Consider the following 70,015-nt stretch of genomic DNA (forward strand, 5'->3'; position numbering starts at 1 on the left):
CGACGTGTAAATATTTTTTTAACTAATAGAGAGTCACAAACAATATAGTAATTTCATATTAGAATTATATATATATATATATATATATATATATATATATATATATATATATATATATATATATATATATATATATATATATATATATATATTTCTAATTTTAGCCTCATCAACTCTATTTCATAAAAAACTCAATAAAATTTTTCTAATATATGCCAAAGAGAATCTTACACAATGTGTGAACTGCATCTGTTTATAGTCATCCCAGTTTAGTTGCTTCTCTCCCCTCTCCTCCTTAATTTTTGCAATTCTTGTGTGCTCCTCCTGCAATTTATTAAGTTTTTAATTACTTACAATATTAAGTACTTGGAAGTTAAAAAGAAAGAAAGAAAATTTATATAGAGGTCCCCACACATCATATAATATTACTTATTTTTCAATTACTAGAGAATTTCCTTTTTTTAAAAAAAATTCCCTATCTTTTCATCCTTTTGTANTGATGGGGCGCTCCGTCGATTGGTCCCCACGGGGGTTCGGTCCTTGAGTGGCCCGATGGGTGCCACGTGTCGGGACGGGCGGGGATATGGGAGAAGAGGGCCCCACGGCGGGGGGTTGGGGGGGATGTTCGTACTACGGTCACATCGCGTGGGGAGTGGCGCATGTGATGTGAGCCGGGAGGATCGGGGGCCCCACTCGCTGTCCTCTTTGTTCCCCATCCGTTGAAAATTCTTTAATCATCATCATCATAAATCTCCATCCGTTGAAAATTCTTAACCATCATCATAAATCGTCCGTTCTAACTTCTAAGTCGGAAACATTTCATATCTTTACAATGCGAATTATTAGACTAATTAACCTGTTATAAAAATTTATCAGATTATAACTGAGATGATTAATAACCTAGCGCATAAATAATGTTACATTACAAATTAGTTTTAAAATAATTTTGCGAATATACATACGTAGTAAAAATAGGAAAAAAGTTTAGATTAAAAAGAGAGATATGATTTATAAAATTAACTATAAATTACATAATTTTTAAACTGTTGTAGGCTGTGTTTGCTAGAAAAAATTTCTAAGCAATTATTTTTTTTGCAACAGTAACTATTTATTGCTTTATTTATTGTGAAAATCCAAACTTAACACTGTAGTCGGGAGTCGGGACCACAAGTCCACTTGATTAGTACCCACTTTATAATTTCTCAATTCAGCGGTGTTCCCGTCAAACAACCAGAACGTATTATTATTATTTTTTTTAAAAAAAAACTAAAATTAAAAAAACAGGGGCATTATTGCCAAGTGGGCGTGCACGAAAACAACGAACGGGGGGCAGTTCGCTGACGTGGCACTCTGGGGTTGCAGCAGGGTTTTTTAAACTTAATAAAAATATAAAAATATAAAAAACTATAATAATAAAATAGAAACTCACCTCGCGACGAAGCGGGGACGCCGCGGCCAAATCCCATCCCTCTATTTCTCCCTTTCCATATTCTTCTCCCTCCTCAGTCCTCCCACCTCCGCCCCTTTTTCTAAAAGCCCCTTGCCAAAATGTTAAACTAAATTATAATACTAATTATTATTATTATTACTATTATTATTATAAAAAAAAAAGTTCACATATAGAGAGTAGATGTAGAGAGTGCTCTCTCTTGCTCTCTCTCTCTCTCTCTCTCTCCTCTCCTTCTAGCCTCTCCTATAAATATACTGATTAATATATACTTATAATCACCTCTACGAGAGCTCCGCCGCGGGAGATCGCCGGAATCCGCCATGGATTCCGGCGGGTCGACGTCGGCGAGGGCGCTTCTAGAGAAGCCGCTCGCGGAGCTCACTGAGGAGGACATCGCTCAGCTCACGCGAGAGGATTGTCGCCGCTTCCTCAAAGAGAAAGGTCCTCTTCTTCCTCTCCGCTTCTCGACCCTGCTCCTCCCTACCGATCGAGTCCGTTCCCTTCTCCTTTCGTTTACAGCTCCTAATTACTCTCCTGATCAGGTATGCGGCGCCCCTCCTGGAACAAGTCGCAGGCGATCCAGCAGGTCATCTCCCTCAAGGCCCTCCTCGAGGGTCGCCCCGACTCCGCTACCACCGCCACTCGCCAAAAGCCACCGCCTCCGCCTCCTCCTCCTCCTCCGCCGCCGCCGCACGTGAGCCTCCACGCCCTAAACCCCCTCTTTCTCACTCTCCAATTTCACAATCGAGTCGCTTATTGTTCGAATCCACCCCCCTCCCCACCAACCCCAGATTAACCTCTCCTCCCCGCCCAAGGACCCGAGCGGGGACTCTCCGTCGCCTCCGCCGAAGGCCCCGTCGCCGTATCGCAGACGAGATCCGACCCCGCCGGCGTTCGCAGCCGGCGACCCCTCGCTCCGGCCGACCCTCGCCGGAGGAAACCCCCTCCCGTCGCCGGAGAACCGCTGCTTCTCTCCCAGGTTCTCCTCTCTCTCTCTCTCTCTCTCTCTCTCTAGACCCTTGCTATCGTGCGCCGCTTGTGTCCGTGCGCCTCCCCTCGCCCATTCCACTTTTGAGAGTGTTTAGATTCTCTTGATCGAAAGCGACGCTCGGCGATCCAACGGCTGGGAGAGCCCGACTGGATAGGGACGCCTACCTAAGGGGGCAAATGGCTTTCCCCCTTAGGACCACTAGTGGTGGTTGTCGTCGTCGTCGTCGTCCGTGAATACGTATAGAAACTTCTATGAGTACTCTCGGGGTTTAGAAGTTTCTACCCGCCGTAAAACGGGTTTTATCCTGGTGGACGGCCACGATTTGCTTTTGTTTTCGTGATGCGTGATGATGATGGGCCTTGGGCCGTTTGCAGGGCTGCGGCGGAGGTGCCGGCTGGTCAGATGACCATCTTCTACGACGGAAAGATCAACGTCTACGACGGAGTCATGCCCGATAAGGTTAAATAATCGAACCGTCATGCATCGTATTCGTGTTACGGAATGAGCCTGACTCGAACCGGATTTGATTTGCAGGCGCGGGCCATCATGCAGCTCGCCGCGAGCCCTGATGGCCGCGATTTCGGGCCCGGTCCGGCTCACTCCATCAGGCCGCTGCCCCCTCGCTTCCCCATGGCTTTTCTCGCACCGGCACATGTCCGACCCGCTCCGTCAGCTGCCGGCATTTTTCCACTCGCACCTGCTGGTATGTAATGGTCGGAGAAAATTTTTTGTAGGACGCATTCTATTGCAGAACATGCAATAGAGTGTATGAGACGCTGGCTGGATAGCACTTTAGTTTAATATTAATCAAATTACTCATACCGCCGGCATTGCCGCGGGCTGTGTTGATCGATTTTGTGTTTCGTTTGATGTTATGTCTACGGGGTGGTGATGCTGTTTTTCAGGCGCGTTGGGCCGACGATCCCGGGAGAGTGTGGAGGAGTGGAGAGCCCCGCCGCCCGAGCGTGAACCCGAGACCGGTAAGAATGCGGAGCAACGTACGGGGTAAAATCTGCTACGGTTTATTTTTTTTTTTTTCCTTGTTATCTTCTTATTTCCTGCTATGTATATGTTTATTTGCCTTCATCCTATCATTTGCTTTCTCATTCGCATGGCCAACTTCGTAGTTGGATTTGAAGCCGAGCCAAAATTTTTGGTTCTCTATCTAAAAAGCACTCAGCGATTAAATCAGTTCTAATTCGGAGGAGATAAGATACAAAAGTACAACTCGGATGTTTTTTCTTTTTTTTTTTTTAAAAAAAAAATCTTATAATACAATTCGGGCCCTTAACCTTTCCTTTTGTCATACTAGACTAGAGTTTGATTGAATTTTTTAGTCTGACCGGTTTTTATTGGATTGGATTGGACTATGCATTAGTCACCCACTCTGAAAAAAAAAGAAAAAGAAAAAAGACGACGTACGGAAGTACTATGTTCTGTCCATTACATAGTAAACGGATCGGAGCGGAATAGGATAATTAATAGAGAAGATCCGCGCCCGATTACGGCCCGGAAGATTCGCCACATCCGTCGGTGGCTCCTTGGGCAGACGACGCGTCGCTGGAGGGGACAGACAGTCCAGCCGCACGGAGAAAAAGGTGCTGGGGATCGATTCCGAGTTTTAATGAGAAGAAGATGGGAGGAGGGAGAGAGAGGGGGGAGAGGAATTGCATCGGTGTATGGTCTCTGTGGACCCGTGACGCACCGAGCGGGTGGGGTGGAAAAGGGTTGTGACCGGTCTTTGGAGGGGAGAGATCGTTCGTGATTCGCGGGCCCACCGCTCCTTCGTCCGTCGCCGGATGGTCCCCCTTGCTTGCTGTTGTTAGTGGGGACCCATTTAGTACGACGTCTCGTCACCGGCCTCGTTAAACGCCACAATATGGCCCTAAAGATTTGGATCCTGCCACCTCCCGCTCCTTCTTGGCCCATCCCCCCTCCCCCGGTGCCTCTCTCAGTTTGTTCGGATTCTCGGACATCTACATAATACGTACATCCCTGCTTATAAAACCACATAAATAATTGATATTTTTTTAAAAAAAAATTTTAAAATTATCTATTTTTTTTTTTTTTTTTTTTTTTTTTGTCCTTTCGTTTGCCTTTTATATCACACATCTATCGTAACCCTAATCTTCAATCATAGTCACGTCCTAGGATGTTGACGATTTACTCTTTCCTTGTGATTTTTAGTAAATAAAAAATAGTTAATAAGACAGGCTAAAATAAGATAGCCACTGGATTGGGTTATTATCGATTACAACTGAAAGTGGGTTGTAGTCTTGTAGATCTAGCATTTTTTTTTTTTTTTATGGTGTCCTTATTCCTAGTGAGCGGGAAAAATTGTTTTAACGAATGAGTGATGAAAACTTAATGGAGTATTATTGTTAGGTACGTACTGAAAATTTAGAAACCAATCATCCCTAGAGCAAGCGGCAAAGGGCTAAAATTTAGAAACCGATCATTTCTAGAGCAAGCGGCAAAGGGCTTGGTGGTTGGTATCCGAGACCCAAGTTCGAATCCTTGTTGATTCACATTTCTATCTAAGTTTATTTTTAAATGAAATAAACAAAGCGGGTAGCGTGCTGTCTATCTCTCTCTCTCAAAAAAAAAAAAGAAGGATATTTGGATTATAACTTTCTAAGGGATACGCTAGTATTTATCTTTTTTAATTTTTCTTAGGCTAAATTGCACTTTTGGTCTCGAACTACAAGGCATGCGACACCACCATCCTCCAACTTTTACTTAGTGTAAGTTTTAGCTCAATCTTTCTATATTATTGAAGTTCTACAGAATAATTGTTGACGTCGCAATGATATGCCGCAGCTATTACTAGATTACTGTCGCAGCAATAGCACATCACCGGTTAGTTAATTAAATTGCACCGTGTTATTTGATTGCAACGATCTAGAAAGTTTAAGTCAAAGACGGTAACAAATTAAAGTTTGAGAATCAAAGTGTCACTTGTGTAATAGTTTGAGGACCAAAAGCACAATTTAGCATTTTTCCTTTTATTAATTGCTTAATTCATAGCCCCCATTTGGTTTCCTGTAGGTGGCGGGGACGCGTATTAATTAGAAAAAATAACTTGAGGTTTCTCTCCTTGCTGTAATTAATGCAGTTATGTTTGTTCGGATAGACCCTTTAGTTGTCCTGACTCAATCTTGCTAACCTATATATGGTTACTAATATTTTCTTTGCAAATTTCGGGAAATATAAAGTTAAGAAACATTTCCTTGAAAAACTCGTTTACCAATTTTCTAGCTGATTTAGGGTCTATTTTGTTCCACGTAAGACTTAAAAAAAAATAATCTTTTGTGCAATAGAATTTTTGGTGAAAAATAAATTTTACAGTTCTTGCCGTATGGTTTGTTGGAAAATGAAAACAGTTTTCATACTATGCTTGTTTGGTTGGAGTTGAAAGGAAAAGAATTATTTTATATTTATGTTCTATTATTTGGCTAAAACAAAAATACGCTTTTTTTTTTTTTGTATATTTTGTAAATAAATTTTATAAATAATAATTAGAATTATATATTTAATGTAAAAACATTGAACATATATCTAATCTAGTATGATAANGGCCGATTGAGGTGGAAATAGCGGCGGATCGAAGGGGCGGCTGAGGAAGCTCAGGAAGAAGACAACAATGGCGAGGGGCAAAATGGTCATTTTACACACCGTGACATCCCTGTGAATATTTTTCATTTTACAAGGGGGCAAAGTGTAGGTTTTTAAATGTCAGGAGGGAAAAGTGAAAAAGCGGGTTATTACAGGGGGATTTTCTGTAATTTAGCCTATATATATATATATAGTTGAGCTCGAATGCTATCGGTAGCAAACGAGCTCCGTTGTCACCCATTTGTTTTCGATGATGGAGCCTTCAAATCGACGATCGGCACCGTTAAACATGATCTATATCACATGAAGTATCTAGAAATTAAATTTCAAATCTTTTTGACCTAACGATCAAAGAGTTTCAAAATTTGTAATTTTAATAGTCGATATGAGGCTCTTTCTTGTTTAACGGTGTAAAACTATTCTAATTAATTGATTTTTTGTTAGAAAATTCTTTAAACTATTTAGAACAAGATCTATACTCTCGATCTTGATTACAAAATTCCTGTCATCACCTTTTAGAGGATATTCATTTTTAGCCGTTTATTTTTACGCCTACTTGATGAACAAGGGAACAATATCGAAAAAGTATGAAATTTGATTTCTAGATACTTCAAGTGGTATAAATCATTTTCAACTGTACTGATTATCGATTTGGAGGCTCCATCATCGAAAATAAATGGGTGGCAACGGAACCCGTTTGCTGCCGATAATATTCCAGCTCAACTCTATATATATATATATATATATATATATATATATATAGAGAGAGAGAGAGAGAGAGAGAGAGAGAGAGAGAGAGAGAGAGAGGGAGAGAGATTCCGGCTGGGATACTATCGATATCACCAAGGGCTTGGTGCTATCAAGGTTTTCACCGTTAGATTCAACCCTTTGATTATTTTTACCCGTTAGATCATACTATTCAACCAATCATCCACTCAACTCAAAGGGGCCCACATCATTCTAATCGTACAATTTCCAATCCAATGGCTAAAAAACTAATAGCACCAATAGCTTGGTGCTATTGATAGTATTCCAGTCTAGTTCTATATATATATAGAGAGAGAGAGAGAGAGTTAAGTTTCTTTACTTTCAAAAGTATGGAGACCTCTGTATTTGTAAGTTATATGTCTGATTTGATGATCAATTCCATTAGACATGATTTATGTTATTAGAACTAGACTGGAATACTATTAATAGCATCAAGCTATTGGTGCTATTAGATTCTTAGTCCTTGGATTGAGAAATGTGCGGTTAGGATGATGTGGATCCCTGGGTTGAGCGGGTAGTTGGTTGAATAGTATAATCTAACGGGTAAAAAAAATCAAAGAGTTAAATCTATCAGTGGAAAACTCGATAGCACCAAGCCCATGGTGCTATCGATAGTATTCCAGCCGGACACTATATATATATATATATATATATATAGCAACAATCATGTGGTTGATGAGGTTTTTTCACTTTGGTGGTGGGACCACATGAGAACATCCATGGTGGAGTCATGAGCTGCGACTACTGCAGTATTGGTTTTCTCCTTGATTTGAGTAGAAACGAGAACTCAACTCTTTTGGAGAATCCATAAAATTACTTTACAGGAAAACTGATTTTATCGTAATCCAAGCTAGTTGGAAACAGTTTTTCACTCCGGAAACAGTTTTGAAGTGACTTTTACAGCAAACCAAACACCTTAGTAAAAAGGAGGAAAAGAAAAAAAAATTCCTAATTTTCAATGAAACGGATAGAAAGGTTATTTTCCCTTTTGCTGTTTGGCTGGAAGATGGTACTAATTTTTCTTTCGTCCCAAGGGGTGGTTTGGACCCAGCGTGGCCCAGCCCGGTCCGATCTTGGAAAGGTTCATTCCACCCTAGGCCTGCTAATGACCCTACTTGTCCAGAATCCTTAGCCTGCATGTTCAAATGCAATTTTCATGTACTTTTACTCAGCTATTGTAGGCATTGTTGTAATACGAACCCAACAAACGAAGTTTAATAACAAAGAAAAAAAAAATTACACTTAACAAAGTTAGCTTGCTTAGTAAACTTAGCTAAAAGATTTGCTTCTTATCAAAAGAATCTGTTTTTTAAAAAAATTGCTGGCTAACTAGATCGTCCTCTTTATATAAATGCGAAAACTTTGTTTCGGTGCTAACAGCCACCGTGAAAAACCTTCTGTTAAGTTTAACCTTTACAAAAGTATAAGCTTTTTGTTTTACAAAACATGCATTTCGTAAGGTACTTTTTTAGCCTAATGGTAAACTAGTTGATGTTGTTTTCATTTCACAACAGAAGGTCCGACGAGCAGAAAAGCATCTTTGCAGCGGTATCTGGAGAAAAGGAAAGACAGGTATTGAGGGGTTTTTTTGTCCCCATAGGAACTAACTTTCTTAGTCAGAATATCATCTTTGCAATTACTAAGCCTCAATAAATTCCACGAAATATGAAGGTTTAAGGGCAAAAGAATTGTTGGGGGTTCATCTTCTTCTGCCATGGAGATGATTTACTTGGGCCAGAAGATTCAGGATCAGGCATCAAATGAGCAATTGGTTAGGAGCGACACGAGCTCCCCTAACCACCCGAGACCACCATCAACACCCACTAGGAGCAGCTCGATGGAAAACCAGGCAGGAAAGTTACGCTTCTCGGTTGACCTTAACGATGATTGTAAGTAAATATGATCTTTACTGAATTGACTATGTCGATGAGCACATTATGTTCAGATGTTTTCAACCAAATATGTTCATTGCATGCAAACATAAGGAGAAGTATTCAATTAGCCAAAATAACTCAGCAATCTCCTGATTACACTCGTGTTCTTAATTTCTAATAAATAAATTAAACTCATCTTCCGAAAAATGTTTTGTGGAGTGTGCTTTATACTAAGTAATTAGTACCTGCCGTGTTAAATGCTTTAGCCATTTCTATCCTTCTCTATCTTTATCCAAGTAGTTCTCCACTGCTATAAATCTCAAGCTAGATAAATATTGTAACACAATCCTCTTTTGATTGTTGAGATTTCTTTCTCAGGTACTAAACTCCAAAGTCTTGATTGCATCTCATTTTTAAACAGGTGGTGGCAATTGAGAACCTAGTTTCCTTTGCTCAAAGAGTTGCTAATCCAAATGTTTCGATGCAAGGATCGAACCTAATCTTTGGAACGGTCACTTTCTTTTGAGAATTAAGCAGATGCCCTGTAGTCTGTTATCACGACTGTCGTTCCCTTGGACTACAAGAGGAAGGCTATTTTGCATCTGGTCTAATGCGGGCGTGTATACCAGGTAAATAAGATTTTAAGAAGAACATCATCAGGCTGAGAATTATGGTATAAGATGGTAAGGCGCGTCTTTAGTCTCTCGAGACAATCAATTAGCCAAGAGTTTTAGGTATTCCGTTTTGGGGTCAGATGAACTCTTACGCGGGAATCTGTTGTTGTACAAGGCTCAGGCCTATTTTGCACTTATATGTGTATCAGTAATCTTGATGGTGATGAGGTGAATGTAATTTGAGATTTTTATCTTATTATTCTGAAATTAAATTTGTGCAGCTTTGGACGTATGCTGCAGATCTTCTCCTTTCAAGTCTATACTGTCTCCAATTGTGAAGTTGATCTTTTCTGCTGCTGATGCAAAAATGCTATTAATTGTGACTTGTGAGCGCATTATCATTTTCCTTTTGACAATGCAAACATGCTGATGTGTTCTTAAATGACTCAGAGTGGATTAATGACTTGCTTCAATTATTCAACCTTAGGCAAAAAAAAAAAAAATAGTTCCTTTGTATTTTCCACTCGCTTCAACAAACTTAATTAATCATGAATTGAATGGGTCCTAGGGGAGAGAGACTGTGTGAGGACGAAGAATACAAAATCTATCTATTCCACTCTATACTTATTTATTTATTTATTTATTTATTTTTTATTTATTTTATTTTTTTATAGCATTAAAGGATAGTTAGGAGATCGCAAGGTGACACGTCTCCTACCAACACTCTCTTCTTCGTAATGAGAAATTATTGCCAACACTAGGTCTATTAGTTTGTCTTATACAGAGAACTTTTTTTTTTTTTATTTTGAAAGAAAGGTAGCAATAAACTTAGTTGGAAATGTGAATCAATTAGGATTCGAATTTGGATCTCGAATACCAACCATCAAATTCTTTTGCCACTTGCAATAGGGATGGTAGGCAGAAAACTCATTTTTTAATAGATATAATTTAGATCATTTACAAGGCCTGTGAATAGAATGTTACAAAGCCTATGAATAGAATGTTACAAGGTAGCAAATAGTCTTAAAAATTAATAATAAAGGATGAGTTATTGTTCCATTTTTGAGAAATAGGATTTAAAACTAATTTTAATTTGATAGCCAGGCCTTTTAAATGTCATAAAATACGTCCAACGAATTAGATTTTGGCATTAAATTTTTATCTTCTAGTTTTAGAGATGCCGTGTACAAAATATATTTATGCATTTGTGTGCAAAACAATTTCTCCACCACTATCCCATCCTTCCATTAATTACTTTTATTAATTTATTTGAATTATTTCAATACGTTTTTTTTCTAGTTTTTCACATATATTTTTATAAAATAATCTAATTACTAATAGCTCTTTATATTTTTTTCTCTTATACTCGTGATTTTCTTCTATTTTTGTAGCCATGTTTATTTAATTATTTTAATTACATTATTTCTTATTTTAATATCTATAGTCTTGTAATATAATCTAACTATTATTAATGAGTTCCTACAATATTTTCAAATATATATGGTCAAAAAATGTACTTAATTAAATATCCTTAAAAAAGTTATTTTTATACATATAATTGTTGAATTATGTTCTGATTATTTTAATCATTTAATATCCATATTATTAGCCATTTGCTTACGCATATATTCATTATTAATTACTTAACCACCGTGATCTCTTATAAAAATCATAATATGCTGCATATATACTCATTTAAATTATTTTTATTCAAATTAATTATATTAATAACTAAGCTGATAAAGTTTTTAAACCATACAAAAAAAAATCAACTGAATTTTGTTGCTAAAAGATTTTATATATATTCTTCGTATCACGCGGGCCCTTCACTGGTTTTGAATTAATTCCAGGGTCCCCAGCTCTTTAATTTCATGATAGACATATCTTATCTCCGTAAATTGCATCTGCTGTTCAACATTTATTATTTCTATTCTCTCTCTCAAAAAAAAAAAAAAAAAACATTTATTATTATTTATATGAAGAAGGATAGATAGCTAGAATGAATATACTCAGCAAATGTTCACCTATGAAAATTAGCCCCATGTTGGACTTGAATTTTAAGGGATCTAAGCTTTGAATGGGTTGTTACGTGGGGTAATTAAATTGCACCATCTTAACCTTTTACGAAAGTACTTAAGTAACCTAGTTAATTTCATGGAACCTGGGATTCTTTTGTATCTTCATAATAAAGTTGCAGTGACAAAAAAAAACAAAAAAACCATTATTTTTATTTTTATTTTTTAGAGATAAGTAGCATGCTACACGTTTCATTTATTTCTTGCTTATTTAATTTACAAATAAACTTGGCTACAAATGCGAATCAATTAGGATTCGAACTTGGGATCTCGAATACCAACCGTCAAGTCCTTTGCCACTTGCGCTTCGGACGGTCGATAAAACCATTATTTGTATTGGTAGATTGGAACCACTCACCTATATATCATTGTGACTGGTTCAACTTTTCCTTTTGTGCAATTCTATCAGTGACATCATGCACCTAATTAAAGAAAACCATTCCAATTGTTGGGATCATGGTTTGAGTTGATACCTCAACTAATAATAAAGGACCAGTACCCCTTTTTGTTGAAACTTGAAATCAAACTCTGGAGCATTCCAATAACCACTAGTGCATGTATTTAACATAACTCATTTTGTTGCACCTAACCTATATTTGTTAGAGGACACTTTTTAACTAAAATGATATCCACTCCTTTGTAATTGCTACTAACTACTTACCAACTCTCCTATTTTATCCATAGGCAAGAGACAAAGCATTGCATGAACTAAGGCACTTGTCTGAACCTGATGCTCACCTCTCAACCACTGCAAGTCAAAACAACTACATTAATTTGGTGTAAGAAATTATTAGAAAAATGTTAGCTACTTGTACACTCTGTATATAAATATATATATGTGTAAAGTTTTTATTATTTCCATCGAAGAGTTCATGCATTAATTAATCTTTTTGGATTTTTGGAATTTTTAACAAAGGTTAATAATACTAATAAAAAAAATAATAGCTCTTGCATGAGTGCGGTGTAAATTAATCTCACTTCTAATTTTAGGGTGTACATATAGAATTGCTCTAATTAGTATTGAAAAGGATCTATTTTGAAGTGAGTGGTTTTTTCTCTTTTGTCTTTGTTTTGTAACATATTTCTCTATTCTTTTTTGAAGTCAATCGAGACTAGGTACGAAGCCGGTGAGCCCCATGCGTGCTCTGATCGAATGAATACTTGAAATAAGATGCATCACAAATTAATCAAAACTTGTCATGTCATATGTATATTAGGATAATCCTGCATGTTTCTATCTTTTCAACATATAATAACTAATGCGTCCTGGATTGACATTTGGGAATCTACATCATTCGACTGATTATTCGCGTGCATCGCATGCAACTGTTATATATGCAAGCTTGTAGCAAGCATCACACTAATTAATTAAAGAGTTAGGACCTGCACATATGGCCCATCTCATGCATGTAGAGCCCCTGCAAAAGCATTGTTTAGGTATAGGTACGTAGTTGAAGACGCTATATATAGTGTTTTGACTCGACAGTATCAATATAGAACTCTTTCCATATATAACAACAACAATATATAGAGTAAAGATGGAGCATTTCATTGCTGCTTCTCGTAGCATAACTATTCTAAAAGACGTACTGCATGTACAAACAACCATTTACACATTATTTAGAAGCAACACATGTGGAACCTAAATACAAGTCTTTTATGCGAACATTAATGTCTCTATCAACTATGTTATGCATGTCTTTTATATATATATATATATATATATATATTGAGATAGAAGTAAATTAACTGGAACAAGTTTCTTTTACATGGTCGGTCATTCCCCAAGTGGCATTAGGTTGGCTTTGGTGATCTAATGCCACAACTGAGGGGAAGGGAAGGTGAAGGGAGGGATTATTTTGAGGGGCTCCAACTCCAAAAGAACAGTTGAGTTCGAGTTGGCCAAATCCCCACCTATAACACACACACACTCTCTCTCTCTCTCTCTCTCTCTCTCTCTCTCTCAAATATTTGCCCTATTCCCCCACATGGCAATGTTGGATGATCCACTGTTTGTAGCCGTTATCTAAATTTTGTCTCCACTCTCCCTCAAAATCAAACAGCAACTTGAACATGTGGGGGAGGGCCCAACTACTGAACTTGTCAAACCCCCCCCTTACTGATAATTAATCATGTTCCCACTCAGTGCCAACGAAAGGTTGTCTCGTACCATTTCTTTATATATATATATATATATAGATATATATATATATATATATTATATATATATATATATATATATATATAATAATAGATAGACATTTAATCTAAGGAAAAACGAAAAGAAGAAAATTAAGATAAAAAACCTATTTTATGCTTCTGTGAAAATTATGTCTAGGGAGAGCTTTAGTAGAATTTGTTTTGACCTGCTGCTTGAAGTAAAAGTTTTGAGGGAAGAACTAATAATACCTTTATCCATCAATTTGTTTTAAAGTAATTTTTTATTATCGTATAAATATAGTTGTAATTAACTTGGATTTTTTTTTCTTTTGTTTTAAAACTTATTCCAATTCCTCTATTCACAAAAATTAGGTTCCAACAGACCGTCCCTTGCATAGTTGATGGGCAGCTTAACAATTTGTATTTGAGATTCGAAATTTAAAATCTAATTAATTTATATTTTTAGTTGAGTTTAATTTTTAAAAATGTAATAAAATATACAGCATGCTGTTTTTTTATTAAAGAGAAAAATATAAATCGGTGGGTTGTTTGGACGGAGCGCAATAAGATTGTCTTCAGCGTGGAGACCCCGGATGCTACCCGAGCAATTGGAAGGGTCGTTGCGTTATTGAAGGCATGGACCGAGGCACTAGACCCGTGATCGCTCTTTAATCTCTCGAGTCGGTGCTCTTGTCTACTTATCTGTACTGGTCTCTTACTGTTTTCTTTTCGCTTTGCCGGTTCCGCTAGGAGGCCTTAGCTGTCTCCATCATGTACGCTAAATTCATTTTGCTTAATGAATGAAGCAGGTAGCTTGCTACCTCTTTCTCAAAAAAAAAAAAGAGAAAAATATAAATCTTTGGTTACATAAAAAAATATTTTTTCATACCAAACTCGCAATAACGGTATTTAAAGATAGTACATTTTTTTGTAACCATATATAGACGTCAAAAATTTTTACACTGGGAGTTGCACAAAAATTTGTACTCTCACGCCAAATGGTACATTTTATTAAAAATTGGGAGACTATATATAAAGAGAGAACTAGATTACTATAATATTAATAGCACAAGTCATTTGTGCCGATAGGTTTTCTATTTTTATATGAAAAGATGTGTAGTTAGGATAATGATGGTCAAAAAAATAAATTTAACGAAGAAAAAATTAATAACACTAAATAGTTGATGCTATCGATAGTATAATAGCCGGACTCTTTATAACACTAAATAGAACTTCCGAATCGACGATCCATATCGTTAAACATTATCTAGAGCATTTAAAACTTCTAGAAATCAAATTTCATAATTTTTCGACACTATTTACCTAACGATCAAAAGCTCACAAAATTGACAACTTTTAACGGCCGGTATGAGATACTTGCTAGTTTAACGGTCTAAAAGAATCGGAATAGGTTGAATTTTTGATAGAAAATTCTATTCACTATTTAGATAAAAATCAATAATTTCGATCTTAAATTAAAAGATCCGATCATCCATTTTTAGGACGTCGTTCGATTTTGATCATTCATTTTATACCCGCTTGATGAACTTTATTAAATTCATTTTCTGAAATTTTTAAATACTTTAGATTACATTTAATGGAGTGGATCGTCGATTCAGAAATCCCATCATAAAAAATAACTTATGGATACGAAAGGCCCAATACTCATAAGAGTATAGTAACCCTACTCTCTCTCTCTCTCTCTCTCTCTCTCTCTCTCTTCTATATTATATATAATTATATTATTATATATATCCGACTTGGAATAACTATTACATAGGCATAAAGCATTTGGTGCTATTAAGTTTTCGGTACTTGGATTAAAAAATATAGGGTTAGAATGATGTGGGTCCCTAGGGTTGAGTAAGTTGTTAGTTTAATAGTATAATCTAATAGATGAAAATAGTTAAAAAGTTAAATCTAATTGCGAAAAATTTGATAGCACCGTACGGATGGTGTTATCAATAGTATTCCAGTCGGACTATATATATATATATATATATATATCTTTCCTTATATAAGCCTCACACGATGCAAATTTGTTGATTTTCCAGCTCATAAAAAACTTATTCCCTCCCGACTCGCAACGACAGCGGAAATGGCGGCGACCAACGAACGGTCTGTGATCGCCCCAATCTGACGCGTGAAGTCGACGTGTCCCCCATCCGTGCACTATCGCCATCGCCGCGAGGAGCGAGGTGAGCGACCCCTTTCAACACTTAAAAACTGCGCTCCTGCTCCACCCCTCCCCCCCCCCAAACTCCAAAGCGCACACTCATTAGTTACTTTCAAGGATAAAAGAGCTAGCGAACAATCAATCAATCCCCCTCCTTTTCCTCCTCCGCTTCTCCCCTCCCCTCCCCACCCCACCCCACACCAAGCAGTAGGAGGAGATCGCGTGCTTCGGATTCCTCCCCTTTTTTGACCAAATACTTATGATCACGGCCCCAGTGATCGGGAACTGTGCCCCGCTTTCATCGGTTCGGCGCATTTTTTTTTTTCCAGCTTTTTTTCTCTTTGTTTGTTTGGGGTTTTTTAGGCGCAATCTTTCGATTTCTGAGGTGGGTTTTTGGTGATTCGTCTTAAAAGATCCGCCTTTTATCGCTTAGATTCGGATTTAGAGGCTGCAATTAAGTAATAGTTGCGTTCCTAACTTGCTTTTAGAATCACGTCGTGCCCCGCATTGATCCGTTTGGTGCGTTCGTTTAGCTTTTTATTTGATTTTTTGTTTGGAATCTTTTGATTCCTGAGGTGGGTTTTTTGGTGGTTCGTCCTAAAAGGATCCACCTTTCTTCGCTTAGACTCGAATTTAGGGGTTCCGATTGAGCACAAGTTGCGTTCTCACTTGCTTGTAGAGACATATTGTGCCCCGCTTTGATCGGCTCGGTGCATTCGTTTAGCTTTTTATTGAGTTTTTCGGTTGAAATCTTTTGATTTCTGAGGTGGTTTTTTGACGGCTCATCTTAAAAGAGTCACCTTTGTAGCTTAGATTCGAATTGAGGGGTCGTGGTTGAGAAAAATTCTACTTTCTCACTTGCTTTTAGGATAAAATCTCTCCATCTCATTCGCTATTTTTTCTCTTAGAAATCAGTGGAATATAGATTTCGTTGGGGGGAACCCTCTTCAAGTAGGTTTGATTGGTGGAAGGAAGGAGACATCCTTTCTTCAATTTTCCTTTGTGAGTTGTTGTACTGTGGAGAGTTGAGTATTCCATGAGGAAGCTCTTCTTCTCTGATTCCTCTTGCAAAGAAACCAAAGTGCACACTGTGAATCCTCAATCATGGCTTAAAGTCGAAAGAGGGAAGCTCGCGAAGTTCAACGCCTATTCCCCTTCCTCAATGTAAGCTCTCTTTCTCTTTAGTTTAGTTTTTCTCATCCCTTTCTCTGCAAGGATACTGAAACTTGGCCCCCTTTGTTCTTGTAATTTGTAGTGAGTCTCTCATAAAGGTCTCAGAACCACCCATTCTTCCGCTATTTAAGCCGGTAGACTATGTAAAAGTCTTGGCTCATGTACATGAGGAGCTAGAAACTTGCTCGCCGGATGAAAGGTCAAACCTGCACTTGATCCAATATCAAGTGTTTAAGGGCCTCGGAGAGGCCAAATTATCTCAGAGAAGCCTCCGCTCCGCATGGGAAAAGGCAAGCACGATACATGAGAAGCTCATTTTCGGGGCGTGGCTCAAGTATGAGAAGCAAGGAGAAGAGCCCATTTGCGACCTTCTCTCTTCGTGCATCAAGTGTTCGCAGGAGTTCCAGTTATTGGAATTTGTATCCCAAATCTCCTTTAAAGCAGTTGAAAGAAAGAATTCATGTAATTCCAATGGGCCTGAAAATTCCTCCCTCGTCGTCTATTTTCGGATAAGAGAGGAAAAGATTGCTTGTGATCGGCAAAAGATTGCAGCTTTGTCAACTCCGCTTCACACTATGCTTAATGGGGGATTCATGGAGTCTCAGCTTGAAGTAGTTGATATGTCTTTTAATGGCATTTCCCCCTTGGGAATGAGAGCAATCAGTAAATTCAGTCTTACAGGGAAATTGCCCGAGTTATCTCCAGAAATTATATTTGAGATATTGGTATTTGCTAATAAATTTTGCTGCAAGAGTTTGAAAGAGGCTTGCGATCGAAAACTTGCTTCTTTTGTTTTGTCGAGACAAGATGCTGTAGAATTTATGGAGTGCGCGCTCGAATTGGGGTGTTCTGTCCTTGCTGCTTCATGTTTGCAGGTCTTCTTAAATGAACTTCCGGTTTGTTTAACTGATGATCGAGTGGTTAGAATTTTCTCAGATGCAAATGAACAGCAGAGGTCAATTATGGTCAGCCACTCCTCGTTTGCCTTATATTGCTTGCTCAGTGAAGTTTCCATGAATACGAATCCGACGTCGGAGGTCACAAAGTGCTTCTTGGAAAAGCTGGTAGAATCAGCCAGCAATAACCAACAAAAACAAATAGCCTTTCATTGGTTTGGATGTGTGATGCTTCTAAGAAAAGAATATTATGAAGCTGAGAGATTATTTAATGCTGCTTTTGCTTCTGGGCATGTCTATTCTGTTGCTGGATTGGCTCGAGTGGCTTCTCTAAGGGGCAATAAGCACTTATCTCACAAGAAACTCAGCTCTGTTTTATATACCTATGCCCCACTTGGGTGGATGTATGAAGAGAGATCTCTATATGCCGGCGATGAAAGCAAGTGGGAAGATCTTAATAAGGCAACTGAATTGGACCCGACTCTTCTTTACCCTTACATGTTTAGATCTGCATCTTTAATGAGAAAACAAAGTGTAGAAGCTGCCCTCATGGAAATAAACCGTGTTCTTGGTTTCAAGCTTGCATTGGAGTGCTTAGAACTAAGGTTCTGTTTCTACCTTGCTCTTGAAGATTATAGGGCGGCATTATGCGATATTCAGACTATCCTTACAATCTCTCCTGAACATCGAATGTTTGAAGGCCGGGTTGCTGCTAAGAAGTTGCGATTGCTTGTTTTAGAGCATGTGGAGAAGTGGAGTATCGCAGATTGTTGGATGCAGCTTTACGATCGATGGTCATCGGTGGATGATATTGGTTCCCTTTCGGTTATCTATCAGATGCTTGAGATGGATGCTGCCAAAGGGCTGTTATTCTTTAGACAATCTTTGCTTCTGCTAAGGTAATTCTTCTAAATATGCACTAAATTAAGGGTTAATTACAATTTTAATTCCTGAAGTTTGAGTCTGATTTTATTTTCATCCTTTTGAGTCTCTTGAATTAAAAACTGTCTTGCTAGCGTCATCTTCTGTGAGGGCCAATCTCAAAAGGCTGCCATGTCTGCTGATTTTACTGAAGTTAAGTAATGGAAGGATATAATTGTTTCATGGGACAAACTGTAGGGACTAAACCGTCAAAATTGAAATCCTAAGGATGTGTTGAAATTTTGATCAAACCTTCGCACATCTTGAAATGGGTGTTCAAAGTTTGAAAAGTCTTGATTTGACTACCAAACCATACAATATCTTTCATTCAAGTACCTATTTGTCAATTATGATATTTGCAACTCGATGTAATATTCTGTAACCTGATGGATTATTCTGTTAGTTGATAGAATATTTTCTGCTTCTTTTGAAGGATACCGGTTAAGATTTAAGAAAACTTGACAGAATTATCTGAAATAAAAGGCAATGAAAGACTACGTGGTAAATCAGAACTCGTAATATTCAGGTCCCTATTTTAAATGAACTATAGTTCATGTAAGGTCTATACATTTGTACCCAGTAAATACATACTCCGTATCATTGTTGCTCCCTATACGTGGGAATTATAATTTGATTCTTCTTAACAGATTAAACTGCCCCGAGGCAGCAATGCGCAGCCTACAGCTTGCTCGCCAGCATGCAGCGAGCGATCATGAGCGTTTGGTCTATGAAGGATGGATTCTATATGACACTGGCCACTGTGAAGAAGGGCTTCGTAAAGCCGAGGAATCAATCTCTATTCAAAGGTCATTCGAGGCTTTCTTTCTCAAAGCTTACGCTCTTGCTGATTCGAATATCGATCCTTCAACCTCGTCAACTGTTGTCTCACTACTTGAAGATGCTTTGAAGTGTCCTTCAGATAGACTTCGGAAGGGTCAGGTATTATATTTATGCTGCTTAACAGCTTCGGTGTGTTAAACTACTATCTGTTCTTCTATTCATAGACAGTCCATTCCCAGCTATTTGCTGTTTGATTTATAAATGTGAAATTTCATGGTATTAAGCCTAAAATCTAAATGCACACCATCGAGAATATTGCAAGGACAAACAAAGTTGCTTATAAATGAATTGAGACATTATTACATCTGTCAAAGAGTTTCGTTGCCTGCATTTGAGTTGGCTATCTAACAAACTGGAAAAAAAAAAAAAAAAGGAAGTGTACAGTGGTCTGCAAAGATATGGCTGCATATCTAGTGATTTCTAAACTCTCAAGCTGAGTAAAAGATGGGCTATTTCTTGGTTATTTTTGCTACAGCTGCATAGGAAATGTAGGAGGTTCCTTCCTACAAATATCTGTGTCTTTTTATGTTTGTCTTTCTCATTTTCTAAATATAGTAACATTTCTGATTTGGCAGCATAAAACAGGAAATTCTTGTAAAACTACCTAAGGGGAAGATGATTAGTAAGACGTTACAGAAAAGTTGGGGAAAAAGGAAAAGAAAAAATTTAAATATGTACAGGTATCCAAGAAATATTGAACTTTGGTTGTCAAAGTAGTCAAAATAGCATTGTGTGGATTTCAGTAAATTTTCCTAAGTGAAGAAAGAGCTCCAACAGTGAATTTTTCCCTAATTTGTTCTGTGATTACTAAGCAATTAAGCATAGTAAATTATTCTGTTTCTAACTTAAACGGGGACTCACCAATACAAATTTAAAAAGAGGCCAATCTGAAAGGTTACGTGACGAGGAACAAAAAGGAAATGCATCATTTGCTTACATTTTCTGTGTTGCGAGCTATATTATTTCAAAGTATTGCTGTATTAGGGAAATATTTTTGATCATAGTATGAAATGCAGGCCCTGAACAATCTCGGAAGTGTTTATGTTGACTGTGAGAAGCTAGACCTGGCAGCTGAGTGCTATGCGAGTGCCTTAAAGATCCGACACACCCGGGCCCACCAGGGCCTGGCCCGCGTCCACTTCCTTAGGGGCAATCGAAGTGCTGCCTACGAGGAAATGACCAAGTTAATAGAGAAAGCTAGGAATAATGCATCAGCTTATGAGAAGAGGTCGGAGTACTGCGATCGTGAACTCACAAGAGCCGATCTGGAAATGGTGACCAAATTGGACCCTTTACGAGTCTATCCTTACCGATACCGAGCTGCAGGTAGGGTACCGAGCTCCATACTCCTTATCATTGCCCAAAAGAAAGTGTTTACTGTCATTGAACTCTCTGCCGTCCAACCTATACATCTGATTTGTATCGCAAACTTGATTTAGATCTGAATCGCTTAAGAAGCCTTATAATTGAATAGCACAATCCATTTCACATTGACTGGAATCTCCACGATACTTAGCTCGCTCACTTCGTAGACCATGTACTGAGTTACAAATGAGGAATTTTCTTGCTCTGAGCTGAAATCTGGTATGCTTCTGATTTGCAGTGCTTATGGATAAGCATAAAGAGCAGGAGGCCATAAGGGAGCTGACGCGGGCGATTGCATTCAAAGCGGATCTTCACTTACTCCACCTGCGAGCCGCTTTCCACGAACACATCGGCGACATCACGAGCGCTCTTCGCGATTGCAGGGCTGCTCTTTCCATGGACCCCAACCACCAGGAAATGCTCGAGCTTCATAATCGATTTCACAGCCAAGAACCGTAGCAATTACTGTGTACATAAACATATATCTATCTATATACACAATTAATATTGTTCCTGTTATGGTTCTGTTTTGCTATTGCACTGTCTTTTCTTTTCTTTTCTTTTTTTCAGGAAAAATCTTTTGTAAGTTTATTCTCTTCGTAATAAGTTATTTGGTTAGAAGTCGTTCAGGTAATATACATTTGCATTCCTATCCTCATCATGCATATCAATTGAGAGAAAAAGTTTGCTCTCTTCGGTGAATTTACTCTGCACAGTGGATGTTCCTACATTTTTGAAATCACACGGAGAGATAATCAAGTTTACACATTGACTAGAAATCAAGTTTCGGCATTAACTGAAAACAGAAGCATTAGTTTTCTAAGAGACGCCAGCTAGTACTTACTTCTAATAAATTGACAGTGCAGTCTGGGAGAGGCAAAAATTTTATGGACACATGTCCAAAATCTTTTTTTGAGGATAGTCTGGACCACGCGGGCCACAGTCCCCGCTGCTCTGCGCGACTGCGCCTCTCCCTCTCGGGAGAGCAGCGGGTTTTTTTTCGGTGCACCATCATTTTTTACTTTAAAATTTTAATTTTAATTTTAATTTAATATAATAGATATATATTTTATAATATTTTAAAAAATATATGCAAAAGAATTTTAAATTCTAAATTCTAAATTATTTTACATATATTTTAAAATGTCATAATATATATTATCAAATTATAATTAAAAATAAAAAATAAAATTTTAAAACAAAACTAGTACACCGGGTGCACCAAAAAAAAAATTCTGACTGCTCTTCCCAACAGGACGGATGGGTCCGCGTGGCTCGTGTCCCACATGGCGCACATCCGGGAGTGGCCCCAACTAAGTTTGTTTGGGGCCATTCCCCATATAATTTCTGTCCGGTTCACAGGTCCTGGTCCGCGGAACAATAATACGTCCAACTAACGCTATACGACTGCACGCTAGCTTGCAGCATCAATACAATCAATACAAACAAGTGAAAGCCGAGTTGTACGGCACGCTCCCCGCATTTTTGGGGTTCGGTGGGGCCCACCAATGGGGGGTGTCGCGGGTTTTCGCTTTTTTTTTTTTTCTCCGCTCGCGTTGGCCTCCCGCCCCGCTCTCTCTCTCTCTCCACGTCCACCCTCCCCAATCCCCGCATCTTCCTCTCTCTCTCTCCGCCGTCCGATCTCATCGCCGAGATCCGCCGGGGTTCGTGGAGAGCCTGTACGGCATTTTCCCCGCGTTTAGGGGGTTCGTTGGGGTCCACCAGCGGAGGCATCGCGGGTTTCTCTCTCCGCGTTGCTCTCCGCGTCTTCCTCTCTCTCCCCGCCGTCCGATCTCCTCGCCGAGATCCGCCGGGATTCGCGGCATGATCCTCCCCCGGGGAGATCTGCCGAGGATCTCCCCCGATCTCTCGCATCTAGCTTCTAGGCGTTTCGAGGGTCCGGTGGGGTCCACCAGCGAGGAGCGGGGGCGCCGGCGTGGTCGGGTGCGGGCGCGGGCGCGAGTCGGGGGCGCGAGCGGGCGCGCGTGCTGGCGCGAGTCGGCGCGGGCCAGGCGCGAGCTAGCGCGGGCCGGGCATGGGTGACGTGGCTCCCCACCTCTCTCTCTCCGATCTCCCCACGCGGCACGCGGATCCGCCGGGATCCGCGGTGCGATCTGCGGGGTTTTTTTTTCCCCTCCGCGCTGTCNCCCATTAAAGGTTATTATTATCTGCATATATATCTCTGTCTTTCTCAATTCTATCAATTTATATTTCTTTTCAAATTTTAATTAAAAGTTTCTTTCCTCTTCTTGCCTAATTTCATTAATTAAATACTCTAATTTCGAGCTTTTTTTTTTTTACTATTTCTTTGCTTATTTCTATCTAATTCAGACAATTAATATTTAAAGTAATATTATTTTTATTATTTCTTAATTTTTATATTTTATCAAAATTATCCACAGCGAAGCGCGGATTCTTCACTTGTTTTCCATAACCGCTCAACCTTGAGATCCTCCTCCTCCTCCTCCTAACGCTTCCAACCCGGCCCACGAAACAATGGCGTTAAGCAACAGCAGCAGCAGCAGCGATAGGAATAGGAAGCTCCGGGTGTTCTTCATGCCGTTCTTCGCGTCGGGGCACATGATCCCCATGACGGACGTGGCGCGCCTCGTGGCGTTGCGCTTCCCCGGGGAGGTGGAGCCGACCATGGTGGTCACCCCGGCCAACGCCGCGCTCATCGCTCCCTCCCTCCGCGGCTCCCCCGGCGTCCTCGTCCTCACCTACCCCTTCCCCTCCGTGGGCCTCCCTCCGGGCGTCGAGAACCTCTCCTCCGCCCCCGCCGCCGAGACCTGGCGCATCTACCGCGCCGTCGACGAGTCCCGCGCCGTCCACGCCGACCTCCTCCGCCGCCACCGCCCCGACGCCGTCGTCTCCGACGTCGCCTTCTGGTGGACCACCGCCCTCGCCGCCGAACTCGGCGTCCCCCGCCTCACCTTCTACCCCGTCGGCGTCTTCTCCCAGCTCGCCCTGACCAACCTCTTCAAGATCCGCGCCCGCATCATGGCCTCCGACGCGCAGCCGGTCGAGGTTCCGGACTTGCCGGGCCCGCACCGCATCCGCATCCCCAAGTCGGAGCTGCCCGACTTCCTGGTCAGCGACGACCACCTCACGGCCGCGTGGCCGCGCATCAGGGAGGCGCAGGAGCGGGGCTACGGCTGCGTGGTCAACACCTTCTACGAGCTGGAGCCCGACTACTGCGACCGCTATCGCAGGACGGAGGCCAAGCGCGCCTACTTCGTGGGCCCCGTCGCCCTCTCTCTCTACGGCGGGAGCGAGAGCGCCGAGGAGCGCGGCGGCGGGGGGCCGGGTGCGCGCGAGGTGGTGGCGTGGCTGGACGCGCGGGAGGCGGGGTCGGTGGTGTTCGTGTGCTTCGGGAGCTGGTGCCACTTCAGTGCGGCGCAGCTCGGGGAGCTGGCGAGGGGGCTGGAGCTGTCCGGGAAGGCGTTCCTGTGGGCGGTGAGGGAGGGCGGCGGCGCGGCGGAGGAGTGGACGGCGGAGGAGTTCGAGCAGTTCATCAACGAGACGCTGGTGGCGGAGGTGGTTGGGTTCGGCGAGAAGGTGTGGGGGGAGGGGAGGCGGAGCGCGAGGGAGGTGGAGGGGGAGGTGGTGCCCGCGGAGGCCATCGCGACGGCGGTGACCCGATTCATGGAGGGAGAAGAGGGGGCGGAGAGGGCGCGGAGGAGGGCGTCGGAGGTGGCGGAGAAGGCCAGGGCTGCCGTGGCCGAGGGAGGCTCGTCGTGGCGGGATCTGAGCCGTCTGATCGAGGATCTGTTGCGTGAGTGGCGGGGGGTAGAGCAGGAGGGAGCGGGGAACGCGTGAGCGCGCGTCGCGGTAACGGCAGACTGGCGGTTGCGGGCGTTGCGTCAGGGACGTTACGCTCACACCTTTGCCTGGCTGCCTTGTCTCTGCTGACGTGGGCGATGCGTCAGGGACGTTACGCTCATACCTCTGCCTTTAGCTCTGCTGACGTCATCTACTTTCGTAATAATATATGGGAATAAACTATGGCAGCTTCTAAATAAATAAATAAACAAAATAGTCTTAGGTTAACAAAATAGTAATGCTATAGATTTTCTCAAAATATTGTCCTTCAGATCAAACGTATGATGATGGTACCAACAGCAGCACAAGGAGGAATTCTACACTGTCACACTTACATCACATCATCAATAACAAGCCAATTACGTTTTTTCTTTTTAAACAAATGTATAATAAAAATACTTTTTTACAATCATGATGGGACATATATTATAATAAAAATATTTTTTTACAATTATGATGGGACATATATTTTTAAAAGAATTAATTTGATTGATTTGTTACGCCACGTCACTAATATACCCGTTGCATTCTAGAATTTTTCCAGCACCAAGTGCTGACCTTACAAACAACTACTTTAAATTAAAGAATTTTTTTTTTTAAAAAAAAAAGCAACGGATAGTCGACACTGTCATCAGTGGTCTACTTATTAAAGATCATCAACAAACACAAGTACTCATATTATCATGTGGTACTTCGTTCACCAGTCCCAAAACAAAATTAGTACAATAAGATGCAGCATGTCCGCAAGTGATTTGCTCAAAGACAGTTAACTCTCAAGTGTTTCTACAAATGCTTCCTAGATCAAGCGGATCAATTGCAGGGCGCCATCGATTTCAAGAAAACAAAATAAATAGTAATTATAGGAATATTTCACATAAGAGTTATGTCTCGTCAACTGTCTCATTAAAAGACATATCAAGGTACTCGGCAAGACTAAGCTCGGAGTTCAACTTGCTAGCGCTTCGTTCGGGTTTGTTTTCCTTCGCAGCCAATGATTCAGGAAGCCAAGCCCGTGAGCCGCTCCTGGGCTCGAGTATATTCCCAACAATTGGCTGCATACTCTTCCAAGGATCTTCCACCATGGACTTGCCATAGTGGTGCTCTGGCTCTTCCGAACCTGACTGGTTATTCACACTTGGGCGCCTCCCGCCACTTCCTCTCCCGCTACTTCCTCTCGGACTAAAGCCTTTGCCTCTTCCCGAGTATGAGTTAGAGCTATTTCTGATTGCCGTATAATTCATAGGACTACCTCCTTGATCGTAATTAGGGCTCTTAGAACCGCCTCTTGATGAGTTGGAATAGAAGCCGTGGACAGGAGTGTTACAAGGATTCGATGCACTTGGACCACTCGGAGGAGTTCCGCAGGGTCCTGATAAAGGGGTTTGGCAATGGATGGGGCCTCTCCATGAACTGCTTGGTGGTGGATATGGTGGTGCCTGAAATAGGCTGTGATCTGGGAATTGATAGTTATGAGATTGGTGTGCTGGAGAAGGCTTTCCACCCATGTAATAGTTCCCTGCACCAGCTGAAACAAAAGATTGGTGTGCTGGAGAAGGGTTTCCACCCATGTAATAGTTCCTTGGACCAGCTGAAACAAAAGGAGAACAGAAAACATTAAACAAATTTGCACAAAGATGAGAAAGAAATCATGATTTTGCACTTTTGGGGGGAAAGGTTAGCTTATCCAGCAAGCAGCTTTTCTCAATTTTACAGACTAAGAAGTAGATACATTGCAATTCCTATTCTAAAACCATATGCCAACCAGATTGCAGGTTACACTGTAAATATGAAGTGAACAAACATATGTTCAGACAAAGATTATTTAGCTTCTACAGCGTGGTTCTTGTGTTAGTGCTAAAAGAACCAGACGAGGAACCTCACTTGTCTGAGCTTACAGGAGCACATTTGAAAAGAACAATCTTGCACTTGACTCCATCAAAAAGCATATTTGTTGCACTTCAACAGAATAATAATCTTAAAGAACTGAACTAGGAGGGACTAGCCCAGCAAAACAGCTCTGTTCTGATAGAAGAAAATCCAAACTATGTACAAGATTCCCACCAAAGGCTATGTGAGACCTTTAACTAACAATACTCCTGGTTTATTGCATGATTGATACTCCATTCCCAATACATCCACCACCAGGCCTACACGCATGGCTAGATCTACTATATGCTCAAAATATTCATCAACTAAGGTTGGTATAAACATTCTTTCAGCAAATTACATGGCTGTGTTTTAGATATCTACCAGTTAAACAAAAATACATTTAACAGTTACCAGGTCATCAATATTTTTCTTGAGTTCACCAAAACTTGCAATATGTCCAACCATACTTTTATAACCATAGTTAATTAATTTGTCAACAGAAATTTTAAACAAGTTAATATCCTGCTGTATCCTTCAAAGAAAGCCAATATGCCTCAGAAACACGATATCAAAACCTAAATTTTCCCAACATTACATGAATAAGAATTCTGTTTTCTGATCGGGAAACTTTCTTTATATTGTAGTCACTATTTACAAGTTTCTATGATCCAATTCAGTTTGCAATCAGAAGAATAGCTAAAGGCAACCAAATCAATTGGTACAAAAAGAAAAGCAAATTGGCTCCGAATCATTGGAAAAAGGAAAATAAACCAAACTGAATCAAGCTGAAGAATCAATTTTGATTCGGTTTTTGCTATGGGATTGAGTCTTCACTGATCACTAACATACTTAATTCCGACAAAACTCTAAAAGGGTTAAGAAGCTACTGATTCAAACACCCCCAAAGTAAAAGAGGCAGAAATAAAAAGAGGGGACACTTGATTAAGAGATGGAACACTTGATTAATACATAAATCCAAATGTAAACTAATCGACCGCTATTATAGCTTTTCATACAACATCCATGGGTTCCAAGCTATTCAAGGTTAACAACGTTGCTCCAAAAATGAGTCTCCAATCACTTGAATCACCTATTGTCCGCAAAGCACGATTGTGCGGATGTCGTATTGCTGAAACTATTGTTGAAACTAGGGAAAAAGGATTGCTTGGATCTCCTCTCCGTAAAGGATTAGCAGGTCATATAAATGTGCACAAGGATTATGAGAAAAATGCAAACAACAAATATTGGGAGCAACAACACATCCAAAGTTTTCTTGAGAGAGGGAGAGCTCGGCTATAACTAAGCACACTAGAAACAAACAGATGTTCACATAAAACAATAGTTTCGGGATAAATTTTATACATTGAGCATGAAAAGGCATCTCTTTACCGTTAATACGAGCTGGTGGGGATTAATTTAGTAGTATAGAGTGATACGCTATAAATTTGAGAAGCACAAACAGTTGCATCGAGAATTAGGGGTTAAAGGAAAGGATTGGCGAGAGAGAGAGAGAGAGAGAGAGAGAGAGAGAGAGTACCATTAGGGCGAGCATATGGAGGGTTCGGAGACGGGGAGTGGTGGTGTGCGCTCTTCCTCTTAGATCCGGAGAAGCCCCCCGTAGGGTTCGTGTAGTAGTCGAACCTCGGGGTCCGGGGCGAGGCCTCGGCGGCTTGCAGCGGCGGCGGCAGGAACGGAGTAGGGTGAGGGAGCGGCGACGCCGTAGGCGGTGGCGCGGATGCCTCCATGCGAAGGGATAGGAGCCTCTCCTTTCGCTTCGCTGAATCCTCCATGATCGCCACGAAGAAGAGGGAAACAAAGTTAGGGTTTTGATTTGGGGGGAGACGGGGTACTAAAGACTAAAGAGGGAGATAAACAGTAAATTTATGGAGAGAAACCGTATACTATTCTAGTTGTGCGGATTGGTCGTTATATTTTTATTTGAGTTTATCGCTAGTAATTTGATTTATATTGCACTTAAGATTCTGATGGCAAAAAATATAATTTTTTAATAATAATTAATTTATTTTATAATGAGGTAGTTGATTTATTTTAATTTACTTTCAATAGATTAAAAGAGTAATAGCCCTCACAATCCAAACTCTACCGCACCTTTATAAAAGTAAATTGAAATTTAAAAATAATTTTATTCCTACTTAAAAAATTAATTTAACCAAACATATTCTTAATTTTTAAAAATTTATAAATTACTGTATTATAATATTTTTGAATTACATGTCAGTAATTTTACCCCAACTTGTTAAAAAAAAAAAACTATCCTCACACCTACTCCTACTCCTACTCCTACTCCATAAGTAAAATCCTATGCTTTAGTCCTAAAAAAAGCTAGGATCTCCACTTTTTATATCAATATTTTTCAATACTAAAATTTCAAAAAAAATTTATAATTTTTTGGATTTAAAAAATTTAAAATATACATATTAAACATACTAATAGCATTTACAAAAAAAAAATTTATTTTATTAAAACAAAGCACGACATAGAAAAAGTTCACAATCTCCTATGATTTATCTTTTGAAAAATATATTAAATTCTGATCATGAAAAATATTTTAGTCCAGCACAATATGTATTATATTTTACTATTGATATATTGTTATTTATATGCGTAGAATTTAAAAATTAAAATTTAGATTTTAATTATTATTTAAAATTTAAAATTTAATTATAATATTATTTAAAATTTATAATTTAGAATTTAAAAAATTTAATGATGATGTCGTCAACTTACTAATAATGCTGTTGGGATCTAATAATGGGCTTAGTGCAGCAGCACTGTTGGCCAACCAATAGCAGGGTCGCCACGCCGCTCGATGCTTCCAGAACCTTCCGACCAAAATATCACACGCCGCCCTTCACAGATCTCTCTAGAAGCTTCCGCGCGCTCGTGCGCGTGCGCATGGGACGAGGCTCCGCTATTTTAACCCCGTGGATCCTCCGCTTCCCCTCCTCGCAGAGATCAGCACCCAAAGCCCTCGCTAAGTTTGCTCACTCACTGCCCAAACTCTTGCTCTTGCTCTTTGAACTGCGACCACAACCTGCTTGCTTAAATTCCTCTACCAATTTTACCATTTCTCTTCGATTTTTCAGTGATTACCCAGCTGGGCCATGGACTCACCTCCTTGTGTTGTTGTGAAAGAGGAATTCCCGGGGGAAGAAGGGTCTGCTCCTCCTCCGGAGGGGGTGCGCCCGCACCCGGGCCCTCCCCGGCCGATGGAGGGCCTGCACGATGTGGGCCCGCCGCCGTTCCTCACCAAGACGTTCGACGTCGTCGACGACCCGGCCACCAATCGCGTCGTCTCGTGGAACCGAGCCGGCAATAGCTTCGTGGTTTGGGATCCGCACGCCTTCGCCGTGAGCCTTCTTCCCAGATACTTCAAGCACGGCAATTTCTCCAGCTTTGTGAGGCAGCTCAATACATATGTAAGTGCTTCCTCAAGTACTACACACGCAGAAAAGCTCTTCTTTGAACATCTGTGAATATGTTTCCGTGATCGACTTGTTCTCTCGAGCCGTAGTTCAAAAGGGTTAATAATAGAACTTAGGGAGATGTTGTGAGGGAATAATTCGTTAAAGAAGACTAAATATGCTGTTATTTTGATTCTGATATATTATCTTGGGTTTCGTCTCTTTTGTAGCTACCGAGAACAGGACACTGGGGCAAGCCAAACACCAGAATGTTCTGTTCTAGAAGATCCAAATGAATCGCATGGAAGTATAGTATACCAATAATTCACTCCTTTTAAATTAACTGCAGAAAATGCTTCCTTTTTAGCTGGCCTAATGAATTGTATAGGTTTAGCCTATAGAAGAAGCTAAATTCTCACACTGAAGTAGAAGATGATACAGTTTACAAAGAAGAAGAAGAACCTTTCCTATAATGTTTATATATAGAGGCCTTGTGTTTTCCTGGTACAAAAATTTTTATGACATCTCTTTATTTTAGAAAAAAATCTTCTTGCTCTTTTCCTAAAACAGCCGTTTTTTGTATATTCAGGGTTTCAGAAAGGTGGACACAGATAGGTGGGAGTTCGCAAATGAAGGATTCTTAAGGGGCCAGAAGCATCTTCTCAGAATAATCAAAAGGAGAAAACCGCCCTCATGCCCTCCTTCAAGACAGCAACCTCCCAGCCCGTGCCTCGAGGTCGGTCAATTTGGTTTGGAAGGCGAAATCGACCGGCTAAAGAGGGACAAGAACATCTTACTGGCCGAAGTAGTAAAGCTAAGGCAGGTGCAGCAGGCCACGAGAGCTAATATCGAAGCCATGGAGGATCGGATACAAGGCACGGAGAAGAAGCAGCAACAAATGATGGCCTTCTTAGCACATGCGATGCAGAACCCTGACTTCTTCCAAATGTTGGTTCAGCAGCAGGATAAGAGAAAGGAGATCGAAGAAGCTATCTCAAAGAAAAGGAGACGGCCAATTGATAAAGCACCTTTCTATGACGAGGGGGAAGCAAGCCCTGTTGAGGGTAGTGAAGCCCCATTTCCTTTCGAATTTGGTGAAATCCCTGAATTGGACAGTTTAGCACTTGAGATGCTGGGATCAGAGAATAGTGTGGCGGAGGAGATTGAAGGTGAACATAAAGAAGGTGGGGACGCTGACTCGAACGATGGATTTTGGGAGGAGCTGCTGAATGAAGGGATTTGGAAGATGGAGCGAAACTCAGACTTGGAGGGAGGAGATGATGACGAAGATGTCGATGTTTTGGTTCAGGAACTGGGTTTTCTCAATTCTAATAGCCTAAAGTAACAATCTATATATTATTCATTCCAGCTTGTATTCCTATGCCTCAATCTGCTTTGTCAATGCATAGGCAGTATGGTACTTTAGAATATCCTTTCCTTCCCTAGCAACATATAAATTGGTGTTGGTTTTGTTGTATGTTCATTTTTCTTTACGCAGGACTGCTGAGACTATGCGAGATGGAGGAAGAGACTGGGGAGATGATTGACCTTTGTTATAATTTATCTTCTTCGATCATAGTATCTATATACTTTTATTATTTTTGATTAATCAGTTCTTCCGTTTTTTTCTTTTGAGTTCTCTAATTGTTCTCTGAGCAGATGAGCAGCTAAGGAAGCACCGAAGCAAGCTGTTCGGTTTCTGGGTGAGTTGCAAGATCATAGATATGAAGGTAAAATTTCACTTTTTCTGAATTATTGAATCTATTAGCAATGGATCGTTTGTTTATATGAGATTATTTTTTTTAACCGATGTGATACTTTTTTACACATTGGTCTTTGGAAGCAGATTCTGCAGAAAGGAACTCGCCTATTATGGTCAGTCGGTCGTAGACTTGATGATTCAGAATTTTGCGAGGCTTAAATGGCTTGGTTATTGGTGATTCATTCAGGGTTATTGATGACTCAAGAATTCTGCTGTTCCCTGTTTAGGATTGTAATATGAAATAGTGCTTGCTTGTTTGCTCAGGAACAAAGTATCTTCTATCAATTTGGACTGGAACGAAGGGACTAATGCTAATGTTTATGCGCAGTACCCCAGTTCAGCTAGCATGTTAACCATCACTCATTTTTTAAGTTATTTCTTTTCCTTTGGTCTTATTACATCTGGCCGTTTCTTTTATTTTGTCTGCTTCAGATTAATTCCTGGAGATACATATTGAGTACTGCCCAATCGCGATTTCTGTATAAACGATATTAATCAAATGAAGTAAATCACTTCCTTTGCCTCTAGTTTCTTTTTTTTCTTGAGATTTTGTTTTTTATTTGGTTATTTCTCAGAGCTTTGGAATGTTGAATTTTCTGTTGTAAGCTGACAAAGGAAATTGAAGAAAAAAATATTTGAAGAAAAAAATATTTCCAAAAAGAACAAAATAAGGGGAAAAGACATGCCCCCATATGACAATTTATTTTTTTGGGCCGGTGTATGGCACGAGTTTTAAGCCATTTTCTATTGGATCCATTTAATGGATAAAAGAGATTAAGGCACAAATTGAAATGGCAATTATGTCTCCACGAACTACTAATATATTTGAGATGAAATTAGAAGTTGGCCAAACTTGTTTCAAATCGAAGGTTGCCATCGACATCTTTCACGATGGATTTTTTTTTGCCAATTGGGTGAGAAACAATCACATCGGCGAGGGGTTTCGGCAAAGAATTTGGGGAAAATTTTTAAAAAAAATCCTGATGTGGTTTCGCATTTTTTTATTTTAGTACCCTATAGTTTAAAGTGTATCAAGTTAGTATCATGTAATTTCGTACTTTCTCACTTTTGTATCCTGTGATTTAAAATATATCAAGTTAGTATTCTGTAATTTTTTTTTTGTATCAAGTTAGTACCATGTGGTTTTATTTTTTTTTGTATCAAGTGTGAAACTACATGTTACTAACTTAATGCACTTTAAACCACAGAATACTAAAGTAAAAAAGTGAGAAACCATAGGGTACTAACTTTATATACTTTAAATAATAGGGTACTAAAGTAAGAAAAAGTGAAACCACAAAGGGAGTTTTTGGAAGTTTTTTCAAGAATTTAACCCGAAGTCTGCAGCTTTACCTGTTCCCATGCCGACTTCAAACTGAGGAGCCTGCAATATTTCATTTCCGCCGCCGAGATCAATCCTCTCTCACGACTGCAAGGAACGAAATTGCAATTTTAAACTTCAGGGGTATCTCCGTATAAATTTACCCCTCTAACTGACGGATTTCTGGATCTCCAAACGGTGACTCTAATAACAAGTTTAATCCCTCGCCTATTCATGCCATCGAAACCACCAAGCCACACTTCTTCAGTTGGGGCGAAACCCTAGAGAGCTCGAAGAAGAGGAAAGCGATCGACGGGTCTCAACCCTAGCAATCTCGAATCGAGGGGAGAGAGGGAGAGAGATCCATGGAGCGAAGGGGGAGGAGGAGGGGATCGATTGCGTTTCCGGAGATCCTCTTCCCTCTGTTGCTCCTCGCCACCTACCTCCGCCGGGGCGCCACGCTCTCCGTCACCGTCACCGACGTGGAGTGCGTGTACGAGTACGTCCCGTACGAGGGCGACACAGTCTCCGGGAACTTCGTGGTCGTCGACCACGACATCTTCTGGAGCTCCGATCACCCCGGCATCGATCTCGTCGTGAGTAATTTGAATCCCCTGCATTTTTTCCTCTTTCCTTGGGATCTAGATTTCGATTTTTTTACTCCTTGTTTTTTTGGGTGCCTTTTGGTTGGATCTGCGTTTTCTTTTGTTTAATTTACATAATTGGTTCGATAATGACTCCTATAGTAGATTTCGCTTCCAATTTTAACATATTTTTCCCATGGATTTAGCCTCGGCCTTTTATGCCTTGGAACAATTGCATCTTTCTATTAATCTATCTTAGACGTAGACTTCGAGCTTATAGCTATTTTCACAAATAATTGGAACTAAAGGTTGCAATTTTTATTTTTTACTTTTAAGGCTGAAGCACAAGCATACTATCTTTTTATTTTGGGAAATGATTTGAATTTAGAACCACAGCTGAAGGTTTATTTTGCTTCTTACATTATTAAAATGGGATCTTGGGTCAGTATTAACTGCACCGAATTTGAGTGTCTTAAGATCTTGTCCTAACCAAGAGAACAAGCCATGCTCCGCGATATAATAAAACAACATGCGTTTGCATATTTTCTTTGCTTTATTGGTTAACCTTGCATTTTGTTGCTGAACCATATTTTTAGTTTTCTATACATTATCTAACGACATTTCTGAATTAAAACGTGACCATTCACCGTTGGTTTACCGGCAGATTTATTAGTGTCTTTTATCCTTCTCTGTAAGTTAGAGATGTTGAAAAGTTACTTCTATTCAGCTTCGCATATACATATTTTGTATGTCTATAATTGAGCCATTTTATACTCTGGACAAGACAAATATGTATCTCATCATTTAGGTCTAAATCTTCCTCGTTGACACTTAACCTTGAGGTCAAACTCAAACGTGTCGGGGACCACTTGCTGGTCTTAAGTGATATATGTTAAGTAGATATTGTGATAAAGAAATTAAAGTTAATCTTCATTCCATCTTTATCAAGTTAAAGCTCTAGTCTAGATCGGCTTGAATAGATCCTTCTTGCCAGAACCATTCTAAGTTAGTTTAGTGAGTGGTCGAGCTTGATCTAGATAACCATGAGTAATTTGTGTCCGTCTTCATTGCTCTGATTTTTGCAACCTATCCTGATTACGATGCTACGATATTTTCTGATATTACAATGTCTGTTTTAGTATTATCTGATTCATCTTGCCTAGATTTGTCCTGTGATAAAGATCTTTTTTTGTAGCACAACTGCTGTCTTTTTCTCTTTTTCCTTTTTTTTCCTTTTTAAAGCTTAGAGCCAGTCAGCATGAATCTGCATGTAACTAAGTCTTTTGTTCTGCTCTATGTTGTGTTTTGTACATTTAAACAAAACCTTCCCTACCATGCAGGTGACTTCCCCAGGGGGCAATACTGTGTACTCATTGAAGGGAAAATCTGGGGAGAAGTTCGAGTTCAAGGCTCCGAGACCTGGAATGTACAAGTTTTGCTTCCATAATCCGTATGGCGCACCAGAAACTGTATCTTTCCACATTCATGTTGGACATATTCCCAATGAACATGACCTCGCTAAAGATGGTTAGTAGAATATAGCCCCTTTAGCTAAGTTAGCCATGCTTAAGTTTAACTTTCCATGCAATCAAGAAATACAAAATGTTTAACACCAACGTAACCATCTTGTTCTTCTTGCCAAGCAGACCTTCTTTGTACAGTTTTATTCAGACAACATTTCTGGAGAAGTACCACCTAGGGCAACTTTAAAAAGCTGAATTTTTGTGATTTATGTCTCATCTTTCAATTTACCAAGAGCCACTAGTTTTCTTCAAGTTGTTCCATAATGTTTCTCTTGTATGTGTTTCTTTGCAGAGCATTTGGACCCTATTAATGTGAAGATTGCGCAGCTCCGAGAAGCACTCGAATCTGTAACAGCTGAGCAGAAGTACCTGAAGGCTCGTGAAGCTCGGCATCGTCATAGTAAGTTATTATATTAAATTTCCATTAAAAAAGAGAATTAATCAATTTTTCTTGAATTTTTACTCTTGGAAAAATTCTTATTTAACAAAATGGTGGTACTTTTCTCAAAACCTTTCCCCATCTGTTGCTCAAAAAATGAAGTGAAATAAAAGGTTATAATGTGGGGCTGTGGGCTTGGTAACGTTCAGGGATTTGAACTTGGTGGGGTTAGACTTAGCTGTTGAGAAAAATGCATTCCCTTTTATTATCCAGGAAAAAGAAAAAAACTAGCTTTTAAGCGTGGAATTGATCAGAGTACAAGAATTTCTTATTCCATTCTAGTAGAGATACTTTGTTTGCTTAGGTTATGACTCTCTTTATTGCAGCAAATGAGAGCACCAGAAGGCGTCTTATCTTCTATACACTGATCGAGTACCTTGCACTCGTGTGCGCAAGCATTCTTCAAGTAGTTTACATCCGCCGGCTGTTTAGTAAGACCGTGGCGTACAATAGGGTTTAGAACACAAAATGTATTATGCCATGGTATAAATGCGAATACTTGGCAGATGTAGTCTTCTCATTTTGTTTAAATTGAAACAGGTTTTAAATTATAATCTTGTACTCTAGCAACTTTGTTGAATCTGATGTTTATCCTGGTGTAGAACCTTATTTCTTCACGTAACATTGAAGGATCATAATAGATATGTTTGATTTAGGGAAAAAGTTGTTAGAACATTGAGGATGCTTTTTGATATAAGAGTCTACTATGCCATTTCATTTACTTGTCGTTATTGCGTGTACGTTTTTTTGTAGGCATTCTCGTTAGCTGTAAACTGATCTGACTCCGCTGAAAGGGAGAAATTGTTGATTGGGTTGCTTGTTGTTTTTAAAAGTGTGCTAGGACGAGGTTTTTCCTCTTAACCCTGCGATATTAACAACATGCGTGGGCAGATGCGCAGCTTTTGTGGGCGGATGTAAGCTACAGTATTTGATTGTCTCACCTTTATTATAACTTTTTCTAAGCAAAGAAGTTTGAAGCTTTAACTACTACTAATGTGATTAGTTAAAATAAGATTTTGAAACCCCCAAAAGGAACTGCTCATATAAGGAACTCGTTATTCTACCTTTGGGCTGTAATCCAAAAAAGAAGTGGCTAAAAAGAATTTTATTATGGGAAAGCAAATAATACTTAATCAAATAGTAATTTTCTATTGCACAAACAAGCATACCTGCGTTTGCAAATAGAATGATACTATTGGAGAAAACAGAAATAGGATAATACTATCGGGAAAAAGAGAAATGACTTTTAGGGTGCCTTTGGTTCGGATTGTCCTAACAAGATTAAGCAATCCTGCCAAGATTAGGATTGCAAGCAATCCTGTCAAGATTACCGTGTTTGGTCCACCTGTTATATAATAGAATTTTAGGGTGCGTTTGGTTCGGATTGTCCTAACAGGATTATAAGCAATCCTGTCAAGATTATCGTGTTTGGTCATCCGCTATATAATCGGATCTGTAATAGCATAATATTATCGAGAGTGGCGTATGTATCTTGAATTAGTGAAAGCCAGTAATATTGCATATTATGTAAAATAGCAATTTTACCTCTTTAACTCTCGAAATTCTTTCAATACGTAATTTTAAAAATTTTAATTTAGAATTTTAAATTGCCCACTTTTAAATTTTAAATTTTAAATTTTAATTCTTAAATTTATACTTTTAAATTTAAACTTTAAAAATTTTAAGCGTCAATTTTAAATTTTAAATTTTAAATTTAAATTTAAATTTAAAGCATAGATTTGAAATTTGAAATTTCAAATATTAAATTTTAATTTTCAAATTTTAAGTTTTAAATTTTAAATTTTAAATTTTAAAGTTTTATTTTAAATTCTAAATTTTAAATTTAGATTTTTAATTTTTATTTATATTTATATTTTTTTTATATTTAGATTTTAAATTTTATAAAATTCATATTATATTTAAATTAAAATATTTAATTTGTATTTTGTTCAAATTTAAATTTAAATTTTAAATTTTTAGTATAAGGGCATTTTGAAATAGATGTTTATATATAGATTATTAAATTTTAATAACACGAACCAAACATAGTAATTCTATAATGTAGCATTACATTACTGGTATTAAACCAAACGTACTAATACAACATTAATAGTAATTTTTAAAATCCAAGATATATTGATATACAAAATAATATGTAATATTACACTAATCGAACCATAAGCGCCTTATTACCATCCTTGACTAGGAATAAATCCTATTCCAGGAAAAATGGTGAACTATTTAATAGTTATCCAGAAAAAGTTGAATACATTCCGTTTTGATCGGATAATTTTTTTTGTAATTTTAATTATGTTCGGCAGAATAAAATTAAAATAAATTATTCTCCAGTAATTGTAAACCAAACGCCGCCTTAACATTGTTCATTATATATATATATATAATATATATAGTAGGTCTTGTGTGCTTATAGAGACACAGAGGCCTTCGTGCTCCTAACCCGTTTTTCGATCATGAAGCTCCGAACGATGATCGGCTCCGTTAGATTAATCTAGCGTATTTGAAGTACCTAAAAATAAATTTGGCGATTTCCTCGATATCATTTACCTAGCGTCGAAAGGGTTAAAATCACAGCTGAAAATAAAAATCTCAAAAAAAGTGTGATAATAGTACTAATTTTCGATCAGAGATATTGATCTTGCTGTAAAATAGATAAAAAATTCTATCAAAATTTTCATCTAATTTGAATACTTTACACCGTAAACTGGCAAAATGGTATACATCAACTATTAAAATTATTGATTTTGAACCCTTTTGATCGTTAGCTAAATGATATCGAAAAATCGCAAAATTTATTTTCTAGATACTTCAAATACGCTAGATCAAGTCTAACAGAACCGATCGTCGATTCGGAAGCTCCATCATCAAAAACGGCTTAGAGGACGGAGGCTCCGTGCTCCTAATAGCACACAAGACCTACTATATATATATATATAGAAGAGAGAGAGAGAAAGAGAAAAGAGAAGAAAGAGAGAGAGAGAGAGTAATGGCACTATACTATCGAAGCACGGAGCTTCCGTGCTTCCATGCTCATTTGATGTTGATCTTTCGAATTGTCGATCGCTCGTCCGTTAAACTTGATTTAAAGTATTTGAAGTATCTAGAAATTAAATTTATGATTTTCGATATCATGTTGCTAGGATACGAAGGGCTCAAAATCAATAATTTTCTAATGCCGTAGTGACCGGTTTGCAGTTTAACGGTGTAGAAATTTCAGAATCGCCTGAAAGTATTTGATAGAGAAATTTTTTAAACTATATAAAACAAAAAAAATATCTTTTACAAATTTTAATGTCATATTATCACGTTTTGGAAATTTTATTTTCAGCCGTTCATTTTTGAGGCCCTCTTGTTCCTACGGTAAAGAATAGTGAAAAATCGCATAATTGTATTTTCTAGATACTTCAAAATACGTCTATATCAATTACATGGAGCCGATCCAACGCATTCGAAGTCAGCAACATCGAAAACGAGCTGGAAGCACGGCAGGCTCGGTGCTTCCGATACATATGGTAGCCTATACTCTATATAATATATAAGTTGAGTTTTAGCCTTGTGAAGATGTAAGGTTAAAAGAGGTGTGAGATGTGTAGCTAGTGGTAGGTAAAATAATATTTAATCCAAAGAATATTAATAATTCCAAGGAGTAGTCCAGGTCTCTAAAACTAGAAGCACCACAGGTGGTGACTTCTACAATAATTCTAAGGCTCAGTTATATATATATATTTATATATAAATATATATATATATATATATATAATTATTAGATTTTCACACTAATTAAAGTATAATATGCACCGTTTTTTCACTTATTGTAGGATTGTATAAAAATTATTATGATTTTCAGCCTGTTAAGATTATATGTGATTTGCTAAAATTTTTATGAAACAGTAAATAAGTGAAAGGCGGTGAATCATATAATCTTATTTGATTATTTGTATAGATAGATTATTAGGATTTTCAGCCTGTTAAGATTATATGAAATTATATAGATAAATTATTAGAATTTAAAGATTGTTAAGATTATATGTGATGGGATGAAAAAATAATTTATTTTTTAAATAAAATTTTGACATGATTATTTTACCAATTTTAAATTTTTGCGGAATTATTTTATAAAAGAAGTTCCTGCTCGTCCTCCCATCTGGCGGTGTTTCCTTCCATTAATTAAAAGTGCCATACCGATAGGATCAATAAAATAAACTCGCCCGCCCTTCAAAAACTCTTTTATTTGATGGATTCTTTTCCTTCTCGATCGCTTTCTCCTCCTTCGCTTCTTCATCGAAAGCGGAAGAGGACGAGCGGCGAGAGCGGTGCAGAGGTGAGCCTCTCCACCCCGCTTATGCCTATTTCGGGGTGTTTTCGTGTGTTTTTGTTTTTTTATTAAAATATATATATATATGTATATAATTTTGGCTCCGTGTTTTTAGTGCCAAGCCAAGCGAGCTCGAATCAGCGAGTTGCCGGATCACTTGCTGGCCTGCATCCTGGAGCGAACCGATGTGAGGACGGCGGCGGCGACGAGCTTGCTGTCAAGGCGGTGGAGGTGCGTCTGGAAGTCGCTCGTAGACTTCAAGTTCGTTAAGGAGCCGATCCTCGGCCGCCGGGCGGGGCCGCCGTCCTCTGCAGAGTCTCGACGAGACCCGGCAATCAGGCGGCATCGTGTCTTCACGAAATGCGTCAGCGGTTTTCTGGGATTGAAGGATGGCCCTCCGACGATCAGGAAACTCTCTCTTGAATTTTCACCTGGGAAGAAAGATTTAGCGATGCTCGATGGATGGATATGCTCTGCACTCGAGAGGGGTGTTTGCGAACTCGAGCTCGAGCTCTCTCCTGGCATGCTCGTGGATTATGTTTTCCCTCCCCAGTCCTTGAACAGCGGCGGATACTCGCTCACCAAGTTAAAACTCTGCAAGCGCTCATTAAGCAACCACGCTGGTTTTAGCATGTTTGGCTCTTTATCGAGCCTTTCTTTAGAAGATATGCGCATTTCTAAAGATGATATGCAAGGTGTGCTCCAGAATTGCAGGCGCCTAAAGAGCTTATACCTTGCTAGCTGTTCGTTTAGCGGCGCTGATTTAAGTATAGCCTCTCCAGATTTGCAGCTCAAGGAGTTGGCAATAGTCTATTGTGCGGCAATCCGGCGCATAGAACTCTCTGCTCCTAGGTTGGAACGGCTGCATTACCTGGGGCAATACACACCAATGCTGTTTACATATGTTCCTCATCTGGATCATGTTTGGCTAAAGTACACTGATCTCGCTGGTACCAACTACATTTTGCGAAAGCTTTCAACTGATCTCCCACGCTCTAGAAGTCTAAATCTAGATTTTCGGAGTTACAAGGTGGGTAATTAATTACATGTTTCATGTTTGTTATCCTAATTGATGCACTTTCTTTCTATGCCTGACATTTTCTCTCTGGTTGCGTTTGTACAGGATGTGGAAGTACCTTGCCCTCCTGCCTGCTTTGGCAACCTCAAGAGTTTGACGGTCAATGTTGATATAAATTCTAAGAAGGATCTTCTTTGGATGGCTATACTGTTGGAGGCTGCGCCATTCCTGGAGACCCTTCAAACATGCGTAAGCTTCTGTCGTGAATCCACATCACTTATCCTAGCTTAGCTTTTTTTGTGCCTCACCTTCACGGTACTTAATGTTAGGTATTGATTTTCCGCATCTTGCTTGACTAAACTGGACAAAATTTGAGACAAACTTTAGCTTATACATAGCCGTAATGTTTCTTTTCCAATGTTATATTCGGTTTAAAGAAAATCTTGTGAGAGGCAAAAACGAAGATGACGATGAGCGAGAACAAGTATGATGTCTGGCACATTAATACTTAGCAGTGTTTCCTTGTGAGCGATGGTTCTATGAGCGATGAGGCCTATGGGTATAAAAGGCACATTAATACTTAGCAGTCGTGCATTTTTTATGTGCGTCTTCCCCTATGTAATGCTGGTCTTGCCCTTACTTTCATCTATAGGTAGATCCCTTTCCTGATCAATTAATATTTTACTTATTTTAATGCTCCCTTTGCCATGTGATCTTTTTTCAAAAAGATCTTGAAGCATGCATTAACAAAACTTTTTTACTTACATTCTGTTGTTGATCTTCACTGGACGGTTAAATTGCCTCATCACGTTGTACTTTGTTTATAATTTATTTATAATAAGTACTTTGTGCTTGCTTTTAGGCACATATTCAATCTGTTTTACATATACCCTAATTATGAATGGAAGTAAAAGACTTGATCTCTCTTTAATCTGTAGTGTTTCCTGGGTTCATTTTCTGAGTTACTACTAGGACATTCACTGTTTCTCCAGTTGCGCCTCTAGCTAGAGCATGTTAAGGCTACTATTGCGGCATGGCTGTCTTGATTCTTAAGTATATCGGCATCTAAAAGCTGTCTGAATGTAGTGAAAAAGAGCCTGTAAAGAAGAGCTTAAGTTATAAAAACAAAATTTAACCCTGGAGAGGTACGGAGGGAGGGAGGGAGGGAAGAGCATATTAAAGACCTTGTAGTGGCTGAAATTGTAGCTATTGAATTTTATTCTTTGAGCAGCCCTAAATCCTAATTCAGTTGAGCTAGATGCTAGGGCCATCGTCCCTCATCAGGGCCTAATTAAGCTATCATGGCCTTAAATTTCTGTCATCATGAAGAGATTGATCTTGTCCAAATAAAGAAGGACCCTTCTCTGCAATAAAGTGCAATAGCTTTTGCCTTTTCGGAAGACAGCAGAATCCCTGTGTATAAGGAGGCTCGTAAATAGTGGAGATGGAACAAATGTAATGAAGGTAGCTGTACCCTGACAACATATTGTTATTTACAGTGATTTAGACTCGTCATGCATTGGTTGCAATTTACCAAATTATGCTACGTTGAGACCTGCTACCTCTAGTCAGAGACTAGAAAGAAATAGATGGTAGAGTGGGAAGGATGGTTTCAAATTTCTATTTGTTTTTGTGTCACCGGTGCAGCAAGAGCCTGTGAAGTTTGCAATTTCTCCTCATGGAGGGGCTTCCAAAAAAAAAAAAATGAAATAGTATGACGGCATCCCTATCACTGCATGTTTGGTCCCATTATATGATTTTGTATCTCACAGCATGGATGGCATGGGCTGTTAGCTGAAATGAAGGTAGCCAGACCAGACCTTTGGAGAAAAAGGATGAAAATTACAGCCTAAATTTGTAAAAATCGGAAAAAGGAACTTCTTAGTTTTATCTCTAGGTTCAAAGTTTGGTAGTCTGGCATGCTTCACGTGCGTTGGTAGTGGTCATCATCGCAGTTTTCCATTATAAATAATTCGTAGTGTTGGCATTTTTCCCTCATTATTTGTGTTGTTTCTTTTGTTAATTTACTGTCATTTTGATGTTGAGCTTGCCACATGCAATTTTCTACATGTAGAGCAATCGATAAATTGAAGGTTTGAACTCTTGGTTTGGGTTAAGAATTTTTTTTAAGAAAATGCTAGACAGAAGTTTATATTATTTTGTTGTAGCAAGTTTTGTCTGCGTGTAGAAACTCTGGAAAATAGATCTTTTAGCAGTATTGAAACTCTGTATGCAGTAGATAATGTGGAAAACTTAAACTAGATAGTTACCAGATGTAGTGCTTTTCTTTCAACAACTTATAGATTGCTATGGAGATTATTACTATTTCGAACGTGAGGTAATTATGCGTGTTATTACCATGCTCTTCTGCACAATATTTGGAGCTAATTGTTTGATTGATTCAAAGATGAATGAGCTACATCGGATATCAATTAGTCATGTAGGGTTCAACATCGCGCTTTATTTATATCTTGCTAACAAGTAGAATTTCTTTTGTTAGGAACATAACCATGTTAAGAAGGTTCAACTGAGTTAACAGTTTTTGTGATTATAGAATAATCTAAGGCCACCCACTCACAGTTGTTTGAAAACTAGATCATGTCACGATGCTGCTCCTTTTAGAAGCAAACCTAAGTAACTTACTAAAACACAGTAGCAAATATTTCAACTAAGATCTGTAAAAGTGCAAGTTGGCATTGATTAGTTCACTGAAAATTGACCAAAGAAGAACAGTATTTTACAGGCAGAATTAATTGCATATAATTTCAATAGCTGTATTCAGCTGAATAGTGTTTTGAAGTCTAAATTTCCATAGCCTATTCTTCAGAAACTTTGATCCATTCAAATATGCTTCATTTTTGTAAATTGGAAATTTTGTATGTAAAATGACGTGTCAAATGACATAACTCTTATTCTGATGTGCCCACTTGTCATTAGCTCCTTTCAGGAGGTGTGCATTGGTCATATATATATTTTTCATTTTTTTCTCACGTTAAACAAAATATTGATGTGTTAAAGAAAAACTTGTTTCAAGGTTCCTCCTTCCCTCCATTTTCTTCCAATTAACAGTTGTTAGATTCGACATTGGGGACGTGTGCATCACAAAAAATTAGTTCACATAAATATCTGCATGTCCTGTTGATATGAATAACCTGATAGTAATTTTGTAGAAACAATAAATCTGGCCTTGTGGATTTCTGTATTTGATACCACAACCATTTTTGTTTTTGTTTTTTTGATGGATGATGTTGGGGGCGCACAATAGTTATATGCAGGAATAATCTCAATGATACAGATGATGGATAGAGGCTCCTGCAATCCGGCGATTCGAATCACCCTTCACCATGCTGTGGTTTATGCTTGTTCTGACATGGGAGATTCATGTGATTGTCGTCTTTTGTTTGTTGACTACAGCATATCAGCCTAACCTCTGCAGTTTTATCTTTTTGCATCTGCTAACTAGTTATTTGAATTCTACTATTGGTGGGCAATTCACTTGGAAAAGTAACTTGAGTCTTGATGGAGTGATTATTTGCTTTTTCTGGTTGCAGGTTAAGGCTTATTCTGACTATTATAGTAGGTTCACGGCGATACCATGGAAGCCTTCTGATTTTGTGCACCGTCATTTGGAGGAGGTGAAGATGTATAATTTCGAAGGGAATTGTGGCGAGATGGCCTTTGCTCGGCTGTTGTTGGCGAAAGCTGTAGATCTCAGGTCGATAACATTTACTCGTAATTATCTGTTTGCTTTGCCTGGGTGGAAATTGGATCATACAGAATATTCTCAACAGTGGACGGAACAGCAGACTTCTGTTCTTTTAAAGCAGCTTACGGAAGGAATCTCTACGAGTGCTCGTCTGGTTTTCCGTTAGTGTGATCGGCCATTAGGGGACAAAAGCAATAACTCTTTATTTATTTATTTATACATATATTAGGTGTGAGGCAGTAACTATTTATTTATTTATGCATAAACCTGTTTGCCTATGCTAGGAGTCATGTGGGGTGTATTATGGTCTTAGATTATTTTTTGATATGCGAAGTACCTGTATGATTAAAAAATTTTTGTTTTGATTCTTCTGAGGGAATACTTTGAATTGAAAATTTGTTTTAATGCAATTTTTTGAGAAAATAATTGAAATTTAGCTTACAATTCGGTCCAATTGGGTCATGCTTCGGACCCAGTATGCTCTCTGAAATCTGGGCCTGGTCTGGATTGGGCATGATTAGATAAATCTCCAATTAGGCCTGCATCACGTGTTATTATAATTAAATTTGCTCTAAGACCGGTCTAACCAATGTTGGCTGGATCAATACCCGATTTAGAATTAGCTGCAACGCAATTGATCCCTTTTTGTTATTATCAAGACGTTTGCACTTGTGACGCAGCAAAAGGCGAAAAAAAAAGAAGAAAAAGCCTACTGCTGGTGGATGAGTCCATCACATACACGGATGCACCATCAGGCTTAGTTGGGTGCCTCTTTGTAACATTTCCGAAAAGTATGAGTGTTAGTTTAAATTTAACCTCAGGACTAATTATAATTGATCGATTCTGAATTTTACACGTACTAAAACTTAATTTGTTGAGTGCCAAGAAAACTTGGTGCAAGATAATTTTGTGACTTGCTTGATTTTCAGCAGCACTAGTATAACCAATTGAAAATCACTTAAAATTTTACTCAGATACATAAATGAAAAAAAATATATATCTTACATGTATCCCGAGCAAAATGAGCTAAAATATGGGCGGTAAATTACCACCCTAACAAAGAATGAAACCCCCTAAAAAGAAAAAAGAGAAATAACTTGAAAGTGTATCAAAGCTCTCCCCACTCTATCAGCCCTCCAGGGACCTGACATTCTAATTCCTTAAAAAGCCATCACAGTTGCGAGATCCCAAATACATTATATATAGCCATTTACACAACTTTACATTCACTGGTTGCTACCTATTTACAGCAAAAAAAACAGGTAAACCAGCAGTTTTAGTGCACAGCATTAAACTAGAGTCAAATTTCCTGTCATCAAGCTTCGCTGTATTTGTGTTCTACTTTTTCATTCTTTAACCTGCTAGTAGGTTTCAACGTCGCCCAACGGGCTGTTTTTCCTTTTTCTCCTCGAATCAGCTTATTTAAAAAGCTGCTTAAACTACATTGGCCTTAATAGCAAATAAAAATCCAATATTTCTCTCTCTAGGCCAGCCTCATATGGTGCTTGTCAATCAAACAGGCAGAGATTAGTTCTGACCAATCAAATCATTTAATCGCCATCACCCTTGACCATTTAGCGACTTAAAGCTATCATCTTGCAGTGTCCAAGATACTAATTGCCCATTTGAATCCCCACTTAACAACTGCTTAAGATCAGCTGTGAGACAAAGTGCCGTAACAGGGTGTTTATGCGACTTGGCCACTTTCTGAAGCACAAGGCGATACTCGGGCATTTTTCCATTTAAGCCCAACCCCCCAAAACCATTGGTCGGCAACTTATTTTTGCTACTGGCTTCGTCCTCTAAACTATGCACCATTTTCCACACCTTCACTGCCCCGCTCTGATGCCCTGTCACATACCAGTTTGTATCCAGCCAATCAGAATGCATCGAGCTTGTCAATGACAAAACGAGATCAGATGGAAGATGGGACGTGTTCACAACAGCTAGGCAATCCCCGTTAATGCTCCACACTGCCAGAAGTACCCCTGCAGCAGTCAGAATCTCTCCTGTTAGATTGTTGACATGTACAGTGGAGATTGGCGCAGGGAACTTGGGGAGCTGCTTCACAAAAACCAGGTTTGCCAAGTCCCACAAGATCACGGTACAGTCGTCGGATCCACTAACGACCAACGAATAGGGCTGGCTAACATAGACGCAAGTTATCTTTGCAGTGTGAGCACAGAGGGCCCGCGACAATATTAAGTTCTCTTGGGTGCGGGTTCCGTCTTTCACAAACCGCCAGACAGCGACAACCCCATCGTCACCACCTGTCACAAGAATCTGACCGTCATGGCTCAGGCCTGTGCAGTGGATCTGGTTTGAGCCATGTAGGTTCTCGTAGGTTGAAATTAGCTTGTCTTGATCATAACTCAATACTCTGAGGCTTCGATCTGGAAACCCCCATGAGATGTACTTGATGTAGCTTACAGGTTTCAGTAAGCTATTGGCCCCAGCAAATAGGATTTTCTCATTAAAGGTGATTATCTGAGAGATGGCAGAGGGGTTTTTGCGGATGTCTTGGGGAACAAGATGGGCGCTGTAGCGGAGAGGGTGGGGGGGGAGCTTTTTGTCAGTTTTGCGCTTTGGATGGGGTTTGAGGAATAGTTGCTTAGGGGTCTGACCGAAATGGTTAATTTGGGCTAGGATTGAGGCCTTCATGGTGGGGTCCGTGACTGCATCGATATCCACATTTCCCTCGTAGGTGTAGTGGTAAAACACATTCACAGCTTCTTCTGCTGCCTGTAAAATTGATTTTTTTAAAAAAAGAGAGCGCTTTCAGTTATACAAATTTGCCATATATGTAGCACAAATGTGCTGATTGGTTACCTATGTTGACTGCTAGACTACCAGTACTCAGATTTGAGAATGATGAACATATGCCCAGACTTATTGTGCACCAATTCGCTCAAGTAAATAGATAAATAAATATATAAAGGGTTTATCACAAACCTTTCCCCTTTGTTTGTATCCAAAGATGAGATCAATCCAGTGATGCAGATTCTCGGAAACATAATCTGATTCTAAGGCTTCCCGATGCTTCCTTATGAATTCTCTGGCACTGCCTTTAGCCCAAGGGGGCAAAATAACATCATCAACCTGCAAAAAACACCCATACCATAAGAGTTGGACATGATTCCCAACAAATTGCAGCTTTCTACCAGCAGATACAAATCCTTTTTACAATAAATATCTACAAATATCCACACAAAATAGTTAATTTACATATATATCCCTGAAAATATACATACATACATACATAAATACATACGTACATATATATATATATATATATATATATATATATATAGAGTTCCGGCTACTATCTATGCTATCGGTTATGCACGAGCGCTCCGTGCTCCGAGTTTGTTTTTCCGATAGATCTGCGGTTTTCCATCGCCGATCGGCTCCGTTAGACTGATCTACACTATTGAAACGTTATTCGAAACTAAATTTTAAATTTTTGGACATTCATTTTGCTTAGTGATCAAAAAGATCTCAAAATTGACAATTTTACTGGCCGATTGTGGGTTGTTTTTGAGTTTTAACAGGTGCTGTAAAACAGATCCAAATGCGATTGAATAATTTTATAGAAAATTCTTTCACTATTTAGCAGTAATCGATCAGTATATCTGATCTTAATTTAATACTTTTATCATCAGTCATGAGATTTTTATTTCAGCCAGTTCAACTTTTAGACTACTTGTCGAATAGGTTAAATGATATACGAAAATTATGAAATTTTAGTTTCTAGAATCACTGTTCAATAGTGTGACTCAAGTCTAACCGACCGATACGAGCGATTTGATACTGCATCATCGCAAAACAATTGTACACGGAGTGCTCCGTGTCTACCGAATATATTGTAGCCTAGTTCTATATATATCTAAGTATATAATATATATATTATATATATGCACAACCTCTAAGATCTACCCTAGGTTGAGTGATGGTGGTTGAATAGTCTGATCTAACGGGTGAAAATGATAAAGAGTAGATATAAGGTAGAACTTGTACACCAAGTGCTTCGTGCTAATAATAGCACAATCAGCTGGACTATATAATATTAGTATATATATATTATAGATCCGGCTACTACTAAGCTATTATAGTACAATTCGCTCTCCAGAGCTCATAAGCTTGTTGCGATGATAGAGCTTCGAATCAGACGATCCAGCACCGTTAAACATTTATTTACAACATTAAAATTTAGAAATCAATTAATATTTTTCGACCATCATTTACCTTTACATCAAGCAGGTCACCAAATTGACAATCTTTTGACAGCCGGTAATGGGCCTACTTTCTAGTTTAACGTGATAAAAGATCGAATTTTGAATTTTTTGATCAAGAAAATCTAATTCACTAGATAGATTAAAGATCAATAAATCCGATCTTGAAAATTGAAGGATGCCGATCATGCTTTTTAGATGTCGTTCGATTTGACCGTGTCATATTGATGGCCCACTTGATAGGACTTTATAATGATTTCAAAAATTACGAATTTATTTTCTAGAAGTTTCATAATACTTTAGATCATATTTAACGGCAGTATCGCGATTCGGAAGCTCCATCATCGAAAAACAATTATGAATACGAGGCTCCATACTCATAATAGTATACATAGCCATGGCCTATACACACACACACACAGCACACACACACACACACATATAATATCTATAATATATATATATATATATAGTATATATAATATATACATATAATAATACATACATATACTATATACATACATATATACATATACATAAACATATACATACATTATATATACATATATTCATATATTATATACATATCATATCATATATATACATATATATATATATATACATAACATATATATAAGTATATATACATATATATATATATAGACATATACATACATTATATATATAATATCTATATAAATATATACATATACATCCATATATATACATATGTTATACATACATACATATAACATACATACATATATTATGGATATACATACATACATACATTACAATATAATATATAATGTAATACCATACATACTACATCATATATATATGTATATTACATTACATACATACATATATATATACTATATATAATATATACATACATACATACATACATAACATATACTATATATATATATATATTATATATATATATATATATATATATATAATATATATATATATATATATAAATGTATATACATATTATATACATCAGTATATTATATATACATATATATATATAATATATCACATATGTATATATATCATATATATATATATATATACATAATGTATATATATCATAATATATACATATATACACATATATATATTACATACATATTATAATAACATATATAATATATATTATCAGTACATACATATATTACATACCATACATAATATTATATACTACATACATATATATATATAGCCATACATAATCAATATAATATATACATTAACCATACATACATATATATATTATACATATCATACAATATATATATACATTACATACTATAGATATATATATATGTAACTCCATATAGGCCCTGAAAAAAAATGATTACTATTTATATATAGCGCTAAGTACAAAGAAGAGTTCTTTTGATGACTTAGCATGCCTTTTCTGTAATAAACGTTATGCCGTCTCTTCGGTCCCTAGCTCTGTTGGTATTGAATTCCAAAAAATGTCTGCATTTGATTACAATTTTCACATTTTTTCTGTTTCCGGATTGTCTTTCAAAAAAAAAAAACAATCTACTTCCACCAATTAGATAACACCTTTTCACAAGATGTGGGTCTTCAAAAAGGAAAAAAAAACAATCTACTTCCACCAATTAGATAACACCTTTTCACAAGGGGTTAATAAGAAACAGCACATACAAAGGATATATATGAAAGTCAGAATTTATCAGGGCTATATATGAAAATGGAACATGTTCCAGAAATATACAAATGTAAAAGCACCAAATAGCAGCAAAAAAAGCATGGTTCTTATAAGTTACCTTCTCTCCTGACTGTTTTTCTCCCAAATCTAGACTGAAGCGATTCTCCAAATACTCTGGCATATAGAAGAACTCAGGAATCAACTCCTTCACATCTGATGTGTTACTCTTCCCAGCTGCACTTAACCATGTGTCCCTCACGCTATTGAACAAGCGGTCAGCATGGTCAAATTGCCCGCCTTGCAATTTCTGGTTTTCTATACTGAACGGTGGAAGCCTTAAAAGATAGAAAAGCACGATCCCAGCACTAGAATAATGAGAACCATAGTGAAACTTTGGAACGTCAGGATCATCCCAGCTTTCATATCTGAGAAGAGAATAAAAGACCACGACAAAATAAAAAAATCAGGCCTGTTTGTGATGAGAAATGAAAAACTATTAAGTACAATGATAGAAAGGGACTGTCCTTTTGGTTAGCAACAATAAATACTGCTAGTATGGTAAACTACATAAGATGAGAATATCTATTTGCCCATATTCCAGTAACATCCGAATTTCATAGATGTCCTTCAAAAGCCTGCATAGCCCTCTAGTCTGAAAAATGCCCGTTGTTACAAAAAAAACCTATTCTAATTCTTAGGCAAAATCAATGTCTCCCCAGATTAAGATAAGAGTATATTTGTTTACAAAAAAGAAAACAAAGAAAAATCAAAACTACACTTTCAAGAGGTACATATGCAAAATGTAGAGTTCATACACCCTTCAAGACAAGGATTTAAGTTCCGTGGCATGGGATCATGTCAAGAACTTGTCGGCATGATATGACACGGTGCTTACCGTATAATGCCGATGTGTGCCGATCACAAAAGTGCCTGTGTGCTACACACTATAACATAAAATAATTAATTTGTTCGGCATCAACATATTCTAATTGCTTATAACATATCTTTATTAATTTTTTTGCACTTTATTGAGATAATTGCTAGCTATTTTCAAAGAAAAGAGGATGTTGAGCCTTGCTATCAGCACGGGGCTCAAATTATGCCAATATCTTGTTGGCACGGTACGGGATGGTGGGCACAACCCCTGCTGGTGGACAAAACTTGCTTTAAGAAAATTGATTATGCACAATATTTATGTGAAAGCCCCAATAGATAAAATAAACAAACCTTTTCCTGAATTCCTCTTCTCCATCTGCTGTTTGGCATCCCATTGGCTTGTCAAGTTTACGGAAAGTTTGAGGGTTTGTCAAGTCTAAAGTTTCACTCTCGTAGTCTGCAAGAACCCAGGGAAATACTGGGTATTGTGTGAGATCGCTGTATCCCCGCCCTGCTAGCGTATTTAGATGCATAAGGTATTGGAAGTTGCTGATTTCCCCATTTTGCCACCTCTTTGAGAATGACTTCGCCATGATCTTAAAAAGCCGGCTTGCCTCATTGCTTTCTTGTTTTGATGAACCTGAAATTGTTGTGTCCAACCTGTAAAATATATGTTTATCTATTAGATCTCCAGAATTCAAAAAAGTACAAACATCTCAAGATTCTCAACACATTAAGCATTGTTTTCGTATTAAGTATCCAAAATTTAAATATTTTAAACACCTTAACACAATAATCACTGCTTGAAATTGACCTAAAAAAAAGGTAAGAATTGACTAGGAATGAATGAAAGCTAACAAGAAGGAATCTTCAAGTTCTTAAGAAAAAAGATAACAAGCTAAACCAATCAAACTTGCAACATCATTTATCCATTCAATTTCACGATATAGATCCACTAATTTAACTCCTTCGAAGATGCACGCATCTCAGAAAAATTTCTTGTAGCTCGGGATCTTCACATTCAACATAATGGAGGATAGTGTTCATTTTCATGTTCATTTTCATTTAGTTGACTCAACCTCATAAAGATAAAGCTACTTATTTGCAATAATTACCTTCTGAAAAATTGAAAGGAAAGATGAAACATGTCCAAGAGTGACACACTTTTAGACATTTCAATTCTATAGGTATTTAATCAACAAAGGCACTTTCAAGTAATTTAAAATGCAAAAGTTAAATGGAAGACATACATGCTATTCCTTGGGAGATTCATAGCAACCAAGTTTCGGAAAACTTCCTCCCTCTCTTTTTTGTGGAAAACCAGAAGATCATTACATCCATCCATGCTGAATATCTCAATGGCAACAGGACGGAGCTGGTAATCCCGTTTTAGGAGCTCATGAACGCTATCAAGCTTCCACATATGCCATGGATGTGGCAGATTGCTGCTGCTACAGATGCTCTCTTTTCCCCAAGCACCCCCATTATAGGCCCACGCTCTCCCACCCACCAACATCTTTGCTGTCATGCTCCACGTGGAAGGTGATTTTAGCTGGAAATCACTGTTTGCTGTTATATCCTTCTTCACACCCAACGCTTGATCAATTACAGAAAGCTCATCTTCGCTGCTCTTCTCACAGATGCACCCCGAATCATCAATATAAAAATTTTCGATTATGTATAAATAAAGTTCCCCAATTAGAAATATACCATCGTGTTTGTCGAGACCCACAACACGCTCACAGTTGTACTTAAACCTTATCTTTTCAGAGGGTTCAAGGAAAGGTCTGATAAGGTATTCCCCATTATCTAGCAATTCCTTTTCTGATTTATCCTCTGAAATTTTTGCATCGTTCACTCTCATTGAATATGATGGCCTAGGAGAACCCAGTTCAGATCTCACATTTACATCTGTTATTGGAATGGAAAAAGAACTCGATTTGGCACCGAACTCCATAGCAGAGTGAAGGCTAGGTTCATTTACACTGCTAGACTTATCATCATTCCAACCACTCTGACCAGATCTCGAGCTTTTGATTTTAAGCCCATCATTTTCTTCTCTAAAGGAATCATATTCAGAACCATCGAATATTTTATCATTGGCACCATCATTTGAAACATTTAAACACGAATCTGTATCGGACCCAGATAATCCTAGCCCATTGTCACGCTCTTCCTTAGCCACTTTTATATCTTCAAGCTCAAACCCACCTGTGAGAACATTTTGAATTGTATCAATTTTAAATTTGCAGCGCTCAAGCTTCTTTCTCATCCTGTATGGTCCTTCAATAGGACAGAGCTGCCACTCAGGTTCCAAGGACGTATATTTTATAGGAAATATTCCTCTTTCATGTATAAGCTGTTGAAGCTGACTCTGCCACTCGCTCTCTGCATGAAGAATCCACCCATATTTATCTTGGCGAATTGCTCGAAGTTGGGTGGACATTAAATCACGAACTGATTCGAGTGCGTATCTCCGCTCATTTATCTGTTCCCAGTGCCTTAAATCTAGTTTTGCATTATCACGTGATTTTCTCCCCATTTCTCTCTTGCGCCTTACTTCCATGCCTTTTATTCTCACCCCAGGAAACTTTGCTGATCCGGCAATGTATTGAACCCACATAATGAAAGCAGAGCGCTCCAACACTTTATTGATGGTGTGCTCGGAGCTGTTGAGCCATTCAAAAAACATAGAGGAGCTTCCTGTCAAAAGTTTGTCGAAACCCCCATGTAAAACATCCAATGGTTGCCCTTGGTTCGGTTTCGAGACAAGTAGGTCCTCTAGGGCTTGCCGACGATGCAATAATAAGTACTTAATCAAATCCATCGCCAAATTCTGAGCAGTTAGTCTTTTGTCCTGGAGGAGAGCAATTAGATTAACACACAGACAGCAAATCAAATCAGTGTCAAGATTGGTTGGACACAGTATAAGGCGTTTGTTGGCAATTAATAGCTGCAGAACCGTGCAAATATCGATCGTAAACTCATCATGTGACAATGCTTTTGTAGACAAGCTTTTCCCAGTTTCTGTCTGAAAGCCCAAAGCCAAAAGCAAATCATCTTCTCCAATGGACTTGAGGAATAAGGGGAGGAAACAATGCATTATCATGCGATTTGTATTCTTCAGAATGGCATGTATATATGCTTCAAGTTGCTTGGCGCCCCTTGCAATGGACAATATGCCTTTTCCGGAAGGTGCTACTTCTTCAATACGGCCATCTTTGTTTGCAAGCTGTAGCATGGACAGCAGGAATTCTAGGGTCCTCAATACTCCGAGTGGCTTTGGAAAAGAACCCATATAAACCCTATCTACAGTCATCCAGCAAAGAGAGTCCAGATTCACAGACCAACGATTCTTATCAAGTTTTTTGTCGTCCTCTTCATCATCCCGCAAGAGGCGCCTTTCGAGAAAATTCATCAATCTACTGAGGCACAAACCTTGAAAAACAAGAGCAGAATCAACATCCACATATAAAGGAACGGACTCCAAAATGCCCTCGATTAAAAGGGTTGCTTTGAGTTGTTCTGCTACAATATCAGCAAGGATTTGTGCAACAAAATCCAATACCGCAGTAGCTCCAGCCGAGCACGGGCCGCCACCATAGCCCACATCATCAATCTCAAGTAACAGCTTAGAGCTTACAGGGAAGAATGTGTTTACTGCTGACGAACCTTGCAAAGATGGCTTCATATCAGGAGATACATCAGATTCATTTAGAGAGACGGTAGAAATCATAGATGGTGTTGCAGATGATAGTATTCTTGAATCATTATTAGTTCCCATGGCGCCAAGCCAAGAAGTTAATGCAATAACAGGGGAAGTACTTGGTGTTGTTGGTATTTTAGAATTTGATCTTTCAGATAAAGCGGGAGAATTAAGGACATTTATAGAGGCAGAGCAGGGCGAGTCGGTTGGGGGGTTAGTATCTAAACTCCCATTCAAACTAGGGTTCTTAAGCTCAGGACCGTCAGACTTGATTGAGATTTGTTCTCGAACTTGGTCATTGACATTCTGAATAGTTTGAGCATCTTGTCCATCAACAGACTTGCTAATTTCAGCAGCAGAAAAGTCAGTTCTCTTTGTTTCAGCATCATCCAAAGGATAATTTAGTGTCCCCGTATCTTCAGAGCTGGTACTCTTTTGCTCTTGAGGAAAGCTTCCAATACTCATAGAAGTTTTAGCAGATTGCTCCTGATCTGGTGGCAAGCTAGAAAATGTATTTTGAGAGCTTTCATTATCATCAGCATCGTTCAAGTTCTTGTCATCTGGTGTTGTAGTTTTGAGATCTTTTGCCATTTTTAATGCTGAATCAGCCCTGAAAAAAAGGACAAAAAGCCAAAAAGTGAATAAATAAATAATAAAAGATCATATACAACTGCATGGTATGACTCACACAAGAACCACATAAATATATACTACTGCAAAATTTTGTATTGACATATATATATATATATATATATAGAGAGAGAGAGAGAGAGAGAGAGAACTAGGCTAGAATACTATTAATAGCACCAATGACTTGGTGCTATTAAGTTTTCTGCCATTGGATTAAAAGATGTGCGGTTAGGATGATGTGGGCCCCCTAGGATTGAGTGGGTGGTTAGTTGAATAGTATAATCGAACGAATGAAAATGATAAAAGAGGTAAATCTAACGGTAGAAAACTTAATAGCACCAAATACTTCGTGCTATTGATAGTATCCCAGCCAGACAAGATATATATATATATATATATATATATATATCTGTGACTCATTTTTCAACTTTTATCCATCAAGAACATGATTTCTTGAACATATACTCCTATATCTACGAAAATGCCCCACTTCAAAATATGTTTCTAACATAAAACCAACTTACCAATGTAAGACAATGGCATTCTAGAAAGAAACTGCACTTGGGTATAGAATTCGAGATAATACAGGGTTATATATGATTTTGCGCAGATATTCATACTGACTTGCCAGGGACATACATACATACATACATACATATATATATATATGGTTTTAAGCGTATATCAGTATGGGCCGTGCCCACCATGTCATACTATGCCAACATGATGCCAACACGATACAATCCCATGCTAATGGCATAACTCACCATCCTCCTTTCCTTGAAATTAAAATTATTTATCTCAATAAAGTACAAATATTTCATAAAAGTATATAGCAAGCAATTAGAACATATTAGTGCCGAAGAAAATAAATATTTCATGTCATAGCGTGTTAGCACATAGATATCTTTGTGACCGGCACGGCGGCATACATAGCACTATCCAGCATGCATCATGTCGTATCGTGTCAACAAGTTTTCGGTATGACGCCATGCCACGGTACTTAAATTTTTGGTTATATCCACTTTACAACATAATCAATATTGTGCAAAAATAGGAGGGATGGGGGGTGTTTGTGTGGGGGAAGTTATTTGGAGCATGTAAAACCAACCTCACACACGAGAAATATAGATCAACGCAGCTTTCAAGAAATTCAGCTCTCCTGCATACAGCAGAGAACGGTGGGCACATCTTTGCCAAGTCAACCATAAACCTGAGTATCGATGTGACAGTAGCAGGCGCCGCCGCCTCCCTACCCATTAACCTCGCTGCATACGTCTTATGTAGTAGAGCTTCACCTTGAAGGTCTTCTGCAGTATCTGTTGTGGCTTCAACAAGCTCCGAAACTAAGGTACCATTGAGATGTGAAAGGTTACAATTTTGATGTGCCAGCATTGACTTCATACTGAGTCTATCAAACGTAGCTTTTGCCATGGCAATCACGGTTTCCAACAAGTCCACAAACTTCAGTTCCCCATAGTTTCCATCACTAGGCATGAGAACATGGAAATCAAGCATGCGAACTTCAGGAACCCTAGGATAGACAGGCTTACCAAATACTAAACAGAATAATATGTAGTATATTTCAGGCGAATCATAGAAGCTTGGAAGTACACGTGTCAGCCCTTGGAAACCTCCACTAGTGCGGAATTTTAGGGCAAACGTGGGGGATGAAGCAAGGCATACTCCCAAGAGAGTCATAATCCATCTCATACTGGTAGGATGTACAGCTTCGTCAAGGAAAAATGTGATCAGTTTGGATGAAACAATCTTATGCCATTGCTCAAGTAAATCTTCAACATTAATAGTAACTTGTAAATCAATAAGCATCTCAAGTAGCATGTTCCTGACAATTATGTGTTTTCCCATTGTTTCACGAACAGTTTGATTGCGAGGAGTCAACTCAGGAGGATCGAATGTCATAATTACAAACCTTACAACAAGTTCTAACTCTGAAGCCAGAAAACCATCCTCCAGAATAACACCGAGCAATACAACCAGTTTTTCCAAAACAGGAACTTCCACATCACCGCGTTGTAGAGTTACTAGTAGATGTTGCACAAGGTTGATTCGCCGCAATATAGTAAGGTTATGATTTCTGTACCAATGCATAGATACCATCCTTTCGAGAAATCCAAGAAGTGTGATTTGAATCGAAATAGGAGCTGTAACCCATAGAGTCCAGTCTAAAAGAACATGTTCAACCATATCAGCATTTGATAAAACAATGCAGTTGGAAGTTTCTCCAGATAAATCAGTATTTTCGAGCTCAGAAATATGACTGAATGAATCCTTCTGTGCAGACAATTCGTCAAAATCTCCATGAGATCCAACGGAAGAGATTTCATCAGTGAATTTCGGTAAAGAAAGATCATCAAGACCGGCCTCGAGGGAAATTCCAGCAGGAAAACTTACAGACCGGTTTACATGTGGCTTTTGTGGTTCCGGAAAAGAAGCCTCGCATGCAGCAATGCGGAAGAAGATGTCAAGTGACTGCATGTCAAATAACGACATCCGACGGTGAAGGAAAAGGGCAAGAAGATGGTAGCCTCTTAGGGCTTGCATGTCTTTTACATTTTGATGACTCTGCTGGAGTGATACTGCAAGTAGCTCCAGTGCCATGTGTAGCATGTCTCTGCTCTCAGCAGCTTGGACAAGAGCAAGCACAACAGCCATCCCACCAACTGTTTGAATACTATCTCCAATTGTGCAGTGGTTACAAATGTAAACATCTCCAGTCAGACGCCCATAACGAGGTATACCTGCAAATTCAAGAGAAAACTATGAACTCTCAAAATACCAGAGCACGAATCTACGTATAATAGTATTCGGGCTTCTGTATATATATATATATATATATATATATATATATATATATAGAGAGAGAGAGAGAGAGAGAGAGAGAGAGAGGATTTAAGTATCATAGCACGGGGTTGCATCGAGCACTTGCCAGCATGGTAAGGCATAGGAGTGCCGTGCTGTGCCAATGTATGTCGTTCACAAAAATACTATGTGCCACCATTCTATGGCATGAAATATTTATTTATTTAGCATCAATATATTCTAATTGCTTATTATATATCTTTATCAAATTTTTGCACCTTATTGACACAACAACTGGCTAAAATTTAAAAGAAAAGTGCTTTAAACTGTGTCATCAGCACGAGGGTCCGATCATGTCAATACCTTGTCAGCAAAATACAACACAGTGTAGCACGTTGGGCATAACCCGTGCCTATGGGTACTTAAATCCTTGCTGCAAAGTCGTCTATTTACATATATACTCATGCAAATCAGAATTTTCATACATATCCCTTGATAGTGTACTTTCTTATAAAAATACCCGTATTTTAAGCAGGAAGACATTAAATTCAATATAATTTTCGGACTAGTAGGTATAAATATGTAAGTAAGAAATTTAGTTGCAAATGGCAAATATGAAAATTCAGGTTTTGCAGCAATACGTTAATACTTGATAGTTAATACACAAATATATGCATTCATAGAGACTATAATGCAGGGTTACAAGTGAAAATATCTGTAGAGTACTGATGGGGAATTGGGATGAGGAACTACAAACCACCAATTGGTGAAGCAGCAGCAGACAAAGGATCAACAAGATTCAGCAAGGACAATGTTCCAGATGCTCGAAAAGTTTCAGAGGAAGTTCCGTCGAATCCAAATATGAGTTTCTTCCCAGAGAGCTGCAGGGCGAGATTTGTCAGTCTCTCTAAATCCCAAACAAACCCACTGCCGTCAAGTCTAGAATTCCCGAGCTTGATTGAACTATCAATTCGCTGAGTACTTGAAGCCAAGGGCATTTCTATTTCCAATGAATCCAAAATAGCCATACTCTCTCCACCACATGCTTGATTTGGTACAAACCTAAGAAGATCTGTGTCTTGAAACAGTCCTCTATATCCTCGACCAAGGATATACATGAAACAAATACTACCTGATGTGAGTGCTTCTTCGAAAAGATAACAGCAACGAAGTTTCCACGACAGCTCAGAAATCTTCCCGCGTGAAGCAGGTGTACCAAGAGTTACTTGTAGTGATTTACCAAATGGGGATGGTGAATACCCTAGTTTTCCCGTGTGTCGTAGTTTTCCGTCCAGATAGAGATAGGCCACGCTGGCCTGGAAAAGCCCAGCTAGTGCATTGGGCTTACTGTGAATGACCGCGAGGTGATGCCATCTGCCTTCTTCTAGTTCTATTCCTGGAAACGAAAGTAAGCTTGAGCTGCTCGTAGCTAGAGCCAATACACCATTCTCTTGGAGATAGAGTTCGGCATACAAAGTGTTGGCGTCGTCCACTGCACCAACAGAGAATATACGCAGTACTTGCCCACTGGATGTAATTCTCCTTTTCGCGGAGTTGGCTTTAGAAAGTTGCTCTGAATCTTTAAATTGGTTTTTGAATAAATTGTGGAATTGAAACCAGCAAACAAAGGAATACCCAGAAGCAGGAGGCCATGTCCTCTCCCCTAGTGAGACCTGGATGGAGGCATGGCCTACTTTGCTCATGTCCATCTCAATAAAAGGAGCTTGGGAAACATTTTGCAACCTTACGTCTTCCATTCTAATTAACTTCTCCATCATATCAACAAGAGGATGGCCTGACTTTTTCACCCTCAGTTGCAAAATATACCTAACAAGCAGCCGAAGCTCTGAAGAGGAGAGCCTGAAGCCAAAAAAAATTAATGTTCACCACAGAAGGCCAATGAATAAATAGCATCTAGATAAGGGGAGTACATATATGTTGTTTAAACATAAAAACAGACCTATAAGCACCAAGCACCTCCACAATTCTCAGAGCATGATTAAGAAATGGAGATAGACCCTCCAAAAATGGGTTAATTGTCTCCAGTAGAAGACCAACGCATCCTACATTTTGAACAAGCCAAATACAAGAGATGAAGTACTGTCAGTGTATCATTAAAAGAAGTAAAACACACAGAAGAAAATATCTAGCTTCATACCAACAGAAGTCAAATTCTCTTGATTGAAGGGACCAGCACATGCTAACTTCTCAATAAACTTCAGTAAATCCAACTGAACTTTCGGTGTAAAGAGTAGCAAGGAGTGGATTAAAACAGCAAAGGCACTAGCATTATATACCCGCTCCCTATCAACCCTAGATATACCAAGGGATGTGACAAAATAGAGACTTGACTCATCTTCGCATGTATCAGATGAAGCACTCTCTGATTGCAGCACATTAGTCGGTGGAAGGACAATCTCTAGAGCAAGCTCAAGCAATAACTGAATAACTTGCTTTTCACAATCCACTGAAAGCAACCCGGATTCACAAAGAAGATCATAGAAGGTATGTGATGAGATGATTGTGTGCAACCTCAACCTGTTGACTGCATTATTGCACACAGCAGCTGTCACAGCTCGCATTAGAAAACTGAAAACCTTCATGTGACTGGCTGATGACAATTGATTTTCTGTATTTTCTTCACCACTCTGGAAACTATGCAGCGTCGTCAGTAAAAGCGAAAACCCAGTGGCTTCTCCAAAAACCCTCTGTGCTGAAATATTGGCCCCAAGAATGCGCCATAATGCGCCTAAAGTATCGCACTTTGCATCACCGTGAAGTTTGTATTGAGATCCTAATACACTTGTCACCATTCCACTCTTAAGAATCTCAATCAGCAATCCTAACTCTTCTGGATGAGCCTAAAAGGATACAAAAATAGAAAGACAAAAAAAAAAGAACTCAGGTAAAGCTACTGGTAAACCGCTAAAAATAATCAAAACTTTATTCATACCCTCAAAAGGTTGAGATATCCCAGATGCCCTTGTCAACATATTAAATACTCAAAAATGTCCTTCCAGGAAGGCATTAGTGAAAACGACAAAAGCATTTTCAGGAGCATTTATGATATGTTCGAAGCATTTGTGATTATCTTTAAAATATACAAGGGTAATAAGAAATTTCCAACCCTTGGAGAGTATCTATGGAATTATGTGCGTTTTGAGTGATTTGCAGGTCTACATGCAACAAAATGATGGGATGGATGCAAACCTGAAGAGTATCTTCGATCATCAGACATGACAATAGTCTAAGCACCCCAGAGCGGTGGTTATCGGATACCAAGAAAGGGAGGACAACGCTGACCCCATTGGACGATCGGAATGATTGCTGATTAGCATCGGCTTTTTTCAATAGATAGAAAAGGCAGTCCCATCCAACAGCAATTGTGGCCTCATCCTCAAATATGGGAAACTTCTCAGTACCAGAGCTCATAAACTTGGGTGAAGAAAGAATTGCATCTTTGCTATCCATGTGTTTTTGTAAACTACTATTGCTGGACTTTCTTTCAAGAGTAGTAGAGACCTTATTTTGCTGCTCTCCTCCAGAGAAAAGCTTGTGCTGTTTCAGGTCATCTAACAGAACTTCCAACACACCAACTTCCCTGAGAACTTTCTTGTATTGCTGATCAAAGGAAAGCAGCTTTACGAAGAAAGCAAGTATAGCATGCTTAAGACTAGTAGTAATTGGCTGCTGCAACAAGCAGCAGAGAGATAGCAGCTCCTGCTCGGGGACACAGTTCACAACAGTAACAGCATACTCTAAGATTTTCAAAATAATTTCCTGTAGTGATGCAGGGAAACCTGCCATATTTAGTATAAATAGCGGCACAGTACGAAGTTCTTGACACAATTTGTAGTTTTCAAGATGACTCGAGAAAAGCTTGAACATTCTGTTCAGAACTTCTGCTTGCAGTTCAACATTGTCAGCCTTAAGAAAAATATCCTGCAGCATCTGAATAGCCTCAAGATCCTTGACTTTGGTACTACCTTTCTCCGAAAAATCATCGCCGAGCGTATCAGAAGATGGTGTACGGCTTCTGCTATGACCCGTCGCTCTTCCATGACCAGATTTTGATGATTTCCCACCAGCAGTTTCCGTTGGGCCTGTTTGGGCCAGGTTTACGAGGACATCAAGTAGCCTGGATAAAGCTGGAGAAAGATGGGTAGGAGAGGTATCTGCTCTACTTTCCTGATGACCTAATTGATCTGGTCCACTTGAAGTGTGCCCTTCAGAACTATCATTAGATAATAATTCTGAAGAAGCAGATCGAACAATCTGATTCTTGTGTAAACTAGATAGTGTCAAAGCAAAATGAACAAGAAACTGATAGCCGTGTGCATTATGTATATCTTCCCTGAGCTTGATCGGGCCAGCCTCTAGTAAAATTTCAACAGAAGACAAAATCAGAACTGTCAGTTACTTAAGTATTCAGGTTAAGCAAAATGGTCTCGCATAATACTTACCAGATCTATAAGACAATTCAACGCATTCCAGTAACAAGTCCACTACACCCATTGTGTATGCAGCATCACCTTTTTCCGGATTGAAGTCTTTTACAGCCGTTAGAAGGACTTTGATCTAGCAAATGAGATCAGTAGCACACGAATGATGAGAATGACCAGAAAGGGGAAGTACAATTTTATATTGAATGAATTCCAAGAATAAAATAGCATTTTTGGTGCGCTTTCAATCTGAAATGCTATTCTATCTTCCTATAACATCACTCACAAAAAAAAAAAAAAAAAAAAAAAAAAAAAAAAAAAAAAAAAAAAAAAAAAAAAAAAAAAAANATATATATATATATATATATATATATATATATATATATGTGTGTGTGTGTGTGTGTGTGTGTGTGTGTGTGTGTGTGTGTGTGTGTACACATATTTACACATATGTTTACATATATGCATACACATGAGTACACATATGTATGTACATATATATATGAAGCAGGCCTGCTGTGCTCTTAGGAGCACGGAGGCCTCCGGTCTCCTTAGCCATTTTCGATGATGAAATTTTCTCATCGACGATCAGCTCCTTTAGACTTGATCTAGCGTATTGAAGTATCTAGGAAATAAATTTTACGGTTTTTCGATATCATTTACCTGACGGTCAAAAATGTTCAAAATCAATAATTTTTAATGATTGATGTCTGTCGTTTCCAAGTTTAAGTGTAGAAGTATCCAAATCAGATGAAATTTTGATAGAAAATTATTTATACTATCTACAACAAGATCAATATCTCTGATCAAAAATTTTTGTGCTATAACACCACCTTTTGTGAGATTTTTATGATTGATGTCTGTCGTTTCCAAGTTTAACAGTGTAAACGTATCCAAATCATATGATATTTTGATAGAAAATTCTTTATACTATCTACAACAAGATCAATATCTCTAATCAAAAATTTTTGTGCTATAACACCACTTTTCGTGAGATTTTTATTTTCAGCCGTTGATTTTGAACCCTTTTGATCGTCAGGTAAATGATATCGAAAAACCATAAAAATATAAAATTTATTTTTCTAGATACTTCAATACTCTAGATCAAGTCTGACGGAGCCGATCGTCAATTCGAAAATTCCATCGAAAACGGCTCAGGAGCACGAAAGCCTCCGTGTTCCTAAGAGCACAATAGCCTTACTCTATATATATATATATATATATATACATACATAGAGAGAGAGAGAGAGAGAGAGAGAGAGAGAGAGAGCTAGGCTCCTACGCTTTCGAAAGCCTGGAGGCCTCCGTGCATGTAAGTTATTTGCAATTATGGGATATCCAATTCGATGATAGGCTCCGTTAGGCAAAATCCACGCTATTAGAACTATTTAAAATCAAATTTCATTATTTTTTGATTTCATTTGCCTACTGAACAAGTAGTCTTAAAATGAACGGCTGAAAATAAAAATATCATAAAAAATAATGATAAAAGACTCAAATTTTAAATCAAAAATATTATTCTTGCTCTTGATGTTAAGTAGAATTTTCTATAAAAGTTTCATGTAATTTATATTCTTCTACACTATTGAACTTACAAACATGTCACATCGGCCGTTAAATAGTTATTTTTGAGACCTTTTGATTACTTGGTAAATGATGTCAAGAAATTATGAAATTTGGTTTCTAAATAGTTCTAATAGCATAGATCATACTTAACGGAGTCAATCGTTGAATCGGATGTCTCATCATCGAAAACGACTTACAAGCGCGGAGGCCTTTGTGCTTTCGAAAGCGCAGAAGATGTACTCTAAATATATACATGTGTACATATATATATATATATATATATATATGAACTCCTATGCTTTTAAAGCACCAAGTCATTGGTGCTTGCAAGTTTTTGGCCTTTGGATGAAGATTTGTAGGGCTAGGATGATAGTGATCCCCTAGGGTTGAGTAAGTGGTTACTGGAATAGCATAATCTAAAGAGTGGAATTGATCAAAGGGATAGATTTAGCGGTAGAAAACTTATGAGCACCAAGTGCTATATGCTCGAAGTCTACGTCTAAGATAGATTAATAGAAAGATGCAATTGTTCCAAGACATATAAGGCCGAGGCTAAATCCATGGAAAAATATGTTAAAATTGGAAGAGAAATCTACTATAGGAGACATAATCGAACCAATTACGTAAATTAAACGAAAGAAAACGCAGATCCAACCAGAAGGCACCCAAAACAAAGGAGTAAAAAATCGGAATCCAAAAAACGGCCACATATTTAGAATTTAGTCTATGCATATTAGAATTAGTATTACAAATAGTACCAAGCGCTTAGTGCTCTTAGGTTTCAGCCCTTGAATGAAGGGATGTGCGGTTAGGAATTAGGATGATAGTGGTCCCCGGTTTGGATAGTAGTGACTCCCTAGGGTTGAGTGGTTGGTTGGTTGAAAAGTATGATCTAACAAGTGGAAATGATCAAAGGGGTGGATCTAATGGCAGAAAACTAAATAGCACCAAGCGTTTGGTACTATTGAGTATAGTAGATGGACTCTCTCTCTCTCTCTCTCTCTATATATATATATATATTAATATTACATTCACACTAGATGAGGACAAAGCAACTTGTATCTATCACTAAAGACCAGAGAGTAAAAAAAAAGGGATTACCAAATGATGTTTGCGTATATACTTTGCAGCACTTCCATTGTCATTCACGAGAATAAGACCAAGAATCTGAAATACAATCACAAGAATGTTTTAGCCAAACAAACTGTGGAAAGAATTCATTGTTCTATCTAAAGAGGCCCCAGTAATTAAATGAAAAACCTGCATGGCATGTCGATGAAGTTGAATTGTGTGCAAAGGAACGAGGCCCTCTCTAAACTGAGAAAACACAGTCAAAGAGCCATTCACAACCATGTGAAACAGAAGCTGAAGTGAATCGTCTTCAATTAAACTTGGTGCAGCAGAAGGATGGCTCGCTAATGCCTTCATAATATGCACTACGCTTCCCTCTATCTGCATAAAATAAAAATATGGAAGACAGTGATTGAACCACACACTATCACAATATAATTGCAAGAAAAGTACGCAAATGTGTTCAAGTCAAAAAAGAAGATAAAAAGTCAAAGCAGAAGAATATGCTAGTAATATATCAGCAGAAAAATTACTAGAAGTATCCAATTGTCAGAATGATACTTCATGCTAGCAGACATGCTATGAAAAATTTCACCTAAATTTTAAGAGCATACTGAACAAATTTCAATCACAAAATAAAGCATTATTGGCACCCCAAATGCCTCAGTTCATCTTCACCAAGAAAATGCAGCTTTTCATAACCAAAATACCATTGCAAAAATTCTAAAAGGTTTCATATATGATGGCTAAAATTTCTGCAACCACAGGGAGAGGGCAACAATACCTCAAGTCGCCTCACTCGTACAGCATCTCTGTCCATACTTTTGTCGCTTAAAATTGCACCTTCTTCACTGACCACAGATTCTCCTTGATTGGATTCATCGCAACTTAGAAGAGAATTGAGGATACGAATAAGGCAACATAAAATACCAGAATCCAACAGAGGCTGCTTATCAATTGGCTGCAGGCGTAAAAGAGTTATGTTTTAGTCTATATTTTGTTTTCAAATGTCCACAAGTTTTGAGGCATGATTTTCCCAGTGGAATTGCATATGAGCATGAAATCGGTGATATTTGTTCCAATAGCAAAAGCGTACTGATGGCGAAAGCTTTTTGTGCTAAAAATCTTGGAGCCACAGTGCATGTTTGCTTGTACAAGCCTCCAATCATCTTAAAGTTTTACTCTCACATTGATGAACGAGGGGATACTTTTGCCGTTTGAGCTAATAATAATAAGCAACAAATTCATGCTACCGATTACTTTCTGACTACATATTTTAGCAAATGGACAATCTAAATACTAGCTGCTCGAAGATCTACTCCGGAAGTAAACAAGAGGCAAACCACCATAATCTTTTACAACTCCAGCAAATGTTACAAGAATTTTACTCTTTGAGGCTAGTCAAACTAACTGTGAGATCAAATGGCACAACTATTACTTAGGTTACAGTCTACATGTGCAAGAATATTAAAAAATAATAATAATAAAAGCTTTTCATAATAGTAGAAAAAAGCAAGTCAGCCTTTACAGATTGGTGCAAGCACATCAACATACCCCTGTAACCAAAACTTCTACTGCATACAACAGGTTTGAACCGGGACTGACGTCATCCTGGTGTAAGGGTAAGTACTTTGTCAGCATGTTCATACTAAAATAATATAGGTGCAGAGAACAAAAATAAGATGAAATTTGGGGGCTGGCAGACCTCCATCACTTCTGAAAAGAAGCTGATAACATCTGCAACAATTAAAGATCTCCCCTTTCGGTGCATTCTCAATTTCTCCACATCAGTTACAAAGGCTCTTCCAACAACAAAAGAGAAAACATGTGCCTCAACTAACCTGAGAATCACATGGACATGGACATGAACTTAGAACTCCACAAGAAACAAAACTTTCATATCTGTATGCAGTTTATGAGACAATGATACCATAAGGACTGACTAATAAGTATATTTATTACTGTATTGAATCATTTAATACACAGTCGTTGATGGCAGTTAAACTTGGCAAAGGTAAACAACACTTAAACCTTAAATACATATCAGCATAAAAAGCAATGCAGAAATCATATACTTTGCAGCGTAATTTTAGGAGGACGGGGCATCATACTTTGTAACTAGTTGAGCTACACTAGACTGCTGCTTGACTAGTCTACAGAAGACATCAACTGCCATGTTCAAGGCCGTTTCTTTCTCCTGCATAGTAAAACTCAGAGCATAAGAATATTACTTGTAGGACACAGCTTGCAGAATTACTGACTCGTGAGAATCATTAAACAAATATGGCACACCTTCTCAGAGCTGGAAGAGCGGAATTCTTCCCAGAACTTCTTAAAGTCCAGTTCAAGTTCATGTTTGCCTCTGCTATCACCAAAAGTGAAAAATATTATCAATATTAAGGAGCTAAAAGGTTAGACAATCTGTTATCAAGATATATCAAAATTTAATACCCTAAAAAAGTGAAAAAAATACTTCAGGTCCATAACGATTACATCTTTTATTTGCAAAAAGTGAAACAAAATGTCAAAGGAACATAATACAAGAGAAAAACCAAAAGCAACAATACAAGTAATGGATTGGCAAATTGCGTCCTCATGAAACAGTTTCAATGTAATTTCATAGATGAGCAATAACAATATTTAGTAATATGTTTCTTAGGTATTCATTGCATGTTACTATGGCATGTATATAGATGCTGTTGGAGCTAAACTACTTCCAAGTACAATAGGGAATACGCAAATCTTGAGATCTACAACACTATCGTAAAGCAAGATTTCTGTTTAATGGCTACAGTATAGTCTATTTTCAAAAAGTAAAACATTTAAACTTAAATACTGATTTAGTATAAGTTTATCATAAAATCACAGTTAGAGCCAATTCACAAGGGAGCCAAGAAGGATTGATGTTCAGATTCTCGAGAAACATTATCCGATCATGCACCGGTTAATCAGGCTATTGACCCAAACCAATGATTATAATAAGAATATGATAATAAGCAATTCATCATTTTTCTCCAACAGTCGATCTTTTCTCTGTTAAGTATTTCGCATGATTTGGCTGTTTAATATTTTCTCAATGAAAGGACCAAACTTTTCCAATGTGCCGACAAAGCAGCCTGCACCTGTGCCAGCATTGAGCCTTTTCAGTTGATGCCACAGGCGTAAATCAGTAGCAGAAATAATCAAAACGACATGACAGCACAAAGGCTAAATAAATTTTTTTAAAAAAAAAAAATCAATTAGTTTAAAACTGTTGTTCAGATGCATGTTTGCTGGTCTCTTGAGCCAATTCATAAAAAGATTGCAACTTTGGCACCCAAAAAGTGGGCTATTCACTCGCAAAATTTCTCTCCTCAGACAAAGAGCGAAAAAAAGCTTGTTTGCAATCACCTTCCTAACGGAAAGACATGTAAAAATCGCATCTTTCTTACTGCTCCTCCAAGTTGAGTTAGAAGTTGTGCCGTATTCACTTCACTATCCATAAACACAAACATCTAGCAAAAACGGACAAGCGAGAAAACAAACAGGATTCATGATTTAAGACGCAGACAGAGTGAGAGAAAGGGCGGATGTGGACCTGGCGGGGGAGAAGCCGGGGGACGCATCCGGCTGGGCAGCATCGGACGCTGCAGCTCCAGCTCCGTAATCGACGGAAAGCGGGGCGAGCGACGGGGAGGGATGCTGCTGATGGTGCTGAAGTGACTGGGACGGCTGCGGCGACGATCCGGAGAGCCCGACCTTCCCTCTGATGTTCTCAAGCAATGTCGCCCATTTCATTGTTTTCCGCGACGACTGGAACATAATGCGGGCCCCCTCATCCGACGACTCCCCTCCCCTTCTACCCCCGATCAAACCCTAGATCCGGTCGCCGGATCCGCAACTCCCCGCGCAATAACACCGCACTTTACCTCTTCCTCTTCACCTTCTCTGCGCTTCCGCAATCGAGAAGCGGCGAGAAGAGATCGAAACGGAGGAAAGTGAGGGGGATTAGGGATCGGACGTGGGAGATTAGATCGTGGGGAGCTTCGGATCTCGTCTTCGAGAGGGGTCCCTGGGATCGGAATCGATCTAAAACGCTCGTTTTGGATTGGAACGAGGAGGGTTTCGATTGGAGTAATGGGGATTGGGGGAAAGAGCTCAAGCGGGGAGGAGCGAGGGAGGAGGAGAGAGAGAGAGAGAGAGAGAGAGAGAGAGAGAGAGAGGACCCGAAATTTCGGTTAGGGGACGGAGGCGAAATTTGGTGCGGGGTTTTATTTTTC

The 70,015-nt window shown here is 38.6% G+C and overlaps 8 protein-coding genes across 11 annotated transcripts in view; 6 read left to right on the forward strand and 2 right to left on the reverse strand.

The window, feature by feature from the left end:
• LOC109720352 (protein TIFY 4B) lies at positions 1,718–9,627 on the forward strand. Of its 2 annotated transcripts, none has more exons than XM_020247404.1 (9): positions 1,718–1,891; positions 1,993–2,144; positions 2,242–2,429; positions 2,816–2,900; positions 2,976–3,144; positions 3,347–3,421; positions 8,339–8,396; positions 8,496–8,713; positions 9,077–9,627. In XM_020247404.1, the coding sequence occupies exons 1-9, from the start codon at positions 1,771–1,773 to the stop codon at positions 9,139–9,141; spliced, it is 1,131 nt and encodes a 376-aa protein (XP_020102993.1). In that variant the 5' UTR covers positions 1,718–1,770; the 3' UTR covers positions 9,142–9,627. The 2 variants fall into 2 exon arrangements, with proteins under 2 accessions (XP_020102993.1, XP_020103001.1); XM_020247412.1 differs by having other exon boundaries at positions 9,120–9,627.
• LOC109710638 (ETO1-like protein 1) lies at positions 15,807–21,554 on the forward strand. The gene is made up of 5 exons (XM_020233363.1): positions 15,807–16,887; positions 16,979–18,691; positions 19,361–19,652; positions 20,570–20,879; positions 21,157–21,554. Exons 1-5 carry the CDS (start codon positions 16,760–16,762, stop codon positions 21,375–21,377), a joined length of 2,664 nt encoding a protein of 887 aa, XP_020088952.1. The 5' UTR covers positions 15,807–16,759; the 3' UTR covers positions 21,378–21,554.
• Positions 23,246–25,090, forward strand: LOC109709616 (anthocyanin 3'-O-beta-glucosyltransferase-like). The gene has a single exon (XM_020231925.1). The coding sequence runs from the start codon at positions 23,415–23,417 to the stop codon at positions 24,735–24,737; it is 1,323 nt and encodes a 440-aa protein (XP_020087514.1). The 5' UTR covers positions 23,246–23,414; the 3' UTR covers positions 24,738–25,090.
• Positions 25,355–28,506, reverse strand: LOC109709607 (translation initiation factor IF-2). The gene is made up of 2 exons (XM_020231915.1): positions 28,147–28,506; positions 25,355–26,328 (listed from the first exon to the last, which is right to left on the reverse strand). Exons 1-2 carry the CDS (start codon positions 28,397–28,399, stop codon positions 25,622–25,624), a joined length of 960 nt encoding a protein of 319 aa, XP_020087504.1. The 5' UTR covers positions 28,400–28,506; the 3' UTR covers positions 25,355–25,621.
• LOC109709593 (heat stress transcription factor A-2c) lies at positions 29,397–32,323 on the forward strand. Of its 3 annotated transcripts, XM_020231900.1 has the most exons (5): positions 29,397–29,608; positions 29,717–30,049; positions 30,624–31,375; positions 31,533–31,764; positions 31,881–32,323. In XM_020231900.1, exons 2-4 carry the CDS (start codon positions 29,735–29,737, stop codon positions 31,579–31,581), a joined length of 1,116 nt encoding a protein of 371 aa, XP_020087489.1. In that variant the 5' UTR covers positions 29,397–29,608; positions 29,717–29,734; the 3' UTR covers positions 31,582–31,764; positions 31,881–32,323. The 3 variants fall into 3 exon arrangements, with proteins under 3 accessions (XP_020087489.1, XP_020087494.1, XP_020087483.1); XM_020231905.1 differs by having other exon boundaries at positions 29,397–30,049; positions 30,624–31,451; XM_020231894.1 differs by having other exon boundaries at positions 29,397–30,049.
• Positions 33,176–36,384, forward strand: LOC109722664 (transmembrane emp24 domain-containing protein p24beta3-like). Its single transcript, XM_020250771.1, has 4 exons — positions 33,176–33,713; positions 35,042–35,228; positions 35,517–35,624; positions 35,990–36,384. Exons 1-4 carry the CDS (start codon positions 33,483–33,485, stop codon positions 36,121–36,123), a joined length of 660 nt encoding a protein of 219 aa, XP_020106360.1. The 5' UTR covers positions 33,176–33,482; the 3' UTR covers positions 36,124–36,384.
• LOC109711730 (putative F-box/LRR-repeat protein At3g58880) lies at positions 39,832–44,998 on the forward strand. Its single transcript, XM_020234928.1, has 4 exons — positions 39,832–40,002; positions 40,112–41,026; positions 41,120–41,263; positions 44,566–44,998. The coding sequence occupies exons 1-4, from the start codon at positions 39,916–39,918 to the stop codon at positions 44,884–44,886; spliced, it is 1,467 nt and encodes a 488-aa protein (XP_020090517.1). The 5' UTR covers positions 39,832–39,915; the 3' UTR covers positions 44,887–44,998.
• The window catches only part of LOC109711722 (protein SPIRRIG), a 24,390-nt gene continuing 35 nt past the window's right edge, over positions 45,661–70,015 (reverse strand). The window contains exons 1-19 of the mRNA XM_020234916.1: positions 69,334–70,015; positions 68,049–68,118; positions 67,868–67,953; positions 67,462–67,597; positions 67,311–67,367; positions 66,541–66,717; positions 65,946–66,137; positions 65,787–65,852; positions 63,141–63,255; positions 61,888–63,053; positions 60,836–61,538; positions 60,638–60,740; positions 59,435–60,537; positions 56,966–58,616; positions 52,769–55,834; positions 51,870–52,178; positions 50,761–51,067; positions 47,673–47,819; positions 45,661–47,462 (exon numbers count right to left, since the gene is read on the reverse strand). The exon at positions 69,334–70,015 is cut by the window's right edge and continues 35 nt beyond it. Coding sequence (XP_020090505.1) covers positions 46,281–47,462; positions 47,673–47,819; positions 50,761–51,067; positions 51,870–52,178; positions 52,769–55,834; positions 56,966–58,616; positions 59,435–60,537; positions 60,638–60,740; positions 60,836–61,538; positions 61,888–63,053; positions 63,141–63,255; positions 65,787–65,852; positions 65,946–66,137; positions 66,541–66,717; positions 67,311–67,367; positions 67,462–67,597; positions 67,868–67,953; positions 68,049–68,118; positions 69,334–69,557 — 10,860 coding nt within the window. The 5' untranslated portion in view covers positions 69,558–70,015 and the 3' untranslated portion in view covers positions 45,661–46,280. The remainder of the gene's footprint in view (positions 47,463–47,672; positions 47,820–50,760; positions 51,068–51,869; positions 52,179–52,768; positions 55,835–56,965; positions 58,617–59,434; positions 60,538–60,637; positions 60,741–60,835; positions 61,539–61,887; positions 63,054–63,140; positions 63,256–65,786; positions 65,853–65,945; positions 66,138–66,540; positions 66,718–67,310; positions 67,368–67,461; positions 67,598–67,867; positions 67,954–68,048; positions 68,119–69,333) is intronic.

This window comes from Ananas comosus, linkage group 1 (genome assembly GCF_001540865.1).
Source record: "Ananas comosus cultivar F153 linkage group 1, ASM154086v1, whole genome shotgun sequence".
Classification (NCBI taxonomy): domain Eukaryota; kingdom Viridiplantae; phylum Streptophyta; class Magnoliopsida; order Poales; family Bromeliaceae; genus Ananas; species Ananas comosus.

Bases quoted from the DNA above. Each gene is read 5' to 3' on its own strand.
- LOC109720352 (XM_020247404.1), top strand. From the start codon at position 1,771: ATGGATTCCGGCGGGTCGACGTCGGCGAGGGCGCTTCTAGAGAAGCCG. The intron at 2,145-2,241 runs GTGAGCCTCCAC...CACCAACCCCAG, and splicing joins CTCCTCCGCCGCCGCCGCAC to ATTAACCTCTCCTCCCCGCC. The intron at 2,901-2,975 runs GTTAAATAATCG...TTTGATTTGCAG, and splicing joins ACGGAGTCATGCCCGATAAG to GCGCGGGCCATCATGCAGCT.
- LOC109709593 (XM_020231894.1), top strand. From the start codon at position 29,735: ATGGACTCACCTCCTTGTGTTGTTGTGAAAGAGGAATTCCCGGGGGAA. The intron at 30,050-30,623 runs GTAAGTGCTTCC...TTGTATATTCAG, and splicing joins TGAGGCAGCTCAATACATAT to GGTTTCAGAAAGGTGGACAC. The intron at 31,376-31,532 runs GTAACAATCTAT...TTCTTTACGCAG, and splicing joins CTCAATTCTAATAGCCTAAA to GACTGCTGAGACTATGCGAG.
- LOC109711730 (XM_020234928.1), top strand. From the start codon at position 39,916: ATGGATTCTTTTCCTTCTCGATCGCTTTCTCCTCCTTCGCTTCTTCAT. The intron at 40,003-40,111 runs GTGAGCCTCTCC...CCGTGTTTTTAG, and splicing joins GCGGCGAGAGCGGTGCAGAG to TGCCAAGCCAAGCGAGCTCG. The intron at 41,027-41,119 runs GTGGGTAATTAA...GCGTTTGTACAG, and splicing joins TAGATTTTCGGAGTTACAAG to GATGTGGAAGTACCTTGCCC.
- LOC109709616 (XM_020231925.1), top strand. From the start codon at position 23,415: ATGGCGTTAAGCAACAGCAGCAGCAGCAGCGATAGGAATAGGAAGCTC.
- LOC109709607 (XM_020231915.1), bottom strand. From the start codon at position 28,399: ATGGAGGATTCAGCGAAGCGAAAGGAGAGGCTCCTATCCCTTCGCATG. The intron at 26,329-28,146 runs GTACTCTCTCTC...CTTTTGTTTCAG, and splicing joins TCCATATGCTCGCCCTAATG to CTGGTCCAAGGAACTATTAC.
- LOC109722664 (XM_020250771.1), top strand. From the start codon at position 33,483: ATGGAGCGAAGGGGGAGGAGGAGGGGATCGATTGCGTTTCCGGAGATC. The intron at 33,714-35,041 runs GTGAGTAATTTG...CCTACCATGCAG, and splicing joins ACCCCGGCATCGATCTCGTC to GTGACTTCCCCAGGGGGCAA. The intron at 35,229-35,516 runs GTTAGTAGAATA...GTTTCTTTGCAG, and splicing joins ACATGACCTCGCTAAAGATG to AGCATTTGGACCCTATTAAT.
- LOC109710638 (XM_020233363.1), top strand. From the start codon at position 16,760: ATGAGGAAGCTCTTCTTCTCTGATTCCTCTTGCAAAGAAACCAAAGTG. The intron at 18,692-19,360 runs GTAATTCTTCTA...TCTTCTTAACAG, and splicing joins CAATCTTTGCTTCTGCTAAG to ATTAAACTGCCCCGAGGCAG. The intron at 19,653-20,569 runs GTATTATATTTA...TATGAAATGCAG, and splicing joins ATAGACTTCGGAAGGGTCAG to GCCCTGAACAATCTCGGAAG.